The 65,620-nt window shown below is 37.8% G+C and overlaps 2 protein-coding genes across 2 annotated transcripts; one reads left to right on the top strand and one right to left on the bottom strand.

The window, feature by feature from the left end:
* Positions 1–1,752: 1,752 nt before the first annotated feature.
* On the bottom strand, positions 1,753–19,703 carry NMBR (neuromedin B receptor). Its single transcript, XM_059699604.1, has 3 exons — positions 19,144–19,703; positions 5,040–5,388; positions 1,753–2,623 (listed from the first exon to the last, which is right to left on the bottom strand). The coding sequence occupies exons 1-3, from the start codon at positions 19,563–19,565 to the stop codon at positions 2,222–2,224; spliced, it is 1,173 nt and encodes a 390-aa protein (XP_059555587.1). The 5' UTR covers positions 19,566–19,703; the 3' UTR covers positions 1,753–2,221.
* A 34,802-nt stretch (positions 19,704–54,505) lies between these two features.
* Positions 54,506–58,054, top strand: GJE1 (gap junction protein epsilon 1). The gene is made up of 3 exons (XM_059699605.1): positions 54,506–54,643; positions 55,294–55,476; positions 57,659–58,054. The coding sequence occupies exons 1-3, from the start codon at positions 54,605–54,607 to the stop codon at positions 58,052–58,054; spliced, it is 618 nt and encodes a 205-aa protein (XP_059555588.1). The 5' UTR covers positions 54,506–54,604.
* Positions 58,055–65,620: the final 7,566 nt, after the last annotated feature.

Below are 65,620 nucleotides of genomic sequence, written 5' to 3' on the forward strand. Positions count from 1 at the left end.
TTTATAATACCCAGACAGAGTCAATACAAAATTTGTGTGCAATATCTTGCACCTTTCTGATGAGTGGATCTACAACTTTCTCAATGATTGAGAACAACTATTCAAGACAAAAGAAAGCCACGACTGAGTGGTGGTGGAATAGTGGGTGCAGGCACCACAGTGTGGTAACCAGTCTTAAATCCTAACTTTCAATGGCTACGTAATTCTCTTTAAGTTTTGTAATATCTGAGCTTCAATTTCCTAATTTTAAAAATAAAGATAATAACAAGACATATTTCAGAAGTGGATTTACTATGAAGTCTATTAAGCTTAAATTCAGAGCCCTTGAAATGTGTTCATATCATCAAGTATTTTTGTAAAATTTGCAACATTGTGTGTGTGTGTGTGTGTGTGTGTGTGCTTTGTAATGGAGACATTCCAAATTGTGTAACTTCATACACTATCAATATTGGATCCTTCTCTTTTTCACCTCAGGAGTTTTTTTAAGGATTATATGATAGTACATGTAAAGCTTTAGGATTAAGCTAAGAACACAGAAAACATTTCATTAATATTCATTCTCATGATTATCAACTATCATAGGCAATTTGTATGTGTTTATTCTTCCCATTGCTGCATACAATTGAGAATTTTATATCTTAAATAGTGTAGGTTAGGGTTGTTTACAGAATGGCTTAGTATACTAGCCAAGTTTTCTTTCTACTCAACAAATTCGGAAAGAGAAATAGTATGAAATACATTAATTCAAATATTAGAGTTATTGATCATACTAAGAAGGGTTAGCTTTAGAATTTTATTTTGGCAAAAGAAATCCAAGACATTTATTCAGACAAAGCTATGATGCCATGCAGAGTAAAGTTGCCTTGTCAGGTGGCTGTTACAAGAAAAGATGAGTAGATGGATGAACTCACCAGAATTACACAAATCTTATCATAGCTATACAGAATCATCCAAATATCCAGGGATTTAGCAATATATCCAAAAAAGGCCATGCCAATTTTTGTGTCACAGTTTTACATTTGGAACATATGATACCTATTTTACATTCATAATGTAAATCTTATTCAGATGACCTCTATTTTACTATTTATAATATAAATACCTGCAAACCTAGAAGTTACAGATAGGTTATTTCTAGAAATCATGGTTTATCACACAAAAAATCACAATAAATATTGGCTTCTGATTAAGCTCCACCTTTGGATTTCCTATTATCTTATTCAAACAAAGGAAATACATACATGCATTAAGTATAAATAAAATTCACCCAAAAACATGACTTGTATTTCAAATATTAGACCTTTGAATATTAGACTCATTAAATCATTGAGTCAATATAGAAGTTTACTTCCTGCTTCAAGATAAAACAAATTTAAGATAACACTAGCATTGGCTCTAGCAACAGCTTAAATCCTGAAGCAATGATTATTTATATTCATGTAGAATTGGTGTTTGAATCCCTTTTAATGTTAACAATATGTATATATATATATATATATACACTGAGTGGCCAAATTATTATGACCACCTCATCAATACTTCGTTGGGCCACCTTTTGCCTTCAATACTGTGGCGATTCTTCTTGGCATTGACGCCACGAGATGTTAAAAGGTGATGCAAGGAATCTGACACCATGCCTGATGAATAGCACTGCCCAGTTCTGTGAGATTTGATGGTTGTGAAACCAGCTGCCTGATGGTTCTTTTAACTTTGTCCCACAAATGCTCAATTGTATTGAGATCTGGTGATTGTGGGGGCCACCTAAGCAAGGTAAAGTCTCCCTCATGTTCTTGAAAGCACTCCTGCACAACACGAGCACCGTGGCATAGCTCATTGTCTTGTTGGAAAAAGCCATCTCCATTGGGATACGCCATCAACATGATAGGATGAACTTGATCAGCAATGATACTTAGGTATGTTGTGCTATTCAGATGTTTGTAATGATCTGGCCCTCTAGCAACTTCCGCACCAAATTATAGCTAATTTGCCTACAAACGTCAGGTGGACATAATAATCTGGCCACTCAGTGTATATTTATGTAATTTACAGTTCTTTTCAGAGAAAAATGTTAGCTATGTTTGTCTTGCCTTTTCTAAGTCAACCATAAATTGTCTAATGAATTCACTCAGAAATATTAAGAAAGAAAATTGTTTAGTTTTGCTCTGCTCAGTAAAAATAAAACAAGTAAGTTATTTCCAGGTAGCAAGCTGCGTGGCCAAAATTACAGTGCCATTTTCTGCTTCATGCTGTGCCCATTTAGCAAAACAGAATTGGTCACCGGGTTCTTAGCATTGCTTTTCAGAGATGTCATACGCACTGCAGAAGAGCTGACTAAGTAGCTGGTTGATCTCTCTGGATAGGACTTCCTCCCACAACAGAGCTGGCTATTGAAATGCCTCCTAAAGCTTTCACTGAGTAGATACAGGGCAAATGGATTGACACAAGAATTGCAAAAGCTCAGAATCCGGGCTACTAAAGTGACAATCATGTGGCCCAGGGATGGATCAATCTTGTTATAATTGAAAGATCTGTACATATAGAGGATGTGATTTGGAAACCAACAGAAGGCAAAGCAGCCCACGAAGACCAGCACAATTTTAGCCAGGCGTTTCCGAGTTTCCATCTGCAAGTACAGGGAAGAGGCCCATTGGTTAAAATGAAAGGGGAGCCAGCCACATCCAAAACTCATGATATAATAGGGGTAAGCTTATTAGCACATCAACACACCCAAAATACCAAAACTCTTTATTTTCCTCAACAATGGGATGATTTCAACAGCCTATGGTGGTCACTACACTGTTCCCACTCATAAAATTTTACAGTTTATACAAGACTAGATAATAAAATATTAAGAAATGGCTATGTCTTTATGTGAAAACTGTGATCTTTAAAAAAAAAGTCTCTTATTTTAAAATACTTTCCTCTAGCTTAAAGTTATTTTGTTCATTTTAATTATAAACTTCTTCTATCTGTATTAAATCCACTGGATTAATGAATCGTAGAATATAGTCAACCTTAGAATTTATTTTTTAAATCAGGGTATTTTGGTAAGAAAAATACATCTATTAAAATAAGGTATAACTTTTTTTAACCCTTACTGCACACACTAAAACCTCGGGATTTAATTCCAGACTCATAAATCCAAAACACCTGACATAACTGTCAATAAGTATTATTGGGTTAGTTACCTTTAAAAATAAATATATAGTTTTCTTTATTTTCATAAAATTTACATACTGGGTTTATTATTTTATAGGCAGGTTTTCAGGAATGTGATAAATAGATATAATTCAAATATTGGACATTGATCTTTTTAAATCTAAATATCATTTTCTAATATTCTAGAGTCCAAGGTTAGCTGATATTTGCCTGATTTGTTCAAATATTTACATAAGCCAACATGAAGTGAAAACAATTTATCAAAAGGTATTAGTAGTAAGCAACATGAGCTAAAACTAATGGTAGTCAACGAGAATATGCCAGAGGAGACTGGAAATGTTTAGGAATCAAACAGGTCTGGCATAGGGGATAAGTGGCAACAGCAAAGGAAGGGGCAAGTGCAGAGGAGTGTAGTTTAGAAAGCAGAACGTGGCACTCCCGGTGTTTCCCTGGGGCATCTTAGGCAACCCGGCAATATTAAGAGGGTCAATGTGAAATTTATGTTACTGAGCCGTGTCCTTCCTAGCAGGTGGAGCTTGGGTGCAAGAATTTCATGGCAATCTATACTTGGGCGGTCAAAAGCACAGGCAGGCTGTTGGCATTGAGATTACTTCTCAACAGATGTCAAGCACAATTACCCACCCTGAGTTTTAAAACCTCACTAGGGAAATTTACAAAAACAAGGCAGAACTAAGGCCAATAAGAAAAAAATGATCGTGGGGTGGGTAAGAGGAACCCAACTCTAGAAACCAGCTCCCCAGGCTCTGAATTAAAGAATTATATAAAAAGGAAAAGCACATGACCTGGACATTGTTGCTTCAATTATGCCAGATATTTAGACAATAAATCTATTAATTTATCTAACAATTGCTTTAATGCTTGGTGATTTTTTTTAAGACTTTGAAGCAGACATGGATCTCTGATGTTGATGGTCATCAATAAATAGAGGCGACCTTCCAAGCCAGAAAACTTTAGGAGACGCTGCTGTTGCTGAAGTGCCTGAAGCCCCAGCCTGTGTCTCCATCTACAGTCCTGCAAATTCTAATGATCTGCCATTCAACTTGTCTTCATTCAAATTAGGGAGCAGTCACCTAGAACCTCCCTGTGCCTTTGGAAGAAGGCCCTCGCTAGGAGTGCACAAATGCACAATTTGAAACTTTGTCCCATAAGTACAGTATTTCCATCTCTTTGTGGATTAACATAAGTTTTCCTTATATTAGGGTTCCATCTGCATATTCTTTAAGGAAGAAAGAGTATGTAAGGTACATGTTGCAATTTTTAAATTAATGTACAATCTTCATAGGAAAATATATAAAGCTGAGTTAGACCAAGTATGACTTCAACGCCAGCCTCCCTTTGATCATTCTCTTGTTCTGCTGCCCTGTGTCCAGAGCCTCCCACTGTGGCACCCTACCAACCCTCATCCCCAGCCCCAGGCTGTGTCCTACGGCCCTTTCCTGATTCATCCCTCTCCCAGACTTCCTGTCATCCTTACCTTAGCGGGCTAATGGAAGGAGACAATAACTAAATAAATGTACACTTAAACTGTGACAATTTTCTGTATTATTGTGTGGTTCTTTGCATAAACACTTGCCTGTAAAAACATTCTTCTGAGACATTACATTTTAATGGTTGCAGGCCCAGAAGGCACAGTAGCAGGACTTTAGTGGGCCTTTTCAGTGCTGGGACATGGCCACATATTAGAGGACCCCCCCCCAATGCCCTTCCAGTTCAGGCCAGTGCATGTCCCAGGGCCCTCTGTCTCAGTCATCACCCCTCCTGGTATTGAGAACCCATGAAATTGAACACAAAATAGCAGTACTGCAGCCGACCAGGGCACCCCCAACGCACACACACACACACACACACACCGAGCTTACCTGTTTTTTGGTATGTTCATTGTATTCTCCAGGAAGATTATGTGCACTTTTAATTAAGGTCTTTGCAATATGATAATAATAAACGCTAATAATAGCAAGGGGTATGAGGAAATACACCAAGAAGATGAGCACTGAATGAATCTTTGGATGTAATTCATCAGTCTGAGGGTAGGGTATGCACGCTGCGAAGCTGCCGTTATCCAAGCTATCAATGCGCACCACTTCCGAAAACACCGCTTCGGGAACAGCCAGCAGCACCGAGACCACCCAGATACCCACGGCCTTCACACAGGTCCACAGCACCGCCCCTGACGTCTGGATGTCCATGGGGTTTACAATGGCTTTGTACCTGGGAAGACAACATGCCACAAATTACTCTTAAGAAAGGAAGTGAAAAAGGAGGGAGGGGGGTAGGGAGGAAAAAGAAATCTTACCTGCTAAGAGAGAGATGCCAAACTCCATTATGCCCTAGCTGTTTTGCACTGAGATCCCTGGCATCTCTGTCTGCTTATTCTACTGCTTATTAGCACCGAAGACAAGAAGACAGAGAAAAACATCTGAAATTTTTATTTCCCAAATTGCAGTAATTTGCTTACTGCTTTCACAAGTTTTTTTCTAAATCTACACAATAAGTGTCATTATTTATTGAATGCTTTTAATTAAATACTGTTATTTTTGAAAAATCTATTGCTACTATAATTGCTATAATATGCAGTAACCATAAAATGCCCACAAAATATTTATTAAACTCTACCTTGATACACTTCTTTAGCTTATAAACCTGAGTCGCCCACTTATTTTCTGAGGATACTTGAGGCCTGGTGCACGACATTGTGCACTGCGGGGGGCGGGGGAGGCCTCAGTCCAGCCTGCACCCTCTCACAGTTCGGGACCCCTCGGGGGATGTCCGGCTGCCTCAGGGGATGTCCGCCTAAGCTGGCAGTAGGACATCCCCCGAGGCATCCTTAGCGCTGCCACGGAGTTGGGAGAGGCTCCCACCACCGCCGCTGAGCTTGCCAGCCAAAAGCCCGGCTTCTGGCTGAGCGATGCGCCTCCTGTGGGAGTGGATTGACCACCAGGGGGCAGCTCTTGCGTTGAGTATCTGCCCCCTGGTGGTCAGTGCACATCATAGTGACCAGTCGTACCACCGTTCAGTCAATTTGCATATTAGCCTTTTATTATATAGGATCAGTAAATCTTAGAGACTAATTTAAATGGGGATTTTTTTTCCATCATCCAGTTATAAGGACTGAGAGAAATGGAATAATATTCTATCTTTCAAGTTTATTTAATATGGAGACCTCATGAAGTCCTCTCTCATCCCACCTGCCACCATCATAGTGGTAAAAGGTCCACTCCAGGACATAAAGGCTTCAGCAATCCAAACCCTCTGCAGCTAACTTAGCACATTAGGGCAATAATAATGCAAACAAACCAAAATTGTATGTAAACCTCAAATTATTTATATTTGTCTTTGAAGATATGTTAGGTTAGAGTATACCTACATGGTTAATAAGATACAGATAAAAGTGATTTTGGTCAAACAAATCTGCAGTGTTATTGTATCTCTGATAACCACTGGAAAATCACTTAAGGTCTTTTCCTTTCCTCTATGGAGTGGGGATAAAAACATCTCCCTCAAAATTTTATGATTAGAAAAAAAATGTATAGAGTACCTGGCAATTAGCAGATATTAACCATGTGATGACCCTGTGCCTTTTTCTTATTTACATTTGATTTAGTCTGATGTTCTAAAAATTCAAAATACTTCAAGCTGGATAACAACCATTTAAGGCTTCCTTCAGGTTCTGTGAGGATGCTTTCTATTTCCCCCAGGAGAGGAAGAGCACCCTCAGCCTCAACCCACTCTGAGGACGCCTCTTTCTCCTTTGGGGCTTGAATCCGAGTGTCATCCCCAGACCCTCAATAGAAAGAAGCTCATTTGCATTTTGATCTGGAGGATCTTCCCATGTGAAATAGGAAGCATAGAAGTTAAAGTAGAACAACAGCAAAGGGCCTCAACACCAAATTAAGTAAAATAGCATGAGTCATGCATTTTGCCCACACTTCACACATAGCATCTTGATTACTATTCTGTTTACTTGTACATTCTTCTTAAGAAACTTAATTACAATCAGTAACTAGAATGAGCTATTTTTTCTGCTGTTTAAATTTTTTATCAGATTGATAACATTCAAAGAGGTTTATTTGCTTGTTTTTAAACTCAGAGAGTGCTAAGAGTACTATAAAGAAAAAGAAGTCCCTTGTAACAAACATCTCAGACCTGGCTCCTATGTTAAAACAAATTTCACATCATTCCATGTATATTTGAAATATAATTCTGCCACTGTCTCCTGGATCAAATATTATAGATATTAGCTCTTGATATCCCATTGTGGTAATTTAAGATTTTCTCCCTGCAACCTCTATTTCCCCCATTTCCAGCTTCCTGATTTAGTAAGTTATATTGTTTATACTAGTAAAATGGTCAATAGATTATTATGACTAAACAAATATCACTCACTGCCTAGTTAAGTAGTATATTATGACATTCTCTTTCTTATATGCATGTCTGATTTTCCTAGAGTTGCTACTTAATAATTTTTTTCATTTGTATGATTTTCCATTAACCTGAATTTAATCCTTTTCTAAATGCCATTTCATCAACTTCCTGGAGTCCCGGTGATTGAATCTCAATTATTCGTCTTTCTTAATTTTTTACTCTATCAAACTCATCTCTATCTTCTTTGGGGTTTTATTTTCTAAGCTATATTATTAGCTTTGGCTTACTTCCTTTCTTCTAGATTGTTTATTATATTTTTAATTTTTTAATTTTTATTGTTGAAAGTATTACATATGTCTCCTTTTTTTTCTCCCATTGACCCCTTATAGCCCAAATTCTAGAAGTTCTTTCTAGTCTTCCCGTTATTATATGGCTATGGAAATAATATAGAAAATGTTTCATTTTCTTTTCCTTCTAGAATAGTTTCAAGTTTGTTTTGTTGTTATTTGGTTTCTTTATTCTAGAACCATTCCTGAAAAGTTAAATATTTATTGCCTGACATTTCATATTTAAGATCAAAGTAAGAAAAGTCTGATTAAAATTCTTTTGTACGTGGAACAATAGGGAAAGACAGAAATATGGGGGGGAGGCGGGTGCTGTTGATCACTACAAATAGACTAGTTAACTAGACTTTCTTTTTAGATTGTTAGAAAGAATAAAGAATATTCTGAATTTTCCTTTATATGGTTTTTTTGTTGTTATTGTTAATCCTCACCCCTCACCCTAGGATATTTTCCATTGATATTTAGGGAGAGTGGAAGAGAGAGGAAACATAGATGTGATAGAAACACATGATTTTAAAAGAGAGGAGTCTGCAACTGAGGTATGTGTCCTTGACCAGAATTGAACCCAGGGCCCTTCTGTCCGCAGGCCAACACTCTATCCACTGAGCCAAAACAGGTAGCGCTTTCATGATAAAAGGGAGGAAAAGGTCACTTCCCTACTCTCACCTCTACCCCGTAGCAAAGCACATTTGCTGAAGCACTACAATCATTAAGGATGATGGGAAAGTTCAAATAGGAATAAAAGTATTGACTCTCCCTTCCTGATAAGATTGTCATGGTAAAGCTAGCAACACATCCAGAGTTTTTGGTGGAGAAGGAGTACCTAGTGGGAGTCAGGACACACGTTTTCAATAGGATGATTCTTAGCCACCTCCTGCAGGAAAGGGAAAATAGATCCCATGGATCTTCTACTAAATGATACACATTTGATCAAAAAGGATATTGCCCTCGCTGGTTTGCTCAGTGGTTAGAACTTCAACCTGTGGGCTGAAGTTTCCCAGGTATAATTCTGGTCAAGGGCCCATCAGGTTGTGTTTGAGAGGCAACCAGTCATGGTGTCTCTCTCACATTTATGTTTTTGATGTTTTTCTCTCTGTGTCTCCCCCCCCCCCACGCTCCATTCTCTCTCTAATAATAATAAAAAAATCAATAGAAAAAATACCTCAGGTGAGGATTAACAACAACAAAAAAGAATATTCCAAATTTTATAAAGCCAGAAATTATAGTTGAAAACACAGATTACTGAAGGGTCATTATTACTACTAAACCAGAGCTTATAACTGTCAAATAATGTTATACACTAACCAATACTTTATGTGCATTTTTTAAAGTAAAAACACATAGTGCAAATTAATATGAACATATTTAATCACACTTCCTGTAAATATTTATGAAAATGTAGGAATGAAATAGTCCCTCAGTATTCTCTCTGATTGAATTTAGTAGCATAATAGTATGCATAAAATGTACATGTGTTTTTTCATGAAGATAGTCTTAGAAAGATATCTTTAACTGAAAACTGGAAACTAATCAATCAAAATTCATATAAAGATGACATAATCATCATTCACATATTAAATATCAGTAAATATATATGCTTCTTTATCGATGCCTGTTTTGAAAATTGCTTATTATATTTGTATACATTCTTAATTGAATCTAAAGAGGTAATTAAATTAAATCATATTACACAATATATAATGAAAATTAGATCATTTTAGCTCATATACTAGTAAAGTTACAAAGACATCTAAAAATCTCCATCTATAAATGTCTGCAAAGCTTTCTAGTTATACCACCCATAGTTTCTTTTTTTATACCAAACTTATTTATCAGAGACTAACAAAGTCCAAGGTGAACTATCTGACAAGTAGAGGATTTCATGGAAGCAAAAGAAAGAATTTCAAAAAGGACCAGCCAGCGTGGCTTAGTGGTTGAGTGCTGACCTATGAAGCAAGAGGTCACCGTTAGATTTCCAGTCAGGGCATGCCCAGGTTGTGGGCTTGATCCCCCATGGCAGGGCGTGCAGGAGGCAGCTGATCAATGATTCTTTCTTCTTATTGATGTTTGTATCTCTCTCCCTCTCCCTTCCTCTCTGAAATAAATAAAAATATATTTTTTTAAAAAAAGACTTTCAAAAAGCAGTGTAGGCCTCTGTGTCAAATACTCTAAAAGTAGACAAAAATCTTCTTGAAACCAGAGCCTGTATCCTGCTCTCTGCTGTTATCTGTAATGTGTAACACAGTGTCTGACCCATAGTAGATTCTCAATGAATCTTTACTGAACTTATGTAGAAACAGGGCAACAAGGAGATGATTTTATTAAGAGCAGTTTTGGTAGAGTGGGGTGGTAGTTGCTGGCTATTAGGTTGCTGTGAGTATGGAAGTGAGAAATGGGAACAGTCTAGTCTACTGATGCCCAAGCTGTATCAATCTCCAGAACCACCAAGAGCACTGAAAATAGAGCATTACTACATTTCCTCCCAGACTTACTAGTGAAGCAATGCAGTGTAGTAACATTCATCCCAGGTAAAAACTGTTGTTTAAATTTTAACCCTGCTATCCTGCCTTCTATACACACTTCCTTGCTTTAACAATAGGGTGTTTACCTCAGTTTCCAGATTGAGACCTGGAAACTCACATAAATCACCCCATTGTGTTGCCAGCCCACATCACAGAGGTTATTCTTCTGTGCCTGAGAACCAGAACCACAAAAGACTGCTTCCCATTGACTCAGTGGCTCCAGGAACTGAGACTGCAGGGATGACCTTTAGAGATTATTAACTTTGGTCAATTCTGCTTCTGTCCAATCTGCTTTCACAAGATAGCCCCACATTCCAACGTCTAGCAGGATGTGGTTTTTACCTTTATAAGCTCACTACTGTAGTCACTCGGGGCTACGAGATTTGGAGAGCTAATGCCCCCTTGTAGCCACCGGCTTTTGAATAAATGATTCCTTAATTTGACTTCTTGGGGCGTCCTTTGTGCGATTCATGGGGTACATTACAACATTAGCACAGAGTCTCTAGCCTGCAAATGGAGAAATTCTGCATTTTATAAGATTTTCAAGTGATTCTCACTATAAACCAAGTTTAGAAACCACCTCTCCGGAAGACTGACTGTGGCAGTGAGCATCTCTCCACAGGCTCCCTGTAATGCATACACATTCAGCATCTGTGAGGAGCAGAAACCCAGCAGAAGTTCAGTGTTTGAGAATTAGATGCCTTCATAGTGTGTCATATCATGTTTTAAGAGTATTGATAACTTTTAGCAATAATACCTATTCTGAACGAAATTACTAAATTTATGATTTAAAAATATCTAAAGCATATTTGTACAATAGAATGGCTAAAATTATAAATAACATATTAAAAATAATGTAATATATGGATGTCACTTAGGAAAAGATGAGAAATACCTTTCTCATTACAGAGAGGTCAGCGATTCTAATTGTTCTTTACCAGGGGGAAAAATCACTTTGTTCTTAATTCGTTAAAATGTGTGACTTAAATGACACAAATGTTTGATAAGAAAGAGAATGATAATGACAACTTATGTTGATGAAGGCAATGATTGGAACTAGCCAGTCTATGATTATAAAGGAATTGAGGAAAGGCTATAGATGCTGAAGAGATTATCATCATTAATTGTACAAGAGAACCATTTTGCTCTCCACTTCAGTGCCTATTTTCTGATAATTAACTGCATGTGTGAATAAATACTGATTTGAATTAGTGAGTCATTTGTCGTCTTGACTCATAGGTGACATGGAAGTAGTTACACAGCAACCCACAGCTTAAAAATGCCTTCACATTATTTCCCTTGCTAAAATAGTCCTGTGCTGCTAAACAGATTAGTGAGCTCATTTTACAGAAAAGCTTATCAAGACTAAGGGATTACATGATGCTTAAATGATTACAGAGCCAGAAGCATAAAACTCGGAATTCACTCACATGTTGTGATTATAGATTTGATATCTTTTCAACTATAGCATATTACAGAGAATACAACTGAAGCATTAAATGCTTTATCTACCAATTTTTAGACATTTCATCTGCTATCTTCATAAAGTCAATGGTATTTTTAACTGCAAAGACTTAACTTATATCTGTAAGTATGCTTTCTTAATGGATCATGTTTATAGTAGAGAAACTAAGCCTCAACAGTATCAGCAAGTAGTTTCATATTCTTTTATTCATCTCTTAAAACTGCATTTTCATAGATTCTATATATATGTTTATAAACATTTGTAGGTTGTACTTTCATAATCTAAATCTGGTTCCAAATGAGATGGTAAACGTTTCATTCTCTCTTAAAATGTGGTTCTTTTTCAAAAATCAATTTGAAGTCAACCACATTTAATAAAATTTTAATTTTTTAAATATTCCCTCCAAAATTTCACAAATAGTAAGTGTGATGTAGGAGGTCTACATTGAAAGTTTCAAAAGATTCTTAATGAAAATCTGGACAAGAAAAAAAATTAAAACTCAAGGGAGTCAAGGGAAGAGCTAGGGAGAAGTGAAGGCTTAGTGTTTATTTCTCCTCCCCATGAGACCAGGAGTAACTGGAAATAGAAGATACTACCAAGAGCCTTAATAAATCAGTAGTGTTCATAAGGAGTTGCGTATGGACTAATAACATTAAATATTTTATATCAATAATTAAAACAATAAGTTAAGATAGCTCATTAAGTTAGAAGCAAGCAGAATTAAGTTGGATCATCACTTTGGAGCATAAAAATGAAAATAACCTTGATCATATGGAAACAAATGATAATAAAGAAACAAAGAACAACAAACAATAAAAAATAAATGGAAGTTGCCCTAGCCAGTTTGGCTCAGTGGATAGAGGGTTGGCCCATGGACTAAAGGGTCCTGGTTTTGATTCCAGTCAAGGGTAAGTACCTTGTTTGCAGGTTCCCTGGCCCTAGTTGGGGTGTGTGCAGGAGGCAACCAATCAATGTGTCTCTCTCACATCAATGTTTCTCGCTGTCTCTCCCTCTCCCTTCCACTCTCTCTAAAAATCAGTGGAAAATTATTCTCTGGGTGAGGATTAACAACAATTAAAAATAAATTAAAAATAAAAGGATGTCTAATGAAGACATGGGTCCTTTGGTACAGAAAATTAATAAACTTTGGAAATACCAGATTGTCAGTGAATTGGGGATGTGGGTCAGGTTCTCCAAAGAGCTGAAAGTAATCTGGTTACATACACTATGATCTACAACCTACACAAGACCTTGGAAATTGGTGAGTCCTCCTAAGAAATCTGCATTTGAAAGGACCAAGGTAAGTTATTTTGGGTTTTGAAAAACACCAATAGGAACTGTACTGCCGGTGACAACTAACAAGAAGGAAAATGTTGAACTTGACTGTCTGACTTTATGGCTCAGCCAGAACAGATGTCAAATGCATTACTACCAGCAAAAGACTGAGAGGGACATCTTAGAGGGTCATTTTTCCCACTGAGAAGTGTACAAATAGAGCCAGCATAAGTTATTAAGTGAGAGACTTGTCTGAAATGTGGTGGCAAGCCCTGGAGCACTGGGCTGAGCATATGGTTGCCTCACCAGTTATCAGTGTCCCTTGTTCTCTTTGCGTCACTGTTTGCTCAATACTCAGAGAGGAGGTAACAGGGTCCCATCTTAGGACCCTTAGCTCAACAGTTGAAGACATTATTTTTATTTTGCAAATAAATAAAATACTTATTTGTGGGCATGTCTTTAGTGCCATTTTATCATTTTCTCCAACTTAAACATTTGGACATAATAGAGTCAGAACAAGCACCCTGATGCCATAAGCCCCAGGCTGGTGCATTCTCTCTGTATTTATATAGTGTGTCCCAAAGGTTTTCGATCAAGGTGGATGAATAATCTTTAAAACCTAGATAGCAATATATAAATAATATCAATAGTGTGTTATAAGGACTATACAGCACCTAATTTAATGTGTGAATTAGAAGGGAAAAGAAAATAAGCTAGAAGTATTTGAGACTAATGAATAAAATATATCTGATTATTGGAGGCAAAAATAACAGCTTATATCTAATGAGAAACCATATAAATTCAAATTAACTAATAAATTAAGTGCAGATTACAATTCATCCTGTTTCTATGGTCATGCAAAAACAACAACTGGGCACTTGTTGTGCAAAACAAATTTTCCTTTTGAATTGGCAGCTAGAAAGCTCTCAGACAAATGTACCGTAGGACTCACATTGCGTGAAAGTATGGATCACTTTCTGTTTTTCAACTTTCATTTCCCTATACGTGGTTTTCCTCCCTTTTTTATACTCATTGTACTATAGTTGTACCTTTATCTTTTAGATGCCTTAACTTCTTTTGAAACAAGTTGAAAATAAGTAAGTTATCATGATACCCTTGTAATTACCTAGTTATTAATAACAGGAAAAGAGCAAAGGGAAATAACCCTCTCCCACCATTGAGACAGGGAAGGCATGTTCCCTGCAAAACACTGGGGGAAAGGAGGGGACTGGATAAAGGAAAGATAGCTGCCTGTCCAGTAAAGTTTGGATGACTAGGGAAGCTGAGGTCTGTCAGTCACACCTGCGAGCAGAGGTCATTGGCCAGATGGGCATGGCCACTGCAAGTCCATGAAGATCTGGGATACACCCCTACACAAAGGAGGCCTCTTTCTTAGTGCCCCTTGTGTATTGCGCTTGACTCCTGGTTTGTGAGGCTCTTTTGCTCCTGCTCCCTTGCATTGTGTGTGGACCCAGCTCCAATATGGAAAGGAAACAACAGTTTTGCTGTTAGCTTTACTGAAACTCGAGCTACATTTCTATGACTGGACTAAGGGAAATGAGGTATAATTCCCTGAAAATAAAGCTTTCTACCATATCTCATTCTCCCATGGGGCCTCTGGAAATGCTTCTTACAGTGGTACTCCAAGAACCCACCTCCCACTAGCAACGGGAGAAGAGGAGGCACTTTTTTCTCTGATAACAATCACTTTGGAAACTTGGGTTATTGGTAGGTGAGTGTGGATTACTGCCTTAGGTATGTATGGTCAGCCCAAACTTCTCAAAAGAGCTTTAGAAGCACACTCTGAGCCAATCTCAGCATACTGCCCCAGGCTATGCACCAAAAAACAAAACAAAAGCCAGCTATTCAGTCAACACCTGAGCTTCTGTGAGGAGCTTTGGTGAGAAACCAGCAAACAGATAAAGGCACTCCCTTTCACCACTGGACAAAGACTGATAAGCTTCCCAAGGCCTCCGGAATGTTAGACAGAGGGCCCACGTTTGATCTGTTTCAACATTATAACAAATAATTATAGGAAAGGAAATATATGTTTGCACTGATATAAATGCAAATAATGTTAATGACTCAAGGGTTCATACCTAAGAGCATGAGTTCAGTTATGGAATTAAATATGTTTATCCTAACTATCAAACAAAGGCTTGAAATAATACATTAGCACTTTAGTCTGATTAGATGCAACATTATTTTTGTATTCAATCCAACATTGGTTATAGAGTATCAGAAAAACAACATAACCTGATAGATTAAATTAATATTAATTTCATTTTTATTGTCTTATAGAATTTTAGAATTAAATTTATAAATGAATTTTAGTTAACATTTATATTAAAAAACAGCATAAGAAATTTGTTTCTAGTTTTACATTTGTAAGTACACAAAATAATAAAGTTTATACTTTAGAACTAGAAGTCTGTAGGAATTTTTTTGCTATAAAGGAAAAAGGAGAACTCATTCTTAAAAGTTACTTCCATTTTAAATATGGGATTTTGGAGGCCAAAATGTCTTTAAGAGTTCAAGAAAGATATCCCGAGTTTAGAATACAGCTACTGTAAGAGGTCGTGAAGAAGATTTCTGTCATGTCAATCACAAGCAAAGTGTGGCTTATGGGGTTCCCCCTACCTAGTAACATAGCACACAAGTCTCAACAGTGGGAGAGGGGAGAAAGTGTGTGTGTGTGTGTGTGTGTGTGTGTGTGTGTGTGTGTGTGTAAAAATGACACAATGCAGAATATGCAAATACTTTTAATTAGCTATTTAATGCAAGCAAGCAAAAGAAGTATATTTTTTATATACTAACAAAAAATTCTTCAACATAAAAGTTAAAAGTAAACTGGTAACACCACTATCACCATTTCAGATTATGCACAGCCTTTCCTCCCCTTCTGGTTATGCAGTGTCTCTGAGGAACATTCCAGTGGGCACAACAATCTTTCCTAAGGATGAATCAGCTGAAACTCCTCAAAAGAATTTGGGAAGTCAAAGATTAATAACCAGAACTACCACACAGTGTTATCCATACCACCCACATCAAACAAGGTGATTTAGGCCTCAAAGTAGATTCATAAATATTTATTTTTTATTTCAGTCTCTGCTATTTGGTGATACTGTCATCAATGACATATAATTAACTTTCCACTTCATATTGGGATATGCTTGCTAAAATCTAATTATCTGTCTGTTTTTTTTTCTCCTTTTATTTAAGCCATCTCATGAGGATAAAATATTTAGTTTGGTTTAGCAAACAACTGCATTTGTTGTTTAAAAACTCTAATAATGGCTTTTTTAAAGTGTTCCTATTGCTGCAATTACTACTTAATTTTGAATTCAGGGTGTGTTTTTGTATTTGGCAGTTACATTTATTATATTTTTTTCCATTCTATTGAATCTAATGAATAAGTTTTGGCATTTTTTTAAATCTTGGTGCTATGTTTTAAATGTAATTTTTTAGTCTGTCATTAAATAGAAAAAAAATTAGTAATTTCTTATTCCTGAAGGAAATGTAGTAATGTGCTTAATAGTGAAGACTGCAGGCTTTGAACTGGTTTCAAATACTAGCTTCACTGTGAGATCGGGAAGATGTTGCTTATTTTCAAGCCTTTATTTTCCTTACTTTAAAATGGTAATGATGATAGTACCCACTTCATGGTATTGTGAGGATAACACACTCACACAAAAACACTTAGCACAGTGCTGTGTGCAATTCATCTTATTCTTATTTCCAAATCCACAAGAAATTAAAAATGTTTGGAGAGATAAAGTATGAAGAGATCAGGTACAAATCAACACCTACATTACTATGTTCTGGAGGAACAACAGACGTGCACACAACATAAAACAAAACACTTCCAAGCCATTCGCGTGACTTTTTGGAATGTAGCGTGCGATTTCACCACCAGTGATTTCAGTCCCTCAATTTATATTTCCAAAACACTCTGAGAGGCAAGAGTAGCTTCTGGACGCAGGAGAAGAGACAACCCACTTTTCTTTATCATTATTATTAAAGGATCCATGCTTTTCTCACAGAGTACATGATTCACATAACAAACTGAAAGTCAATAAATGTGTGAGGAATAGCATTTTCTCTGACCTTTGTCAGGGCCAATTTATCTGCGTGTCTTCATGACAAGAGAGAAAAATGGTGTGAAATAAATTTAAGCCCTTGATCTTGTTCCAAATATTACCTTTAAAAATGAAGGCATAATGATCGTAATTTTAACTATTGCAATAATAATTGTTAAGTTTTATCTCCATCCTTACCTAGTATTTCTTCAAATTTTCTATTTAAAATGGGTTCCCTAAAGAATGGTAGTTAAAATAAAAAGTCACATTTTAATTATGGAATCCAAAGAAAACTCCAAAAAAAAAAAGATAATAGAAATCATGTCAATCAAAATGAGATGGATAATTTATCCGAAGGCACATATCTTCATAGAAATATGGTTTTAGAGAAAATATTACACAAATCAAAAAGCCAACCAAAAGTATTCAGTTTAAAAAGACAATAGCTCTCAAATCGCCACTGAATATTTTCTTCCTTTAATTGACATTAGCTCCTAAAACCAAAGTAATGTAAGGGTATTATTGCAAATACCAGAAAATTTAGATGCATTTACTTTTCATTAGTAGCCTAATATGTAAATTAAAGAGGAGGATGAACACCACCTTAATCATCAGAGTTAAATAGTTTATCTAAATAGCTTAAGTCAACACTCCATCCCCAAGGGAATTGGACTATAGTTTCATGCAAAGATGCCCACTTGAACATCACTCCACATTTGGACATGCCCAGTTTTGCCCCCACTCCCATCCAGCTCATCCCTTCTGTATAAATGCCCAAAAGCATGGTTATAGAGAACCTCCAGTAGCAGCACTGGACCCAGGTCCAGCAGGCCTGGGTTCTCCTCCCAGCTCTGCCCAGGAAATTACTATACATTCCTTGTGCCTCAACATCCTTACCTGGAAAATGGTCCAGTTGGACTAGTTGATCTGCAAGGTAGAGTAATGGACACTTCCCACCCTTAAAATATGTGAAAAGCAGATTTGATGCCAAAGATATATTTTTACAATACTGTTTTAAAATACAAGTATTTGGTACCTGCCTGTTCATGAAAACACAAACATATCATTTGACTAGAGGTATTAAAACAAACAAAATGTTAGTCATCTGTCAGAAGAACAGTTACTATTCTAGTTGTTTGTGCTTCAAGTAAATAGTATAATTTAGTTGTTAAGTGTAAATGATGTTTCTCCTTATTTGGAAAAAAGTCAAAATCAAGCATTTCCCTAATATTAAGGAAGACATTCTTACTAATCAGGTTGTTAAGCTACCAAATAAGAAAACTGCACGTCTAAGTTTTTAAGCACACAGAGAAAACCTATACAAGATAGCTACATTGGCCCAGCCAGTGTGGCTCAGTAGTTGAGCATGGACCCATGAACCAAGAGGTCACTGGTTTGATTCCTGATCAGGGCACATGCCCAAGTTTGGGTTTCAGCTGGGTCCCCAGTGGGGGCATGCATGAGGCAGCCAATTGATGTTTCTCTCTCTCTATCCCTCTCCATTCCTCTCTCTCTAAAAACCAATAAAACCATAGTAAAGCCATAGTTGCTGAAAAACTTGTAAGGTTAAAAAACAATAGGGAGCTACACTATTGCCCATGTATTCTATAGCTGTTCTGTGAAATAGAATAAAAACTCCCAAAGTGTGTGGAAGGGAAGAGGAAGACTAGGATATGCAATTTTAAAGCTACTTTCAAACTAATGCAATTTTAGTTCTTTTAAAAGTAATACTTTTCCTATTTTTTCAAGCTTCACATCTCAGTCGTCTTTACCTTCTTTTACTCTAATTCCCAGATACACACTCTCCCTCTCCTCCTCCCAGCCTTTCCTTTCTGCCCCACTCTCTCCTTCCCGGGTGCACTCCCCGCCCTCCTCCACCACTTTTTAGGCCGCCCCACGGATACCTGTTCCCTTACCTGTCGGCGCTGAGGGCGGTGAGCGTGAACACGGACACCCCCACGGAGGTGAGCTGGATGACTGGGATCAGTTTGCAGCCCACCTTCCCGAACATCCACTCGTCAAAGAAGTAGCGCGAGGCATCCACCGGGACGCAGGTGAGCAGCAGCAGCACGTCCCCGGCGACCAGGTTGGAGATGAAGATGTTGGGGGCGCTCCTCATGGCGCTGTTGGTGATGAAGATCTTCACCAGCACGATGTTGCCCAGCAAGCCCACCGTGATGATGAACAGGTAGAGGGACGGGATCACGCAGCGGATCACCAGCTCCGCGGTGGTCCCCGGGGAGGCGGGCAGGAAATCCCCGTCCAACAACCCGGGAAAGAACCCGCTCTGATTCTGGCCGGCGGGCTGGGAGAGGTTGCAAAGAGACTTGGGGGGCATGGTCTTCTTTGCAGGTGCGCGCGCTGGAGTCTTCGTGCGCGCAGGTGCCCTGAAAAGTGGATTTCCGTGACAAGTTTACTGCCTGTGGGGAACGCGTCACACTGCGCGTCCCGGAGGGGACGGGCGTGTGAGAAATCTGTCCACACGTTCCTGCGCTTCTAGAAGAGGCACATTGGCTCCGAATTTAAAAAAAAAAAATGCAAAGCAATTTGCGTCTTTGTTTCAGTCTCCACGGGAGAAAGGCTCTTTAGTGAACAGAGATGCGTCCCTCTGGGATTACTAAAAGTACCTGCCTGCGGGGTCTGTGGGAGGGGCGGAAGTCATCCTGTCGCTGTCCAGCGAACCGCGGCTGAATCACTGGGAACTAGCGTGGGGCGGCTGGTACTCTGCTCACCCCACGGCTTCGCTCCTGTTTTCGCAGCTCCTGTTGCATTGTGTGGGATTGGAGGGGATCTGGGAGCTCTCTGTCTCACAGTGTGTCCCTACACCCATCCATCAATACCAGCCTCGGAGCTGGAGGAGCCCCAGCCAGAAGTTTGTGAACCTCTAAGGATTTGGGAGGCTGGCAAGTGTCTGATGCTGTAACAATGAATTTAGAGAAGAGAGTGAGTGACAAAGGATGAAGTAAATGAATGGAATTCTCTCCCCACTTTTTCTTTTTTTTTCAATCTTTAATTTCTTTATTGATTAAGGTATTACATATGTGACCTCATTCTCCCCATAACCCCCCCCACCCACCCCCCACACACACACCCACTCATGCCCTCACCCCCCTGGTGTCTGTGTCCATTGGTTGGGCTTATATGCATGCATACAAGTCCTTTGGTTGATCTCTCCCCCTTACCCCCACCCTCTTCTACTTTCCCTCAGGTTTGACAGTCTTATCGCTGCTTCTCTGTCTCTGGATCTATCCCTGTTCATCAGCCTATGTTGTTCACTATATTCCACAAATGAGTGAGATCATGTGGTATGTATCTTTCTCTGACTGGCTTATTTCACTTAGCATAATGCTCTCCAGTTCCATCCATGCTGTTGCAAATGGTAAGAACTCCTTCTTTTTTTTACCACAGCGTAGTAATCCATTGTGTATATGTACCACAGTTTTCTAATCCACTTATCTGCTGATGGGCACTTAGGCTGTTTCCAAATCTTAGCTATGGTGAATTGTGCTGCTATGAACATATGGGTGCATATATCCTTTCTGATTGGTGTTTCTAGCTTCTTGGGATATATTCCTAGAAGTGGGATCACTGGGTCAAATGGGAGTTCCATTTTTAGTTTTTTGAGGAAACTCCATACTGTTCTCCACAGTGGCTGTACCAGTCTGCATACCCACCAGCAGTGCAAAAGGGTTCCTTTTTCTCCACATCCTCTCCAACACTTGTTGTTTGTTGATTTGTTAATGATAGCCAGTCTGACAGGTGTGAGATGATACCTCATTGTTGTTTTGATTTGCATCTCTCGGATGATTAGTGACTTTGAGCATGTTTTCATATGTCTCTTGGCTTTCTGAATGTCCTCTTTTGAAAGGTGTCTATTTAGGTCCTTTGCCCATTTTTTGATTGGATTGTTTATCTTCCTTTTATTAAGTTGTATGAGTTCCCTGTAAATGCTGGAGATTAAACCCTTATCAGTGATAACATTAGCAAATATGTTCTCCCATGCAGTGGGCTTTCTTGTTGTTTTGTTGACGGTTTCCTTTGCTGTGCAAAAGCTTTTTATTTTGATGTAGTCCCATTTGTTTATTTTCTCTTTAGTTTCCATTGCCCTAGGAGCAGTATCAGTGAAGAAATTGCTTTGGCATATGTCTGTGATTTCACTGCCTGCGGATTCCTCTAGTGTTTTTATGGTTTCCCGTCTTATGTTTAAGTCCTTTATCCATTTTGAGTTTATTTTTGTGTGTGGTGTAAGTTGGTGGTCTAGTTTCATTTTTTTGCATGTATCTGTCCAATTTTCCCAACACCATTTATTGAAGAGACTGTCTTGACTCCATTGTATGCTCTTGCCTCCTTTGTAAATATTAATTGGGCATAGTGGTTTGGGTTGATTTTTGGGTCCTCTATTCTATTCCATTGATCTAAATGTCTGTTCTTGTGCCAGTACCAAGCTGTTTTAAGAACAGTGGCTTTGTAATATAGCTTGATATCTGGTATTGAGATCCCGCCTACTTTGTTCTTCTTCCTCAGGATTGCTGCAGCTATTCGAGGTCTTTTTTTATTTCAGATGAATTTTTGGAACGTTCGTTCTAGATCTGTGAAATATGCCGTTGGTATTTTAATAGGGATTGAATTGAATCTATAGATTGCTTTGGGTAGTATGGACATTTTGATGATGTTGATTCTACCAATCCATGAACACGGTATGTTCTTCCATCTGTTTATGTCTTCCTCTATCTCTTTTTTCAGTGTCCTGTAGTTATTCGCATATAGGTCTTTTACCTCCTTAGTTAAGTTTATTCCTAGGTATCTTAATTTTTTTGGTGCGATGGTAAATGGGATTGCTTTTTTAGTTTCTCTTTCTGTAAGTTCACTATTGGTGTAAAGAAATGCCATAGATTTCTTGGCATTAATTTTGTATCCTGCTACATTGCCGAATTCATTTATTAAGTCTAATAACTTTTTGATGGAGTCTTTAGGGTTTTCTATGTACAGTATCATGTCATCTGCAAATAAGGACAGTTTTACTTCTTCTTTTCCAATTTGGATGCCTTTTATTTCTTATTCTTGTCTGATCACAACGGCTAGTACTTCCAGTACCATGTCAAACAGGAGTGGTGAGAGGAGGCATCCCTGTCTTGTGCCTGTTCTTAGGGGAAATGGTTTTAGTTTTTGACCATTGACTATGATGTTGGCTGTGGGTTTGTCATATATGGCTTTTATTATGTTGAGGCATGATCCTTCTATTCCTACCTTGTTGAGAGTTTTTATCAAGAAAGGGTGTTGGATTTTTTCAAATGCTTTTTCTGCATCAATTGATATGACTATGTGATTTTTATCTCTCAATTTGTTTATGGGATGTATCACATTTATTGATTTGTGGATATTGTACCATCCTTGCATCCCTGGGTTAAATCCAACTTGGTCATGGTCTATGATCTTTCTGATGTATTGCTGGATCCGATTTGCTAGAATTTTGTTGAGTATTTTGGCATCTATGTTCATGAGGGATATTGGCCTATAATTCTCTTTCATTGTGTTGTCGTTATCTGGTTTTGGTATTAGGGTGATGCTGGCTTCATAGAATGAGTTTGGAAGTGATCCTTCCTCTTGAATTTTTTCGAATAGTCTGAGGAGAATAGGTTTTAGTTCTTCCTTGAATGTTTGGAAAAACTCCCCTGTGAAGCTGTCTGCCCCTGGGCTTTTGTTTGCTGGGAGCTTTTTGATGACTGCTTCAATTTCTTCCATAGTTATTGGCCTATTGAGATTTTTAGAATCTTCCTGATTGAGTTTTGGAAGGTTGTATTTTTCTAGGAATATGTCCATTTCCTCCAGGTTGTCCAGATTGTTGGAGTAGAGTTGTTCATAGTATTTTTTAACAATCCTTTGAATTTCTGTGGGGTCTATTGTTATTTGGCCTCTTTCATTTCTGATTTTGTTTTTTGGGTCCTCTCTCTTTGCTTCTTGGTGAGTCTGGCTAGAGGTTCATCAATCTTGTTTATCCTTTCAAAGAACCAGCTCTTGGTTTCATTGATCTTTTGTATTTTTTTGTTGTTGTTGTTCTCTATGCCATTTATTTCTGCTCTGATCTTTATTATCTCCTTCCTTTGCTCACTCTGGGATTTTCTTGTTGCTCTCTTTCTAATTCTTTGAGTTGTAGAGTTAGATGATTTACTATCATTTTTTCTCATTTTTTGAGGTAGGCCTGTTGAGCTATAAACTTCCCTCTTAGGACTGCTTTCATTGTGTCCCATAGGTTTTGGATTGTTGTGTTTTCATTGTCATTAGTTTCCAGGATGTTTTTAATTTCTTCTTTGATCTCATTTGTAACCCAGTCATTATTTAGCAGCATGCTATTCAGCTTACAAGTATTTGAGTTTTTTGGATTGTTTTTATTGTAGTTTATTTCTAATATTATGCCATTGTGGTCTGAGAAGATACTTGCTATGATTTCAATCTTCTTGAATTTGGGGAGACTTTGCTTGTGACCCAATATGTGGTCTATTTTTGAAAATGTCCCATGTGCACTTGAGAAGAATATATATTCTGTGGCTTTGGGTGAAATGTTCTGAAGATGTCAATTAAGTCCATCTGATCTAGTGAGTCATTTAGGATTGCTGTTTCTTTGCTGATTTTTTGTCTACAGGATTTATCCAATGATGTCAGTGGTGTGTTTAAGTCCCCTACTATGATTGTATTGTTGTCAATCTCTCCCTTGATATCTTCCAGGAGTTTTTTTATGTATTTGGGTGCTCCTGCATTGGGTGCATATATGTTTATCAGGGTTATATCCTCTGGTTGTATCGATCCCTTTAGTATTATGAAGTGGCCTTCCTTATCTCTTGTTATGGCCTTCACTTTGAGGTCTATTTTGTCAAATATAAGTATTGCTACCCCAGCTTTTTTTTTCATTTCCATTTGCCTGAAATATATTTTCCCATCCCTTCACTTTCAGTCTGTGTGAGTCACTTGTTCTGAGGTGGATCTCTTGTAGGCAGCATATATATGGGTCATATCTTTTTATCCATTCAGCCACTCGATGTCTTTTGATTGGAGCATTTAGTCCATTTATGTTAAAAGTTATTATTGAAAGGTACTTGTTTATAGTCATTTCTATTTTTGTGCCTGTGTTCTTTCTGAGCTTTTTATTTCTTCTTTTTACAGCATTCCCTTTAGCATTTCTTGCATTGCTGGCTTGGTAGTGATAAACTCCCTTAGCCTTTTTTTGTCTGTGAAGCTCCTGATTTCTCCTTCAATTTTGATTGATAGTCTTGCTGGATAGAGTATTCTTGGATTCAGACATTTGCTTTGCAACACTTTGTATACCTCCTTCCATTCCCTTCTAGCTTGATGTGTTTCTGTTGAGAAATCATTTGATAATCTGATGGGGGATCCTTTGTAGGTAAGTCTCTGTCTCTCTCTTGCAGCCTTTAAGATTCTCTCTTTGTCGTGAAGATTTGCCATTGTAATTATGACATGTCTTGGTGTGGGTCTTTTGGGATTCATCTTGCTTTGGACTCTCTGTACTTGTGTAACTTTTTTCGTTGCTCTATCTGGGAAGTTTTCTGTCATTATTTCTTCAAATAGATTTTCTAATCCTTGCTGCTCTTCTTGTCCTTCTGGCAACCCTATTATGCATATGTTACTTCATTTCATGTTGTCCCAAAGCTCCCTTAGGCTCTCCTCCTGCTTTTTAATTTTTTTCTCCAGTTGCTGTTCAGATTGAGATTGTTTCTCTAGCTTCTCTTCTAACTCACTAATTCGGTCCTCTGCTTCTTCTAGTCTACTGTTGAAACCTTCCATGGTGTTTTTGATTGTAGCTATATCACTTTTCATTTCTTCCTGATTCTTGCATAGGTTGTTGATTTTCTCATCCATCCGGTGAATGAATTGTACAACCATTACTCTGAATTCTTTTTCTGTCATGTTGCATGCTTCAATTTCACTAATTTCTTTTCTTGGTGACTCCTCATTTTCTTTCCTCTGGGGATTGTGTCGTATCCCCATTTTGACTATCACCAGAAGGTTCAAACGTCGAGTTGTGTGGGCCTGGGCCGTGTGCAGTGGGAGCTTCGCACCACCCTAGTGTCACTGAAGAGCTCCGACACTAAGATGTGTGACTGTCATGGGTTGGTTGAAACCAGGCTCACCCAGAGGCAGCATTACCAGCACTCAGTGTGGCCTGGTGTGTGCACGTAGAATCAGGGACCCCTCCTGCACCACGCTGAAACAGGGACCCCCCCCCCTGGCATGTGTTGAAAATAAGAGCCCCCTAGCATGTGCCAGGGGTCAGAGTTCCCCCAAGAATCCAGTATCTCAGCCTTGTGCTGAGATTCAGGGTCCCTGTGTGCACATGAACCAAGAATTGGAGTCACTGGCTCTTATTGTGAATGCACTGGGAATCAGGGATCCCAGGTGCGTGTGATAAGAAACAGAGTCAAATCACTGGTGCTTAGTGCTGCCTCCCGCCTGGACAGTCCTAGTCCGGTCAGCTTGGGGGACTTCAGTGAGCACTTGCCCAGAATCAAAGTCAAGTAGCACTACAGCCCTGCATGCGCTTCGGGTTTGCCTTGCGGGGAACAAATTCCCAGTGTCTAAGCACTCCCAGGCTCAAGTTTCTACAGAGGTGCTGTGGGGAACACATTCCCAGTGTCTGCAAGCTCTCAGGCTCAAATTCCTGCAATGACACACCCCGTGGGAGGGGCAGGTCTATCAGTCACTATAGCACTGCCCATGAGCCTGCGGGGAGGGGGATGGGCTCTGTTACTCATAGAAATCTGCCGCTGGGATGTCTGGATTCTTGGTGTCTGTAGGTCTGTAGCTCTGGTCACAGGTCTCTGTCCCCAGTGGCTTCAGGGTCCTGGTTTGCGTCTGAGACCAGACTGGGTGGTGTGGAGGCCAGGATCCTAGTCTCAAGCAGCTCTGTTTCTCACGATGGCATGGTCTCTGTGCCCACGCTGGCCGCCCAGGAGTGTCCGCACTAGGAGTGGGGTTCTGCCATCTAAGACTGCCCGGTTTGGCAGCCCCTTGGAAGATCTGCAGAATCTAACTGTCCCTAGCTCATACACACACACCACACACATCCACACACTCTATCGCTCCCTCGCTCTCTCACACTCTCTCCCTCCCTACCTTCCTGCTGGTCGCCATCTTCCTGCCTAAGTCACTTTTTCTTCCTTGATCCAATTTTCTCATTTCCTACAGCTGGAATGTTATTATTAAACTCATATTTTATTGAAATTTAACATGCATAAAATACACACTTCTTAAATGTACAGCTCAAACTAACCACCATTCAGAACCTACAAGCTAAACACTGTCCCTAAGGTAACCAGTACTGGTTCTGCCTTGTCTCATCTAAGATTAGTTTGCTGTTCTTTAGCATAACGTAAATGGAATTATACAGTATGTAATCTTGTGACTAAATTCTTTCACTCAACATTATATTTGTGAGATCCACCCATGCTTTTGTATGTAGAATTTTTCACTTCTATATAATATTCCATTATAAATATACCACTGTTTATGCCATTTAAAGCTATTGAAATTTGGACTCTTTATAGTTTTAGCTAATTTGAAGTGTTTCTTTAAATATTCTTGTGCCTCTCTTCTGGTGCATATTTGAATCCCAGATGTAAATTTGCTAGGTTACAGTGATTATGTTCAACTTTAATAGAAATTGACAATTTTTCAAAGAAATTTTGAACTTTTCTTTTGAAGTCTTGCTTGAAAATATCATTTAAGGCTAAACATATGTATGCCCATTACTTTGTAATGCCAGCTCTCTCTCTCAACATATATATATATATGTTGAAGAAGGCAAACATTTTTGTTGTAATCAATGTTATGTTTTCTAACTCAATCTCCTCTTCTTGGATACTCTTCTCAATATAGTCTTCTGGATTTCATTACTTAAAATAATGTTGCTAACTGAAAGTTGGCTAAATAGAATGTTCATATACATAAAACTGACTATATATAAACACTAGAGGTCCAATGCACAAAATTACAAAATTCATGCAAGGGGCCCGGTCCCCACCACTGCCATGACTGCCTCAGCCCCCACTGCTGCGGCCCCATCCAGAAGGTTGTTCAGAAGGACCTCCGGAAGGACATCTGGAAGGATGTCTGGTCTAATTAGCATATCACTCTTTTATTATTATAGATTATATTCATATTTATCATAAATATAAATTTTAGTCTATAACTATTTTATGTTTATTTAAATTTATTATTTTAACATCCAATCACATTATACAAATTATATTACTAAATACTAAATAAGATTACTAAAGCAATCTTCTAAATGATGAAATCTCTCAAACTTTCAAACTATAACCATCTTATTTTAATCTATTTTATATGAGCACATATTGCAGTCTAAATTGCTGCATACACATATATATTTTCTTCTAATGTTTTCCATATTATGCTAATTGTTTATTTTAGATGAAAAAAATTATTGAGCCTAAAAACTGGATTAAAAAATATCCAACTGTCTGGCATTATAGAAATAAGCATCTGGGTTATTGAATTGTTTCCATTTCTAGTGAATTCACATGTATTTACTCAAAGCGTTGGATTAATGGGAGTAGAGAATATAATGAATGTTTTAATAGCAATAGCCTTATTAATTTTTATTAAAATGTTATAAAGTTATTATAATTATGTTCATATCACTTAGAGTCATCATCAAATTATCTATGTACATGGGCACTGTCTCAATTGTATATAATCAATGCATATCAGAAATAAACATCCATTAAAGAAATAAGATTTTTTATTAGAATCAATGTTCTAGGTAATACATTATGTTAATATAATAGTATACAATTATATACAGTACATAACACTTGATAATAATGATAATGAACTGCCATGGTGCTGGTATATGAACTTACTATTCTATACTTTTTATCATTATTTTAAAGTATATTTTTTCTACCTATAAAAAGAGTTTGCTGTAAAAAACTAATTTATGTGATGCTGAACCAGCAGCAACTTCATACATCTCTTGTTTACCATGGCTCTTGATTGCATTATTTTTCTTGTGCTTGAGTCAGTCGTGTGCTGTTTAGTTTATCATGGCCCCTAAGCACACAAAATCCATTGCTAATGTTTTCAGTAAGAGGCCACATCGAGTGATTGACCTGAAAGTGAAATTAAAAGTGATAAAGGACTAGGAAGTTCGAAAATTTGTGATGGCTATGGCTCACCAGTCAGGCATGTCCCATTCCACCATAGCTATGATCTTAAAACCAAGAAGAAAATGATGGAAGCTGTTAAAGGGTCTGCTTCATTGAAGGCAATGAGACTAAGAAAGTTCAGAAAGATCCTCTATCAAATTTGGACAAAATGCTAATGACCTGGATTGCAGACCAGACACAGAAACATATCCCTCACAGCACCATGACAATCACAATCAAATAAAAGTTTGTTTTTGTGATGTTGAAAGAAAAGTCTGGATCTGACTACATCTGACTACAATGCTAGACTTACTGCTAGTTCTGGGTGCTTTAAACAATTCAAGAATTATTACTTATTACATAATGTGCATGTGACTGGTGAGTTTGTGAGTGCTGATGTAGAAGCAACTGAAGAATTTTTGGAAAATTTTAGATAAGCTGATTTTAAAGAAAAGTACTTGTCAGAGCAAATGTTCAGTAGGGATAAAACCCTATTCTGAAAATGGAGGCTATACCATCTAGGTTTGTGTAAATGCAGTCTGTAATGTTCACACAACAAAATCAACTAACAATGGGTTTCCATTTGTTAAGCACTGCATGACTGCACAAACCAAGGGCACAATCCGTGAAAGAAAGAATTGATAAGCATGGCTTAATGAGCTAATCAAAATTAAATACTCTGCTTTGCAGAAAGTGTTGTCAACAGAATGAGAAGACAAGTCACACACTGGAAGAAAAAATTATTAAGAACAGTTGAAACTCAACAGTATGAAAACAAATAAATCAATTTAAAAATAGGCAAAAGATCTATCTGAACAGACACCTTACCAAAGAACATGTAAAGATGACAAGCATATGAAAAGATGCGAAACATCATATGTCATTGGGGAATTGCAAATTAAACAACAATGATGTAGTACCATTTGCTTATTTTGTTTGTTTGTTTGTTTCCCTTGCCTAAGGAGACATACCAGAAAAAAACATTACTATGAGATTATGTCCAAGATTTTACTGCCTATATTTTCTTCTAGTGTGAATGTTATATTGTAAAGCCACTTGGGAAGACAGTTTGGCAATTTCTAGCAAGTCTGAATATACTCTTACAATACATTCCAGTAGTTGTGCTCTGTGATATGTACTCAAATGAGTTGAAAACTTACTTTACACATAATCCTTCACTTCACATGGGTATTTATAAAATTCATAATGATCAAAATGTGAAAGTAACCAAGATGCCCTTTAGTGGGTGAATTTATAAACTGTGGTATATTCAGACAATGGAATATTATTCAGCTCTACCATAAAATATGAGCTAACAAACCATGAAAAGACATGAAGAAATGTAAATGCATATTACTATATTCCTAAGTGAAAAAAAAGCCAATCTTAAAAGGTTATACACTGCATGATTCCAACTGCATGACATCTGGAAAAGGCACAACTACAGCGAGAACAAAAGGAGCAATAGTCGCCACGGGTTACCCTAAGGAGGATGGAAGGAAGAGGCAGTTCACAGAAGACATTTAGGACAGTGAAACTACTCTGTAGGGTATCATAATAGTGGGTGCATGTGTCATTTGTCAAAATCCATAGAATGTACAACTCCAAGAGTGAACTCTAATGCAAATGGTGATGACACTCTGTCAATATAGGTACATTAATTATACCAAAGGTACTACTCTGTGCAGAATACTGATACTGGGGGAGTCTATGCATGTGTGAGGAAAAAGGGCATATAGGAAATCTCTGTATCTTGTGCTCATTTGTTCTGTGAACCTAAAACTGCTTTTAAATTGCTCTAAAGAATAAAATCTAATTTTAAAAAGATAAATATAAAAGTTATATTTATTAATAAGGTGCTGCATTTTACCTAGATATTTATCTTTATGAAAATTACTTGTTAGGATTATCTACTTTAAATTTTACTGTCAAGAGAAACCTTACTTGATGTTATGTTGTTGTTGTTGTTGTTGTTGTTTTGTGCCCTGACTGGGAATTGGAATTAAACAGTGACCTCCTGGTTCATAGGTCAATGCTCAACCACTGAGCCCCGCTGACCGGGACTTGAGTTTGTTTTTAATTTTAAATAGACTACACCTATGGCTTAAAAAAAATTGTACCAAGAAGCATTATAATCAAATCACAATGACAAATAAAAAATATTACTATCAGCCATTAATATAAATAAAATAATAAGCAAACAACCATGTACAGAGACACAAATAAAACAATGACAGGAAACACTTTACTGGGAACAATGCAAGCCCAAGACAGTGGAGCAGTCTGTTTAAAATACTAAAAGAAAAAAAAAAAGTCACTTGAAATTTTATACTAAAAAAAATAATTTTGAAAAACAAGATTTGACACATAACTGCACACATACAAAAGGTCAAAAATGTATCACCAGCAGACCCACACTAAAAGGCTAAAAGAAGTTCTGCAGCTATAAGTAATATGATTCTATCTTTATCTTCAAATATGAATAAAATCATGTAAATGGTAAGTATTTAAATTAACTTGTTATTTAAATCTCTTTAAAAGATAATTGAATAAGCAAAAGTAAAATATATACATATTATGTAAATTATAACATGCACAGAAGTAAAACATGATAATAATAGATATAATAAAACATGATAATAATAAAAAGGGGAGAGGGGAAATGCAAGTATACTCTTGCAAGGTTCTTATCTATATATGAAATGGTACAATATTACTTGAACATTGACTGGGACAAACTGACTGGGATAATTAGGCTATGTAGGTTGATAGCAATACTATCAACCCACTTGAACGAATTAGCATTTATAAACTACTTATCTAAACAATGGCAGTATGTACATTCTTTTCTACTGCCTACAGAGAACTTACAATGATAAAAGATATTCTAGGCCATATAAAAGAATTCAAAACTTAAAATTCTGTTCAATAACACCAAAGGAATTATATTAGAACTCAATAATAAAAGGTTACTTGGAAAATCCTCAAATCTATGTAAAATAAAACATTTCTAAATGACTTATTCAAAGAATAAATCAAAAGGCAAAGTAGAATGTAATTCCAGTTAATAAAATTTACAAAAGCACATCCTATGTATAGGATAGAAGAGTGATTAGAGGGAAATTTATGGCACTACATGCCTATAATAGAGCAGAATCAATGCTTTTGCTTATATCTTAAAAATCTAGAACAAAAATAATAAATTAAACCCAAAGTAAGTAGAAGAAAGAATACAAGGTAAAAGAAAATTCAATGAACTAGAAAATATAAGAACAGTAGAAAAATCAATCAAAGCAAATGCTTGAGATCAATAACATTGATTTGCCTCTAGCCAGACTTATCAGAATAGAGAAGACATAAATTAGAAATACCAGTAATGAAGTCAATACATTCTATAGATACTTTAAAGTATATACAAGGAGTAATTCTATGACTATAAATTAAACAATTGAGAAGAGATAGACAAATTCCTTTGGAAAGAAACAAATTACCAAACATAAGATTTAAAAAATTAATAATCTAAATAGTCTTATATTAAACTAGAGGCCCGGTGCACAAAAATTACATGTGCACTCGAGGTGGAGGGGGGTCCCTCAGCCCGGCCTGTGCCCTCTCACAGTCTGGGACCCCTCGGGAGATAATGACCTGCTGGCTTAGGCCTGCTCCCGGGTGGCAGAGGGCAGCCCCTGGTCGGGCTCAGAGCAGGACTGATTGGGGAGTTGGGGCGCCGCCCCTGTCATGCACAAAGCAGGGCAGATCGGGAGGTTGCGATGCCACCCTCAGTCACGCTCAGGGTAGGGCCGATTGGGGGGTTGGGGCACCGCCCCCTGTCACACTCAAGGCTGGGTCGATGGGGAGGTTGTGGCGCCACCCCTTGTCATGCACAGAGCAGGGCCAATCAGGGGGTTGGGGCGCCTTCCCCTGTCACAAACAGAGCAGGGCGGATAGGGAGGTTGTGGCCCCTCCCCCTGTCACACACAGAGCCATAGCGCAATCAGGGGGTTTGGGCGCTGCCCCCTGTCACACTGATCCCGGTGCGGGAGGCCTCTCAGCTCTGCTGATCCCGGTGCTGGGAGGCATATTACCCTTTTACTATATAGGGTAGAGGCCTGGTGCATGGGTGGGTGCCAGCTGGTTTTCCCTGAAGGGTGTCCTCGATCAGGGTGGGGGTCCCCACTGGGTGCCTGGCCAGTCTGGGTGAGGGGCTGAGGGCAGTTTTCAGGCTGGGGGTGACTGAAGCTTCCAACTGCTCCTTTTTTTCTTTTTCTTTTTTTATTCTGGGCCAGCTTTAGCTTTGAGGCTTGCCTCCAGCTCTTTGGCCTCCACTGCTGATAGTAGGTTTCTGGCCTTTGCTTACAATGTTGCGATTCTGCTGGCTGAAGCCCGGCGGACTAAAGCAGGTTTCTGGGGTTTTGTTTAGCTTCTATATTTGTTATATAGTTGCTTAGAGTTGCAGCTCAGAGGCCTGCAGTGGCAGGCAGGAACGTTGGAGTCCTCCGTCACTGAAGCAAGCAAGCCTCATGTTAGTTTCAAGCTGCCTGGCTGCCAGCCGCCATCTTGGCTGGCAGTTAATTTGCATATCACCCTGATTAGCCAATGGGAAGGGTAGCGGTCGTACGCCAATTACCATGTTTCTCTTTTATTAGATAGGATAGGCTATTACATTTGAAAACTTTGCCATAAAGAAAATTCTAGGTTCAGATAACATTACTGCTAAATTTTACCAAATATTTATGAAAGAAATAATGCCAATTTTAAACAAAGATTATTCAAGTGAGTACAACAAAACAAAACAAAACAAAAAACCAAAGTAAATGCTATAAAGAAATAAATCAGGTCAAGAAAATATGATGGAATGATTTGATTTTAAACAAAATATTTTATAAAATGGAAGAGGAGGGAGTATTTCCCAACTCATTCTAAGAAGCAGGCACTACTTTGATACTGAAATCAGATATTGAAAGTACAAGGAAATAAAATAAACTGTAGACCAAAATTTCTCATGAACACAAATATGAAAATTCTTAACAAAATTTTAGCAAATCAAATCCAAAATTCTGCATTTAAGCCAGCGGTTCTCAACCTGTGGGTCGCGACCCCTTTGGTGGTTGAATGACCCTTTCACAGGGGTCGCCTAAGACCATCCTGCATATCAGATATTTACATTACGATTCATAACAGTAGCAACATTACAGTTATGAAGTAGCACCAAAAATAATTTTATGGTTGGGTCACAACATGAGGAACTGTATTTAAAGGGCCAGAAGGTTGAGAACCACTGAAAGCAAAAGACAATACATGATGACCAAGTAGAATTTATCCCTGGATTGCAACATTGGCTTATCACTTCAAAAATCAGTGCAATTCACTATTAACAGACAAAAAAAAAAAACATATTAACATCTCAATAGATGCAGAAAGGGCATTGGAAATGATCCAACATCTATTCACAATAAAATTTCTCAGCAAACAAGAAATAGAAGGGGTCTATGTCAATATGATTTTTAAAATCTACAAAAAATACCTGTAGTGAGCCCTATATACTTATGGATGAAAGACTAAATGCCTTTCTCCTGAGATGTGTGTGTGTGTGTGTGTGTGTGTGTGTGTGTGTGTGTGTGTGTGTGTGTGAGAGAGAGAGAGAGAGAGAGAGAGAGAGAGAGAGAGAGAATCTGTTCTTACCACATCTAATTTAATGTTGTTATAGAGATATTGCACTAAGGCAAGAAAATCAGTGAAAAGACATACAGATTTGTTAATGCATATGATTGGAAATGTATAGGAGTTGGGGTATGATGATAGTTCAGCTGCCAAACTAAATCACCTGACACACTGGACTTACATTGGGAGGATATGTTTAGGTAAATAAATTATGCAAATTAATGAAAGAAAGTGAATTATAATTGAAGAAGGGAGCTAACAAATCAATTATTTAAGAGGAAAAAGTAAACATAACTTCAGTGTTTTGTGAGATACATTTAGGAAGATACTAATAATTTTGTCTCTTAATCTTGAATTGTATTCCTATCAGGGCAAATTACTTTCTTGGCTGAAGCCTCTGCCATTACTGAAACAAAATGCAATGGCCTGAGGGGCAGCAGACCTGTGAAACATTGCTATTAGAGTGACTTAATTCATATTTATTTTATAAAACCACAGAAACTCTTACACTGGCTAAATGAAGAGACACTAATGTGATTACCTGTTGTCTCTCAGTTTACCAATGACATGCACTATCACAAACCCTTCTGAACATCTATAAGAATGACTTCCCTCCTGATCAACCCTTAAGAGGCCTATTCAATAGTTGAGCTAAAGATCATTGTGTAACTATAAATTTTGATGACCATCTCTTCCAAAAATACCAAGTTGTGGTTGAAAGTTGTCTGCCACTTACGTAGCAGGTCATAAATGTCAAAACACTTTTTATCTTATCTTTTTTTAAGGAATATATGACATGAATATTACTCAAGAAGACAGATTAATGAGAAACACAACTGGACTCACACTGGAGACTAACCACAGCTCCTGTAATTCAGGTGGTCTATGAGAGACCCTCAGGCATACATAGATAAAGGGATATTTAGGGGTAACCACTACTGCATGAGTTTGTCTTAGAAAACACAACAATTTTGTGTGTCAATAACATTTCATAATTTTATTCGGGCAGTTAGCATACAATGGGTACAACATATGTGGTAGGTAAAGCAAAATTGACTACCAGATCAAAAAGACTTTTAGGGAAGGTAGGACTAGACATAAGAAAATCAGCACTAACAGGATTCACCATTAATGCAGAGACATTAAGAGGATAGAAATTTCTTGCCCAGATAAGATGCCCCATGGTTATCCTATTCCAGGGAGCAGGTAAATGATAGCAAGCTTTTTAGTCTGGTAAAGAAGCTTTAATTAAATTCTTCTAAATGGAATAAATGTTAAGAAAACATGACTGAACAAAACGGTGGAGGCACTTATAGTCTGAATCCAGCAGGGCTGTTAGATATACCCTTACAAATGGAAGCAGAGGCAGCCCAGGGTGGGAGGACAACTTTTGAAATGGCAGCATAAAGGGCTCCAGTGAAACATCTAGAACTGGTTAAAATTATAAATAAGCATAAGAAGCTGTCTAATGTCTCTAGAAATTGTCCAAACTGCATATAGCAAATGAAGAAACTTTATTCATTAACTAGAGGCCCGTTGCACGAAGAGATTTGTGCAATAGGCCTTCCCTTCCCCTGGCTGCCTGCACCGGTTTTCCTCTGGAACCCGGGACCCAGGCCTTCGCTCTGGCCAGAGCCTTCAGTCTTTGCTTCGTCGCTTCATGCCTATGTATGCAAATTAACTGTCATCTTCGTTGGGTTAATTTGCATACTCTCCTGATTGGCTGATGAGTGTAGTGGAAGGATGGTCAATTTACATGTTTGTCTATTATTAGGTAAGATATCTACTTAATCTCAATAAAAAACTTTCGACATCTGGCATTTAGGACTCAGTTTGAGACTTCATCCCCTATACTGCCAGCTCAGCACAACAGAAGCTACTTTCCATGTGAGAGCAGCCAAGAACACAGGGCTTCCTCTCCCCAAAGCTCCCCATCAAGTGCGGTGGTATCCCTCCCAAAGGGGCAGGCAGGACAGAGCAATCCTCATCCTTCTCCTTTCCAGGCTCTCTTCCCGAAAAAAGCAGGGGACCTATCTTTGTCACACTCAATCCTTACTTCTAGGGAAGAAATTCTACCCCATGTGCAGCAGGTATGAATATTGCACCCCAATTCACCTCACCCTAGGTGGCTGTAGTGGGGAGATTCTGTGCTGTAAGAGGCAAGCCAAGGAGACCAGAAGCTACCACCCTGCCCAATGCCCTGCTAATACATCAGGGGTGTCACTCAAAGAAAAAAAGCCATAGTCTCTGACCCCAAAATGAACTCCAAAGCTTTTCCTAAGGGAACTGACTTGACTGGGAGTAGAATATAGGTAAATTCAAGCTAAAGGATGCTCTTAAAAACAATGGAGATTATAGTGACAAGAAATTAAGAGGAGGTTGGTTGTAAGAGCAGCAAAATAAAATGTAAGCCAGGTACAAGTTTACAACTGGAGAAAGCGAAGAAGGATCCTTGTGGAGTTGAAACAAACATAAAAAGCAAGTCTTAAAGAATGCTCTTGCAAAGAGGCCAGATTTAATTGGAACATACTGTGGACGGATTTATGCCATTAAGGAATTATTGAAAACAAGGCAGCAGCCAGCCAGCAACTAGTGGAAGCTAACAGCTCCATGTTGTACCTACAGAGGCAGATAGCTTAACATAAGGATCAGGAAAAGAGAGCACTGCTAAAACCACTTCATCCCAGTGTGACTGTACATACACCAAAGGCTATGCCTGGTAAGGAGTGATATCAGAGGCTGCATAATGCAGGGAAAACAGACTACATTGAAACGGCCCCACATAGTGACTAAACAAATAAATAAGCAAACAATAACAAGTCTCAGGGGAAAGGATTAGTATACAAAGTGGCTACAATATATTATCTAAAATGTCCAAGTCTCAACAAAATTATGAGAAATGCAAAAATTAGAAAAGTGTGACTCATACAACAAAATAAACTTTTGAGAGGACCAACATTTTGTATGATTCTATATCCTATATAATAAAAGACTAATATGCAAATCAACCGAACAGCAGAACAACCGGTTGCTATGATGCGCACTGACCACCAGGGGGCAGACATTCACTGCAGGCGCTGCCCCCTGGTGGTCAGTGCACTCCTACAGGGGGAGCACCTTTTAGTCAGAAGCCGGGCTCACGGCTGGCAAGTACCGTGGTGGTGGCGAGATCCTCTCCCACTTCCACGGCAGCACTAAGGATGTCTGACTGACAGCTTAGGCCTGCTCCCATGGGCTCCCAGACTGTGAGAGGGCGCAAGCTGGGCTGAGGGATCTGCTTCCCCGCTAAGTGCATGAATTTCATGCACCAGGCCTCTAGTATGTATATGAAACATAATTCATGAAATTTATATAAAACATCTAGAATGAGCAGACCTATAGAGACAGAAAATAATTTAGTATTTTCCTGACTGGGAAGCTAGGGAAAAATGAAAAGAAATTTGGAAAATTGCTAATGGGTATAGGTTTTGTTTTGGGAGCAGTAACAATTTTTAAATTTATTGTAGTGATGGTTACACAACTATGAATATATTATAAAGCATTTAATTGTATGTGCTAATGAAATGCTTTATAATATATTCATAGTTAAATGTGTTCATGTTATGGTATATTAATTGTATATTAATAAAGGTGTTAAGAGAAAAGAAGAAAGAAGAGAAGGAGGAGGAAGAAGAGGATCATCAACTTATCATATTTACTGCTTGCTCCACTTATAGAAAATTTATGAAGCCATTAAATTATGGAAGTTTCTAAATAAGGGATGTAATTCACATCATTCTCCTTACCAACTTAGATTCAAGAAAGGTATGAAACCCATTGGGAGACTATTGCTGTTATTAAATATCTTTCATAATGTCACTGTGACTAGTATGAATAATAATGAAGCATATTGCCAAGCCAGCATGCAAATATAAGTCACTTATCATGGATATGCAAATAAATAAATAAATAATCAAAGATATCTATCCAGTTTCCCATCCCCATGTACCTCCCCCCCATATAAATATCATGTTTTCAAAAAAAAAAAAAGAATAAATACAAATAAGTCACATGCAATTGTTGACCATGTGGGGACAGGAATTATAGTAAATTTATCTCAGACTAGAGGACCAGTGCATGAAATTGTTGCACAGGTAGGGTCCCTAAACCTGGCCGGTGATCAGGGCTGATCTGTGGGGCAATGGAATCTGCCTTGGCCAGCCTGGTGCCACCCACTTACCAGCCCCACCCCACCCCCCACGGCCACCGCTGGTCGCCTGCCTCTGAGGGGCGACCAGCAGGGTGATCGGCAGGGGGCCCCACTCGCACCCACCTTGGCTGGACTGGTGCCTGCGGGCTGGGGCAGCTCCTGCATTGAGCATCTGCCCCCTGGTGGTCAGTGCATATCATAGTGACTGGTCATTCTGTAGGTCATTCTGCTGTTCGGTCGATTTGCATATTAGTCTTTTATTGTATAGGATAATCCCACTGAGAACTTGGTTGACTCTTTTAGAAGACCCCTCTCAAAGGGAAACTATTTCAAATGAATCCTATAAAACAATAAAACGATATGTAGCTATGCCCACAAATACTTGTACCCTGACTTCACTGATGCACAGCGTTTGGTTTACTCACTGTACACAACAAAACCTAGTATTGGGAGGAGGTCATTTCTGTTGGGAAGAGGCAGTAAATGCAACAGTCATAATTTCTGAAATGTTAATAAAAACCAAAACATTAAATACTTTTCTTAGTAAGAAAAAATTTGCTTTGGTTATATAATAATGCAATTTCTATGATTTTTCCAATTGTTAACGTTACTTATAAAAAAATTAACTGGACCTTCACTTATGCAGCAGTCTCTTAACCATTGTCCTTTAAAAGAAAACTTATTTAAAATAGTATTATCTATCCATTAGTTTCAATTAAGATTCACACAATGTGAAATGAATTACCTTATGCAAATTAGAACATAGAATTGGAATGACATTGGGTTTTATTAGCAAAAAATTAAACCTTAGGATACCAGAAATGTCAATGATAATTTAATCCGTGTAGAAACATGCATTAGTCTGTTCTTAGAAAATTCCACTGAATTCCCATTTAAAATTCAGCTCATTCTCTCTTAGTGGGATATCTCTTAAAGAACTTGCTCAGAAGCCCCCAAGGCAATACCTGATACAAAAGCATGTTATTTGTGTTTCTAGATTGACAAAGTAAGCAAATACTTCAATCCTTTCTAGTTAAATAGTATTTTCATATTCAGAAAGGTTCATTTAATTGCCACAATACATCTGATTTTCATTCTGAATGTTGTGGAGCCAAAAATCAAAAGAAATTTTCCAACTTGAAACCCTTGGCCTAATAATCTGCTAGGTATTCTCAAAGGTAAACAGGATTACTATTTTTTTGTGTTAGTAGCTCCTAAGAACCTCATTTGAAGTTTATATTTGAGTTTAACGGAATCACCACAATGTGATCAATTATTTTCCCCTCTTGCAACATGTGATCAGAAGGCAGTTCGTGTAGGCAAACAACTAGGCTTAGTTTTCAGTGGAAGAAGGTGCTTTATTATATATATTTTTCAAATATTATGAAGTAAACAAGAAAGACAACACTATCTTCAAATCCAGTATAAAGTAGGAATTGAATAAATCTCTAAAATAATTTGATGTGGCATCGGCATGCCTCAAATGGGAGACAGTACGATCAGCCTGTCTTTACCCCTAACATCCTTATTACTAAACTACAATAACAAATAAATCTTTGACAGTAGCTGACAGTTCAGTATTTTATGTCTCATTAGTGCCACCTACCGAGTGCTGGTCACATTTCAAAAGTCAACTTGCTATGTACACCCAAAAAGAACTAAGTGGAAATAACAAAAGGACGACAAGAGAATGATTATACCTCCAGCATTTTCTTTTCATCCAAGCTATTTGAGAATAGGTTCAGTAGCCAGAGCAATGGATGTCAGAAAAGAATTAGCTTTAAATTTCATTTATGTAAGTATGATACTTAATTTAAGAGAGGCTTTAGCTTGAATAAAGCAAATAGTAAGCCATACCTGCCTTACCTATGTTACAGATTTATAATAGCAACTATATAAAATAATGCATGTAAAAAATATTTGGTAACCACAAAGGATTTAAAAATGTAAAACATTCTATATGATGTAACACATAATGAAGTGACATTTTAAGTTTATTTAATTTTTTCCAAATGCTACAACTGAATTTTTTATCCAAGCTAGGTTGCTACTTTAGGTTCAATTGATCTAAACATTTGGAAAAGCTGTAATATTTCATTTCGTTGGAAAGAGACTTCTTACATTTGATGGTTTAGAACCTCTTTGTTGGTAAATTTTCATTTCTAACAAAAATAAAGGAGTTATTTTTATAGCTTAAAGCCACTTATTTTTCAGTTCCAAAGATGCATTGACTCATACACACCAAACATGACCTATGAAAAGCTAGTAATTCAAACTTCTGATTTTTGTGAAATTATTGAAGTACATGAAGACCTTAATGTGGTTAAGTATCAAGGTCACTGATATTCAACTGTTGGTGAGTTTTATAAAACAGAATGATTCTATATAAGAAAAGTTCTTCTCACAAACTTTAGCTCTTTCCTTACTTTTATGTAGACCTTGTCTGAAGTAAAATAATAATAATAATAATACAGCATAACATTATAATTAACAATAAAGTAAAAATAAAATAATTCATATATCTGATTAAGGATATTCATCACAGTCATTTTTTCCTACCATATTCCTAATGCAGGTAGAACACTGAGAAATCAAACAATGCTCACATTGCATATTCTCTTATCTGTAGTCTCCACCTGTATAACAAGCAACTTACCAATTTGGAAACATCTAAGTATCTGTAAACATTTAAATATTTATCATTTTTGCCTGGATTGTCAATTTTGCCCAAATGTTTCCTTTCCACATAAAGATTTTGATATATTGTAAATAAACACCTAGCCAAAATATTAAAGTCAATTATACTGTGCACATGCAAGTATATTAATGTTTACCAGACATTTCCCTTTTCCCAAGTCCCTTCTACATTCAAATTTTCCTGGCTGCCCCTCTGAATCCCCCAAAGGTTTCTCACCATATAGAGTCCAATTATAAAATAGGAAAAGCTCCACTCAAAGCTGATATATGCTGTTACAAAGTGCTCTGGAGAGGTTAAAAGACTGATAGGAATTTGGTCCACTGAATATAACCTGCAGCTATATTGCCAGAGAAAACAAGAATTTGAATGAGTCTAGGCTAAAAAATAAATTACCTTATTGCCTTGAAGGCAGTCTCTATGGGTCATGGATAAAACCTTTTACTTTGGTGTTGTATGGAGAATCATCTCTATTGCCTCCCCCCCTTACCCCTCCCCCACCCCCGCCACACACACACACACATCCCAGATAACTAGGTGGTTTTGACGTTTTTGTGGTCAGTGATCTGATATTTTTTCACAAATTGTCTTTCAGAAAATGGAAAGTGTTCTCATTAGCTGAATGGGAATAACTGATCATGCTAACAAATGTCTTTCTCAAAATCCATCATAATTTTAAGTCAAGGTCAGGGTATTAATAAGACTATTACCTTCCTCATATCTATTGTCTCTCCCTGGGTTCATATGTACATATGTGTCTAGCTAATGTCAACAGCAGATAAAAATGCATCACAGTACAAGAAATGTAGTTGTGCTAATATTTATTTAAGAGGTACTAGCCTGATAATGATCATCAGTAAAAATTTTAGCCAAAAAATGCATTGTGTCTACAAATATATTACATTTCCTTATCAGAAACTTCAATTCAATGAAAAACAACAGACTAGCCCTGAAACTAAGGGTGGCAGCATAAAACATAATAATTGTAAAGGTCAGTACTACTTACTGATAAGAGTGTATAGGTCAAATATCCAACGAAACGGTTTACATTCATTATCTCATGTCGTATTTTTACCAACACTATGAACCCCATATTATTATCCCTATTTTATGAGGGATAAAACTAAATCTAGAGAGGTAAAGCAATATATCGAAGGTCACCCAGCTACACAGGGACAAAAAAGAGAACTGAAGTCTAGTGAATCTCTACTTGCTAATCCTTGCATGTGCAAGAATTAAGATTTCTTGTTGTTGTTGTTTTAATATATAAATGAAATCATGTGGTATTTGTCTTTCTCTGACTGATTCATTTCACTTAGCATAATACTATCTAAGTAAATCCATGCTATCACAAAAGGTGAGATTTCCTTCTTTTTATGGTCAAGTAGTATTCCATTGTATAAATGTACCACAGCTGTTTTATCCATTCCTCTAAAGAAAAAAGAGTTCCTTTTTTCTAATTCACTTCGAGTCAGTCTGTTCACTAAGTTGTGTCCCTGTGGGACTGCTGTCTCAAATGGAGTGAGTTTTTCCAATTTGCACAAAGACCTTAAGTGGCCTAGTATTAAGCCCTGCGTGTTGCCAAATGTTCTAAAAATCCAGACAGAAAAGTTTGCTATTGGCTCAGTTCATTAGGAGTGGGATCATAGACATAAAAAAATTAAATTTATTCTGAACAACAAGTAGGATTTTAATGGGGAAGATTAAGAGTACAGTGTGTGGGTGGGTTGGGGAGTGGGTAAAGTAGGATCTTTTGGAAAATTCAAAGGATCCATTTGTTGAAAAAATGAGGCACATTTAAGGTATACAAGATAGCCTGAAGTGGCTGAAGCATAGATTTTTCTAGAAAGATCTAAGATCCCATGGAAAAAAGACGACTTGTGGAATACTCAAAATGCTATATGAAGGTGTGTAGTCTATGGTTATTAAGATTTAAAAAGCAATAGAGAATTTTGGAGGGAAACAATAAAACCAGATATAAGATGATTATATATTGGGCACATAACTTTTTGTGCAGGTAATATGGCAGTAAAAAGACAATTGAGAAATTATTATACCAGACCTGAACCACACTAGCATAGAAGTAGTGGAAGTGAAGAGGAGGGATAATCTATACTAAAAATGCAGTTTTGTTCTGTCTTCCTGTGAGCGTTAGTTTTTGTGTTTTTTAAAACTTATTAGCTCTAATATATGTCCATGCAGGTTTCAAGTTAAAACACTAAGATCTTTTGGAATTTGACATAGGGATAATGATCATGAAAATTTATTTAAAGATCTTGAATTGCAATTTAGTAGAATTATTAAATCAAAGAAGGAACTTTAATATCCAATATCCTCTTTTTTATTTTTTAATCCTCACCTGAAGATATTTTTTACTGATTTTAGAGAGAGGATGGGAGAGTGAGAGAGAGAAACATTGATCTGTTGCCTCCTGTACATACCTCAACTGGGGATCAAACCCACAATCTGGGTATGTGCCCTGACTGGGAATTGAACCCACCACCCTTTGGTATACAGGACAACACTCCAGTTAATTGAGCCATATGGTCCAAGGCTGTATCCTCTTAACCCCACAGAAAGATATACCTATTCAAACACATATCCCCACACCTACACAAAAACATCTTCAACCTGGACATAGAATATTTGGCTTAAAGGGGATATTTGAGTTATTAAAATCTGTGGACACAGATAAATGTCTTCAAACAGTTCAATTTTTAGAGCCATTTATGGACTCACCCTTAAACTGTACTTCCACTAACAGTCTTGAAACCCTGGTAGGTTTTGAGTAGATACTGAAAGCCGAATGCTTTTGTGTTCTGACCTATCAGGAATCTGTGGAAGATCTCTATATCATATCAGTGATATCAGTTGATTCCAAATTACTCCATCTACCAACTCAAGGGAATCCATTCCAGCAGGGTTTCGCTATTTCTCAAGATCGGTGTCATCTGACAATTGATTAGCAATTTTCAGCCATGTATTATTTAGACATTTTTTAATTTTCTTATCCATTCAAGTTTCCATTCATAAGTCAGTGTTACATAATTTTAACAGGTCTATTGGCATAAAATCACCCTTCAGATTATTATTACTGTAAATTTTATCCACTGTTATCCAAATAACCACATAATCACTACCTTTGTTGTTAGCACAATTGCTTTTAACAAATTATTAACTTCTACCACCTCACCCAAAATAAGTTAGGAAGTCCTACCCGTATATACATTTTTATAAACCTTCAGCACATAAATTCATCTTAAATATTTGTATCTCAATAACATAAATGCTGGGATTGCTTTTCATTCATTGTAGTGTACAAGAATGCTTGTGATGATAAGGTCACTAGACATTCACAAGACCTTTCATTGCACCTTGAAAATTATATACCTTTAACATATAAAGCTGAAAAAGTAATTTCATCCGAAACTATTAGAGAATATGTGACAGTTTTAGTTCATATGACTCATAAAACTCAAATAATTATAGTCAGTAGAATATTAATATAATCATCTCACATATGGTTTCATATTTCACCAGCTCTAGTACATTTGCATCCCAAGATCTATATTAACATTTTAAAGATAAATTAGCACATCTTAATACTTAATAAGTAGAAATTCATAGAAAAATGGACATTAAATTTTCCTTGTAAAAGGGAGCAAAGGTGGTTTTATATTGGGTGTTCATAACAGGGGAATACATTAATCAGCTTTCAAAAGCTAAATTTGTCTCAAGCTCATTACTATTCAAAGCAATGAATTTTCCCTGGTAACATGTCACAAAGGGAATAAGGAATGGAAGTTCTTATGATAGCCCAGCAATTTAGCACAGAGTTTTAATTCAGTAATCTGGAGTTCATCGCATACCTTGTACATACACTTACATTTGATCCTACAAGCATTTCATAAATCAAAGGAACTCTCTGTATATTATAATACAAAATATTATTTCAACATGTACTGAAATTAAGAAACAGAGTATATTGCTTTGCCAAACATAAATAATCATTAATTTTCCCCCACATTAAGGCATTCAACAAAAGCATTAATACTTTCTCATTATGTCCAACACTGAAAAATTATAACAAATTGTTGACTTACAGAACTTTCATTGATGAAAATTGGGGTGAAGGCAGGAATAAGCATCGACAAAGGAACAGGATTAAGCCTGAGCTTCTGAGTTTGACTCTATAGCAAATAATTTCACAGAAATCATTGACTGTCAGATGTTTACCTCCCTATAGATACCTGCTTCACAGAAAGCAAAAAATAAAACTGGGCAACCACAAGTTTTAAAAATTCAGTATTTTTCAGAAAGATAAGTATTATCTTCAACCAATAAACCTAAAGGATCTAGTTACAGTGCATAATGTTCACTAACTCCTTGAAATAAACTGAAATAATCTGAAAACTTGAGCATATTGGAAGGTATACACTAATGTACTAATATTTGCAATCATCACTAAGTTATTAAAATATTAACCGTGTTTATGCAGCCAAGCTTAATACCTAAGTTTCTCATTTGCTAATAGAAATTTGTGATAACTTCAGATAAGAGCCTTCCAATGACAGGTTTATATGATGTAGATTGCCTCCTATTAGAAGAATCTATTAATTGAAGAGTTATCTTAATAACTCTTCAGGTTTATCTCAGAATCACTTTTAGGAGAAATGTCCATGTCTAAAGATATTTTGAAAGCTGTGAATTATTCAAATATAATTCAGGAGACCTAGAAGTGTTTGGGAAGTTGATGTGAATCTAAGAGCCAAGAAATATTCAATCTTCTGAAACACCTGAAGGATGAACACCTCAGCTGTCTTGAGCTATATATTTTTTTCTACTGCAGAAGGGACTATGGTAGTTAGGTTAACTCTTGCCTTTCTTTTTCCACTTTCTCCATATCCATTCTTCCTCTTTAAGTTCATGTGCAGCGGGCTTGAAATGTAGTCAGGAACACATATATTATAAAGATTTTTAGTTTTAAAAAATAAAACATTTTCAGGTTTCTTTCATTGGCAAAAGGTTGTGGTTAAGAACCACAGGGAAGAGAGACATAGGAAATTAAGCTAGCAGTTGTACAACTTTTGGTCTCAATACTCCCAGTTCAGAGACTTATTTCAGTTCTCAGAGAGAGCCAGAGTAATGTATTATCTGAATTCAAAATACAACATTCTCCCTCTTGCATATGTCGCACATTCAAACTTCCCACGTGTTTTAGATTGGGTTCCATAGGAACAGATTCTGAGATGACAACAGGTGTATAGGAGGTTTACTGAGGACTGTTCTAAGCAGTTGACCCTGTAAGGAAATGAGGAAGGCGAGACAGAGCAGATGAAAAAACACCTGCAATGTGGCTGCAACTGAAGTCTTTAGCAGTTCCAGAGGTCACCCTGAAGCTGTTTCGAGTCGTTCTGAAATCAGATGGAAGCAGGCCTTTTAGAGCTGCATCAGGCAGTTTCTGGCAATGTGTCACCCTCTGGGGGTGGACATAAGCTTGGGTGAGATAGTTCCCTGCAGTGGAGGCTATGTTCAGTGACGAATGTAGTTGTGTGCCTCCAGCAGCCAATATTTCCAGCAGCAGAGGGATGGTGCATAGGCAAAGCACCATAGCATTTACCACACCAAGAAAGGAGTTGTGACTCGGTCAGGCTACCCCCAATGAAATAAGAATGCCTCGTTGGGCCTGGCCTTCTGCATCATCTTATGATAAGGTGAGGCTAGTGCCCTAAGAGTTGGTCTGGTCAAATGTGGCCAAGTAAACTGGTCTGCTTTCATCCAAAATATAAAGCACAAAAAATTTCTGTGTATTCCAGCATGTGGGCACTTAAAGGTTTATAGACTCATCTTCACATGAGTACAACACATGACCAACTTCTAAATAACAACCACATCAATAACAACAATATGATAATAATAATAATCTTTTATGTTAATTTGGTACTTATATTTCCAGGTACTGTGTTAAATACCTAAAATAACCCTTCTCATTTAATCCTAATAGCAACCCTATGAGGTGGCTATTATTATTTTTGTTAAGGACGGGAAATTTAAATCCAGAAACTAAAAACAGAAATGCATCAAATATCACATAACTGATAACTTGATAACAAAAATTGAAAGGAAAGGTTTCAGATGTCTTCATTATAAGAAATTTTTCTAAATGATCTACACAGTCTGATGTATTACTGATCACATACTACTTGATGCTTGAACAGAACTCTGTTAACATCTTAATTTTAAGTACAAAGTCAAATTACTTCATAATATTACAAATATTACAAAACTGATATTACATTTATTCAGGGGTCACATGATCTTAACTCTTCAGAATTGTTGAAAAACATGAAACCAGTTTGAAAGGATTTTTGTTCTGGTAGATATGAAGTAAAGAGGATTGGATGTTCTTTTCTGCTTTCTGCTTTAAAAAACTATAAAACTGAATCCAAAACGTAACAATCATTCTAAAATAGAAGACAGCTATTAGAAGACACGCAGGACTGTAATCACTGGCAAGAGGAAAGCAGACCAGGCCAGTCCTGATTGCATTGAGCTTTTGACCTTCAGGCAGCTTTCAGGAAGGCCAGCTTTAAGAGGCCACACACTGCTCAGGTAATGGAAACCCTAATTGAGCCCAGTGTCGGCACTGAACTGAAGAACCAGAGATCAGTGTTTAAGGATCGAATTGGAAGGGTGGAGTACTACAGAAGTGGGAGCCAAACAGAGAGAACTCCAGAAGTCTGCAGGTATCCACTTGAGGCTCTGGCTATGTACTGACCAACTCATACCTGAGAAAATGATCCCATTGCCTGAGGAAAAAGAAACACTCATAAATATATACTGGGCTGAGAATAGTTCTGTCTACACAGCCAGAGTGGGAAGACCTTGCCATGCAATGCTCATCCTTTAGAATGATCAGAAGCACGTTACTTTAGTTGTGAGCCTAAACTTGCCCTGTACCCCAAGCTAATCTAAACCTATCTGAGCCAAGCTTAAATCAAGCCTCAGAGGTATCCTACTGATTCCAGTAACCTATCTGCATGCCAGAGAAAATTTTAACACTATTAAAAGGAAGACAATAAAGTACAGTAGCCAACAAAATGTCAGGCATTCCGTTAAAAATTACCAGGTTAAAAAAACACACATACAGGAATATAAAACCCATGATGAAGATAAAATGGTCATTATAAATGGACACACGCACAAAAGATAGAAATGATGGAACTAGGGTAGAGAAAAATATTATTATTCTAATTTGAAAAATGGAAAATTTAAAAAAAAGAAAATAAAATTCAACTTCTAGAAATGGGTTGGCTCTTGAAAGTCTGGCAAAATTTTTCTTACAAGGGCAGATAGTAAATATCTCAAGGTTATGGGCCATATGATCTCCATTGCCCATATTTAACTCTCCTTGTAGCACAAAAGCGACCATAGACAATATCTAGATGAATGCTGCAATAAATGGTGTCTTACAAAGGGTGTGTCTGATCAATGAGCAATAGTTCACTGACTCTTGATCTAGAGGTTAATATGTCAGAAATAAAAAGTGCCCTAAATAGAATTAACTTCCAATGAAATCCTGTATAAGAAAAGATCAGTGGAAGTAGCATAACAACTATTCACAATGAAATACAATGATAAAAAACATTTATAGATAGGATCAGGTACATTTGAGACCACATCAAGCAGTCTAACATATATGTAATTAGAGTCCCAGAATAAAAAAAGGGGGGGGACAGAAGTAATATTTGGAAAAATAATGGCTGATATCCCCCCTAAAATTTGTTGAAAACAAATTCACAGATTCAGAAAGCTCAACAAATTCCAAGCAGATGAGAAAACTGAGGCTTGGAGTTGTTAGATTATTTTCCGGAGGCATTTTCATAACAAGCTATGATTCATATCTGTTTGATGATTTGAAACCCAAGTTTTTACTTATTTGTTATACTTCCTCTCAAGCTTGATGGTATGAGTCTAGTCTTCACAACAAGAGGGAAAATCATATTTATTGAGAAACCAGCTATATATCAGGTGCTGTGCTAAATGTTATTGCATATACTATTTTATTCAATTATAATATCTCTATTAGATAAGAATAATTTCCCCATTTGACAGATGGGAATGTTTAAAGTCACAAGTTAACACAGAATGCTTAAAAAACAACCAGTCTGAAACCTCACGGTATTGCTCCGTTTAAGGCTGGACTCTGCCAGGGGGAGGTCCTGGTAGAAAAAGACAGGTAGAATAAACCTCAGGTCTTCTGGATTTACAGGCTATCTTCTCCTGTAAAACTTGGCTATATGGATAGAGTACTTGAAAAGGAAACAAGGCATATGCATTCTATAAGTAGAAATCATGTAGTTTAGAAACATTTGAAATAGAAACCTAATGATAAAGGAGGAAATGAGGCCTTTGATTTTAGCATTAGTTCAAGCAATCACTGGCACAATACAAATTATGGACAATAAATTTCAGAGCTAGTAAACTAGCTCCCGGTATGGCTATAATACTTAGAACCATAAAACCATAGAATTGTGAAATTATTTACAGATTGTAGAATTCAGTCTATTCCTTTTGGAGCAATGGAAATGCAACCCAGTAGATTGTATCATTTACCTAAAATAGCATCATTGGTTATTGACCCTCTCTTCTAAGCAGTCCCCAATTTCATTGCAGAAAATATAAATTATTCATGCAGAAAGACAAACCCAATTTTGGCAGGTCAGAGATTTCAATGAGATGTGAATTGGTTCAGGATTGTGATATATGAATTGAGGCAGCTTTCCAGATTGCCTTATCTCAGACGTCCTTCTGTGAAACATACTATTTTGACTATCTAAATTGACCTCTATTCCATCCTATTCAACAATCATTGGGTAGTTCATTAAGAAGAAGGTAAAGTAACAAAATGCAAAATTCTGAAAATCAAAGGATGTTAAAAAGGATACTTACAGAGAGGTCATTTTCCCTTTTTTGCCACATGTAAAATAATCAAAATAGTTTGTGACTGTACTCTAAAGAATTAAATATAAATGCTTTACTTTAAGCAAATTATCAAAAATATATGTCAACCATATGCATACATACATACATACATAGGTTCAGGCACACATGTTGCTCTGTAAGCCCCATGAAGACAGGGGCTGCATTATTCTCACACATTCCCAATACCTTGCATAGCATCTGGGCAGCTGGTGGCTGTAGGTGCTCAATATTTATTGGGTGAATGGAAAAAAAAAAAACGAGTGAAAAAGCACAAACATTTGGAAAAGCATAGATCTAAAGCAATACATGTAACTAGATTTTAAAGTATTAATTAGAGAAGATTGCAAATGACAATAATAAATAACATTTATAGATTGATTTTCGTGTGTTAGCCATCGTGGGTAGTGCTTTTCTATACTTTTAGTTCAGTCAACCCTGTCTTGGGTTCTGCATGAAATTAGAAGTCTATCCCCTTTCAGGATTAGACCAAACAAGCCTTAAATGTTTTTAATCTCAGAAATTTTAGGACCCCAAGAATATATATTCAAAGGCTACATGTGACTTTCAGGGTTTAGAGTAGTACTGGAAGATAGTGGAGATCAAGAAATGTCAGCAATTGTGTGTGTGTGTGTGTGTGTGTGTGTGTGTGTGTGTGTGTGTGTGTGTTCATCATAGAAGTGGCAGATCTGAACTCACCTTCATGCCTCTATCTGAAATTAAAAGCTTTTAGCAAATTTGAGCAAGCAAGACAATGTGGTTTCCTCAAATGTTAGTCTTTTATTCAGAAAATTGCTGGAGATATTATGCTCATTTTTTAAATCTTTAGGGCTGGGAAAACAGAAGTAATTTTAATGATTAAATTTACTCAAAGCACTCCCAGGTTTCGATCCACTAGTCCATTCTGAACAGAAGTCCATGTCTTGGCATCTTAATAGTCTCTAAAGGAAGGAACACCCCCTCCCAAAAAGAGATAGATAGACATTGTAAAAAGACACCAAATCTTTGTACTCTGATAAACATGAAGGTTCTTTACATTGGAGAAGTAGTGCTCTTCCTTGCTTAAGAAAGATTATTACTTTTTTAATTTTCTGTAATCTACACCAAAAGTGAAATTAATAGAAAATAATAGATCGTTCACGCCTGGCTAGTGTTGCTCAGTGGTTGAACATTGACTTATGAACCAGGAGGTAATGGTTTCATTCCCAGTTGGGACACATGCCCGGGTTGTGGGCTCAATCTGGGTAGGAAGCGTGCATGAGGCAGCTGATCAATGATTCTCTCTCATCATTGATGTTTCTATCTCTCTCTCCCAATCCTCGCCTCTCTGAAGTCAATAAAAATATATTTTAACAAAATAATAGATGGCTCAGGCTCTCATTAAAGACAGGAGGAATGTTCCCCCAAATGCTTTAGTCATTGACATACAACAACCCTATGAGGCAAATACTATTGTCATCCCCCATTGGAGAAACAGACGGTCAATATTTTTTTGAGACTTGAAATCAAGCCAAATGGTAAAACCAGGATTCAAACATAGTTTCTATGACTCCTGAGCCCATGATCTAGGTACCATGTGTTCCTTTTCCCTCACATTGACTCCAAATGAGAAAGAAGCATGTGCTGAATTCATTTCTTTGAAGTCCTTCATGCTTCTCAAGAGATCCCCTGGCACATAGGATATTTAGTTAGTTCTCTGTTTGGCCTTTCCTTTTCACATGAGATCTGGCCAGGAGCATGGGCAAAGGGCCAAGCTCTCCAGCCCTTTCCAGATGCTATACACCCCAATAATCCCCTAAGCCCTTCACAGAAGAAAGTCTGAGCTTATTTCTCCCTAACTCCCCATGTTTTAAGGCTCCAGAAATCAAACTAACAATATTTTCATGTGCCCTGTAGCCTACCAGTTAACAACACGCAACTCAGTCACTATCTGTCACTACCTGGTTTTGTCGCTTACTAATTGTAACTTTGAATATATTACTTAAACCCTCTAAACTTTGTCTGCAAAATAGACCTGTAAGAGTGTATACTTCATGGAGTTGTAAGAATTCAGGGAGATAATTTGTTTAAAACACTAGTTAGCAATGCAAGCCATTTAATAAACATAATGCATTTACAGATTAGCTTGTTTTTATTCTTACCCCACCTGCTTTACTGGAGTACAGAAGACTAGAGAGCAGCTCTCAGGGAATAGTACTGTGCCTCATTCATGGAACACTCCCCTCCCTCCAGAGAAGGAAGAACTAGCAATATCGTCCCCAAAAGATTTCAGAATTATAATGAACTAGTGATACCAGCATGCCTCCTGCTCTTCCATTTTTGGAGCGGAAGTGTCTATTGAAGTCATCCTACCCCTCTTTCACCATCATACATTGATCTTGTGTGGAAGATAACTTTTCCTTTTGTTTTATTAGATTCTGGATAAAGAGCCACACCTGAGTCATATCCAGATTTGAACGTGATACAAATCACAAAATCCTGGACTTCAATCCTAATGCTGTAATTAGATGAGAGTTTTGACATCCAGTGATGAGGGTGAAGACATGTGGGAGTGATATGAATATATGTGATCAGAGGGCACACTGTGGTAAAATATAAAATTAGCTACAATCCCTGAAGCAATGTGACTGTATAAAAGGCAGAAGCTATTTCTTAAATCTGAGTTGGCACTACCTTGCTTTGCCTAATGTAATAGCAGACATGAAGCAAGCAAAGGATTAAGTAATGCTTGCACATTAGAGTTGCCCTATTTTTCTATTTTTAGAACCTGCAGCTGTTCACATGTAAAGAAGCTAAGGTTATTATCCTAATTAACAGCCCTACCAATTGCCATACATGTGAAGCCAGCTTCACTATTAATTGCTATCTTCTATGGTGAGTTAACTTTACATCTGGAAGGTAAAACTGGGCATGCATCATTTATTTTGCAGCACTTTCCCCTTAGGAACAAGTTGTCCACAAGTGTCTTCAGTTCTGTTCTGCTCTTTTAATGCATAAATCTTACAGTCGGGGAGGCATTCCATGAAGCAAAGGAAGCCATGATATGGCACTGACCAGGTGTGCATGGCATCTAAGAATAAAACTTTCCCAAAGAGACAAGCCATGTCTCTCCTCCAACCTAATCTTCATGGTAATAAGAGTATAATCAGGTGATATCTGCCATATCCCTCTGTTTTACAACTCAGTTGGATAATGCTCTATAATAGTAAGACTGGTATTATTTACTTGGTCCTTCACAGTTACCAACAATGAAAATGATGCTGCATTTTTCTCTTCTACACATGCAATTATGGTTCAGATTTATATGGTTTATCTCTGAAAGAACACAGGAAGACTGATGGTTTTTACATATCTGACACTGGTATATATTTGTCTAAACAAAAAAATTCATTACTGTACAATGGTAGAAGTCCAACAGAATTCCTTCCGTGCAAATGTTTGTTGTGACTTTTGGGAACCCCTTGAAGACATCAACACATAACAAACCTATAATTCTGTTTCTGAGAAGAAGACAAATACTCAAACTGCCTTATCCAACAGCTCTGAAAGATCATTATGTTGTTCTTTTTTATTTTTTTTTCTATCCAAGACAACACTGATTCAACAAGGTCTCTGTCCCTTGCCCGTTGGTGACAGTTACATGTGTTATGTAGTCATTTTTCCACTTGGTGAAGAGAGCAAAGAAGTTTTCTGTAGTCACAACTTTTGCAGATCACAAACAAAACAAAGATGAGAAAGGCAGGTGAAGAAAGCAGAGTTGAGCCACCATTGGCTGCATGACATTCTGGGTAGATGGAAGATATTAAGCAGATATATCGATCCGAAAGCAACTGCTTGTCTATCTTGGTCCCTGCTGACCATCAGCACCTGTAACAAAGTCTAGCAGATGATGTATATCTACTGAAAGGCAAAAAAAGGGGAATTATTCACATGATTTCTGCTAGATCCTGGTCTCATCTTAGTTAGCAGTACCCTATCATTTTCCTTAGAACAGAGCTCTAACCTCACATTTTCCCATATCTGTGGTAAGCATTCAACCAAAAGAAAAATATAGCAATACATCAATAATAGTTAATGAAGTAATAACTATCATAACTTATATTATAATTTCTTAAACTTCCCAGAAATTAGGTCTATTCCATGGAAGAAAACAAGAATGAATCAAGAATATTTCCTTGTACTTATTTGTTCAGACACATATAAATGAAAGCCAAAATAATGATAATAATAGGTCATGATATATTTTTTAGAAAATTATAAGCCACAGTTCGCTGATTTACATTTGAGCAATTCTCAGGTAATTGAGAAGCATTGAATGCTTGGGACCCTTGTCAGTCTGGCTTACTGCTTTGCTGGCACTCCTGTCTGTCTGGCTGTGCTGACAGTGTAAATCAAGGCATTATTATTAGATTGACCACATGCCCTATGCTGTTGTTTCTTTGTTTTGGGACAGAGATAGGAAATTTGACTGGGGCCTCAGAGATCTATGGGGGTAAAAAAAAACCACACACACACAGAAAAGAAGGAGGAGGGGAAAGAAATGTGCAGTGATAAGAGATTTCTGCTGTAAAAGTCATGACACAACATGAGTTTGACTCTGGCAGAAGCAAACTTGGCAATGTGGGTCAAGAATTAACCTACAGGGATGCGAGGATAACATCTCCTGAGACATGTCTCTAAATTACATCAAAAACTTCTATGAAGGATGTGTAAGTATTATACAAATTTTAAAAAATGTATTAGTCCAGTCTGTTTATTTTAACATGATTCTTTTGTCAATGAATAATAAGTTCCTCTACATATATGGAGAGTAATATAAAGGTTAACCATATACTTCAAAATATTCTGAATTTAAAACTATAATTAGGGTATTTGAGGAAGTACTTTTAGCTGTTGGTGTTTAAAGTAGCTCACTGTCTTGCAATTCAATATAGTAGTAGGAAATAGACTGTAATGAAAACTACATAAACATTATTTGGTTGTTAAGTTATTGTATGAGTTTATTATTAGATTTGTTATTTACTTTTCCAAAAGAGGTCCTAGATATTCTAACATTTTCTTGATTTTATTACAAAAGGATTAGGGATATTAATTTAATTTTAAGCTTCTTAAGTATTTCCAAAATTATACATTTGATTAGTAACATATCACTGTTGCCCTTCATATTTTCAGAGTGAAAAGGGGTGAAATCTCATAATACAGGATTTGCATTGGGCTTGATGATCTTTAAGGTTCTTTCTTGCCTCAAAACTTTATGAATCTTAAATTTTAAAAAATGTGACAATGAATAAAAACCTTTAAAATGTCCTCCTTTAATGTTTGTTTTCAAAAGATTTTTTTTCTCCTAAAACTATAATAGGTGAAGCCTCCAACTGTGATTGGTCAATTCCACACCCTTTTCTTTGGATCCATCCGAATGTTCTTTCTTGGAGTGTTAGGCTTTGCAGTCTATGGGAATGAGGCTCTGCACTTCAGCTGTGATCCAGATAGGGGAGAAGTAAACCGCTTCTGTTCCAATCAGTTCAGGCCAGTCACTCCACAAGTAAGTTTTTCTGTGTGCCCATAAGCCTTACTCTACACCAGATAAAATTGTTTCCTTTTAAATATAAGTTAATGCCATAATTAAATTAAAAATACCTTAATAGGTATAATTTCTAGAATTATTACTGTTTTTAACCAGTTGTTTATTTCAGGTAAATTAATTTGAGTTGATTGAGAGTTTCTTCCAACATTTTATTATCTACTGATGTTAAAATTATACTCCAGGCCTGTAATTAGAAAATGGAAATTACAAAGCTACTAAAATAGGGTATTTCAACAATAATAGATAACTAGAGGCCCGGTGCACAAAAATTTGTGCACTCGAGGGGGAAGGGAGGGTCCCTCAGCCTGGCCTGTGCCCTCTTGCAGTCTGGGACCCCTCGGGAGATAACGACCTGCTGTCTTAGGCCTGCTCCCAGGTGGCAGAGGGCAGGCCCAATCCCTAGGTGCAGCCCCTGGTCGGGCTCAGAGCAGGGCCTATTGGGGAGTTGGGGCACCGCCCCCTGTCATGCACAGAGCAGGGCGGATCAGGAGGTTGTGATGCCACCCTCAGTCATGCTCAGGGTAGGGCCCATTGGGGGGTTGGGCACCGCCCCCTGTCACACTCAAGGCAGGGTCGATGGGGAGGTTGTGGCGCCACCCCCTGTCACTCACAGAGCAGGGCCCAGCAGAGGGGTTGGGGCTCCTTACCCTGTCATGCACAAAGCAGGGTCTATCAGGGGGTTGGGGAGCTCCCCCCTGTCACGCACAGAGCAGAGCAGGGCCCATCAGGGGGTTGAGGAGCTCCCCCCTGTCACTCACAGAGTAGGGCTGATAGGGGAGTTGGGGCACCGCCCCCTGTCACACACAGAGCAGGGCAGATCAAGGGGTTGGGGTGCCACCCTCTATCACCCACAGAGCAGGGCCGATCAGGGGGTTGGGGCGCCGCCACTCTCACACTCAGGGCAGGGCCGATGGGGAGGTTATGGCTCTACCCTGTCACCCACAGAGCAGGGCCCGTGGGGGGGCGGGGTTGGGGCGCAGCCCTCTATCACCCACAGAGCAGGGACGATCGGGGGTTGGGGTGCCGCCACTGTCACACTCAGAGCCGCAGGGCAATCAGGGCGTTGGGGAGCTCCCCTGTATCAGGCACAGAGCAGGGCTGATCAGGAGGTTGTGGCCCCGCCCCCTGTCACACACAGAGCCACAGGGCGATCAGGGGGTTTGGACGCTGCCCCCTCTCACGCTGATCCCGGTGCTGGGAGGCATATTACCCTTTTACTATATAGGATAGAGGCCTGGTGCATGGGTGGGGCTGGCTGGTTTGCCCTGAAGGGTGTCCTGGATCAGGGTGGAGGTTCCCACTGGGGTGCCTGGCCAGCCTGGGTGAGGGGATGATGGCTGTTTGCAGTTGGTCACACACCCTTCAGGGTGGGGGTCCCCACTGGGGTGCCTGGCCAGCCTGGATGAGGGGATGATGGCTGTTTATAGCTGTTCACACACCCTTCAGGGTGGGGGTCCCCACTGGGGTGCCTGGCCAGTCTGGGTGAGTGGCTGAGGTCTGTTTTCAGTCTGGGACTGAAGCTCCCAACTGCTCCTTTTTTTCTTTTTTTAATTCTGGGCCAGCTTTAGCTCTGAGGCTGCTGAAAGCAGGTATCTGGTTTGTTTCGGTTCTATAATCGAAACTCTGTATCAACTCCAGCTCTGAGATCCCAAACTTGCTGAAAGCAGGTTTCTGGGGTTTTGTTTAGCTTCTATATTTGTTACTATGTTTCTTAAACTGCAGGCTCAGAGGCGGCAAGGCAGGTGGGGAACGTTGCAGTCCTCCATCACTGAAGCAAGCAAGCCTCATGTTCAGTTTAAGCTGCCTGGCTGCCAGCTGCCATCTTGGCTGGCAGTTAATTTGCATATCGCCCCTGATTAGCCAATGGGAAGGGTAGCGGTCGTACGCCAATTACCATGTTTCTCTTTTATTAGATAGGATTGGTAGTTGATGATAGTATAATATGACTGCATTTTCACAATTTAATTTATTAATTAAAAGAGATATGTTCTTCATTACTAACTTCATTATATTTATTGCTTATAAGACTTATGAAACTTGGAATTCTTAAGTTAACCACTCTTGATAATCAATGAATTTTTAAAGTATATTTTGGTTTTATGTTGATTGATTTGACTAAGATATTTCTGACATATTTTAGGTATTTTGGGCACTACAACTAGTGATTGTCTTGGTTCCTGGTGCTACTTTCCATTTTTATGCTGCATTTAAAAACATCAGTCAAGAATGCATTCTTCAAAAGCCCATCTACACTGTGGTTTATATCGTCTCTGTTTTAGTAAGAATCAGTGTAGAGGTGATATCATTTTGGCTTCAGATTCACCTCTTTGGTTTCCAAGTCACGCCTCTCTACCTGTGTGATGCTGGATCTCTGGGGGGCAAGTTTACTATTATAAAATGCATGGTGCCAGATCACTTTGAGAAGACCATCTTTCTCATTGCAATGTACACATTTACTGTAATTACCATGGTATTATGTGTTGCTGAGGTTTTTGAGATCATTTTTAAAAGACTATGCTTTCTAATTAAGCAGTGACCCAGAGGTTGATTAATTGCTATCATACCACAGTTATTGATCAATCATTGTAATTTATTTTTACCTTATTCAGTGAGTGCCTCAATATCAAACATAAATATTTATTCTTTCAATATACCTCAGTGTGTCCAAGATGTATGTTTAGTATAAAATATAATACTAACTTCTAAGGCAGGAATTCTTGAACAAATATTTCAGTCTATTTTAATTTTGTCATGCATTAGATAATATACATAGAACTAATGTTAACTTGTTTAACCACTACTTTTACACTATGGAATACTATGCAGCTTTAAAGAAGATGGATCTCTTACTCTTTAGGACAGCATGGAGGGATCTGGAGAGTATTATGCTAAGCAAAATAAGCCAGTCAGAGATAAATATCACATGGTCTCACTCATATGTGGAATCTAATGAACAAAATAAACTGATGAACAAAATAGATCCAGAGACAGAGAAGTATGGAACAGTCTGTCAAATCTCAGAGGGAAGGTGGGGTTGGCCATGGGGTTGGAGAGAGATCAACCAGGGAACTTATAAACATATTAGAGGCCTGGTGCACAAATTCGTGCACCAGTGGGGTCTCTCGGCCTGGCCTGTGGGATCGGGCCCAAACCTGCTCTCCAAAATCCCCCAAGGGGTCCCAAATTGCAAGAGGATGTAGGCCAGGCCGAGGGACTCCAGCGGTGCACAATCGGGGCCAAGGAGGGACATGGGAGGTTGGCCAGCCATGGAGGGGCTGCGGGGGTGTTTCAGGGCATGTCCAGCCCATCTCACTCAGTCCCAATTGGCTGGAACCCAGCAGCAAGCTCACCTACCAGTCAGAGCATATCCCCCTGGTGATCAGTGCACATCATAGCGACTGGTCGACCGGTCAACTTTCTGCCCCCTGGTGGTCAGTGCATGTCATAACAAGCAGTTGAGCGGCCTTAGCATATCATTAGCACATTATGCTTTGATTGGTTGAATGGCTGATCGGAAGATCAGACACTTAGCATATTAGGCTTTTATTATATAGGATATGCATAGTCCATGGACACAGACAATAGTGGGGTGAAGACCTGGTGAGGGGGTGTAGATTGGAAGGGGGTCAATGGGGAAAGAAAGGGGGACATTTGTAATACTTTCAACAATAAAGATATATTTAACAAATAGTACTTTACAGAGTTCTCTGACATACAATATCTTAATAGACACAGTATTTTGTGGATAGAGAAACTTTTATTATCCCTTTTATACAGAGTGAAACATTTTGGCTCAAGGAGATTAATACATGGGCCCAAATTCACACAATCATACTGGAATTCAGATCTCCTAACTCTGAAGTTATCTCTCTTTCCACTGAGCCATGAGTTTAAACTTAAGGATATAATTATATTTGCAGTCATGTAAAGTATAACTTATTTAAGCACAAAAGTTGTGAGTTAATTATTAAAAGAGTCATTCTATATTTGATCACTGACTTGAAGAAATGTGGCAATTACATTTTTAATATTATACTCTACTGTTTTCTTGAAATTTTTAACATTAAATGATATGGTAATATAGCCTCCAAATAAATAAAAATGGTATGAAAAATATTGTGCAAGGCTTTCTTGTTTCTTGTTGAAATAAATTAAAATCTCTGTGCTCATAGTTATAACTATCACTTCTATATTCAAGATTATTGAAATGGAAAATTATATTTATATTACATTAGACTTTCAAAATAGCCATGAAATTATTTCAAAGACAATTTTATATCAATTCAGTGCATTTCTTTTTATCTGCCTGCCTTACCAATAATCATCTTCATTTGGTGTAATTTAAAATCTTTATGTATGACTGCCTTCTACTGGTGCCTTATTAGAGAAATAAGTAGAGTCAGTCAATTACTGAGGTTTTCAATCTTTCCCTCAGTATTATTCAGCCTGTGTTTGATGTCACGAATTTCTAGATTTAGGATTTTTAAATTCTTGAGGCTTTCTTTACATGAGTACACAGGAGAAAAATCCAGCTTACCAACATTCAACAAATAGCTGCTGAGTATCATTTACCATTTGCTGCATTGAGAGTTCATATACAAAGATAAGTACGATTTAGTACCTTTATGAGATCATATTCTAGTGGGAGGTTCAGTGGCATAACAAGAGGGTTGGCTGATAGAAATAGCCCACTCAGAGCGAAGGAATATTTATTCACTGTCTTTGTCTAGAATCCCTAGCCCCTAGTGCTAATAAATAGCAACAATGTTTAGTCCATTTCATCCTTATTTTTAAATTCATTAAAGATAATGCACACTTTATTGCCTGCCCCAAGGTAGTCTGCTACCACCAATCCTCGCACACACACAAATGTCTTCATATTGAGTAATACTTCCCTGCACTGTTGGAAGGCTGGTAATTTTTTATTGGATCCCAGAATGGGCATTTGACTTTGTTGAATGCTGGAGATATTTTTGTGTTCCATAAGTATACTGAAACTTTATTCTGAGACACAGTTAAGTTACTTGGAAACAGTTTTTCTTTTGTGATTTTTTTAAGCTTTATTAGGTGGGAACCGGTGTAGCCCTCACTGAAGGGCTAATGTTGCCCCATTTCTAAAAATAAAGCCTTTCTGAGAGCTCTATCAAATTCTCCTTTGGTGTTTCAGAAATATTCTTCTTCCACCATTCTCACAATCTTTAATCCCATCCTCAAACTGATAAGAGTTTTATTACACTTGGGTTGCTATAGCAAGGTAGCCAGACTGGATGGCTTATAAACAAAATAAATTTATTGCTCATCGTTCTGGAGGCTGAATCTCTGAAGTCAGGGTGGCAGCATGGTCAGGTTCTGGTGAGAGCTCTCTTCTGGTTACATATTTGCCATTGTACCTTCCCAAGGTGGAAAGAAGGTAAAAGAGCTCTCCGGGGTCCCTTTTATAAGGACACAGATCCCACTCATAAAGGTCCACCTTCATGCCTAACCTCCTCCTAACGGTCTCACTTCCCCACATCATCGCATTTCAGGTTAGGATTTCAAATTAGAAATTAACCAGGAGGAAAGTAAAAATAACAGCACAAAACAGAACACTGCAAGCAATAGAGAAAAATCAAACAAAAAGCTGGTTCTTTGAAAAGATCAGTAAAACAGAAGACCTTCTCAGTAGAGTGATTGAGCTAATAAAGGAGAAAATGAAAATTAGACATTGCATAAATGAAAAAAGGCCCATCACAACAGAACATTAAGATGATTGCAAGAGAACACCATATGAACATGTCATACCAATAAGTTTTATATTTAGATAAAAAGGAGTAATTCCTTGAACGGCACTGATTGCTAAAAACTTATTCTACAATAACTAGGAAATATGAATATTCTTGAAAATATTAAAGAAATTAAATATAAAAAAACTAAAAGTCTTTCCACAAAGAAAATGCCAGGCCCACATAGCTTCAGTGGAGAATTCCATCAAATGTGTAAAGAAGAAATAATACTCCACAATCTCTTAGGAATTAGAAGGGAATATTTGCCATTTCATTTAATGAATAATCATTTAACATTGATTTTAAAAATTCTTAGCAAAAATATATTAGCAATTGTAATACAGCTAATATATTATACGTATATCTATACTAATAATAGGGTAATGTGCAAATTGGTCAGGACGCCGTCACAGTAATGACTGATCAGCAGGCTGCGTGTGCAGCAGGCAGGAGCAGGTGGGCAGGGACTTGCAGCTTCAGGGACGGGGGCGGAGCCGCGGCAGAGAGGCCTCTCTCTGCGCCTGCACTGGGGGTTCACAGGTGCTCAGAGAGGCTCCTCTGCCTTGGGCCCGGCCTGGGGATCTGCAGGCACGTGGAGGACTGCAGGCCTCCCCCGGCTCTGGCCTACCTCTTTGGAGCAATCCATCGAGGAGCCCCGGAGTTCACAGTTTGATTCCTGGTCAGGGCACATGCCTGAGTTGCAGGCTCAATCACCAGTGTGGGGCGTGCAGGAGGCAGCCAGCCAATCAATGATTCTCTCTCATCATTGATGTTTCTATCTCTCTCTCCCTCTCCCTTCCTCTATGAAATCAATAAAGATATATTTTTTAAAGAGGTAACCATGTAAATTAAATAAAAAGTATCTGAGAAATTCTATATGCAACATCTCACTTAATAGTGGAAGGATGAACAATTTCTCCTATAATTGTGGAAAAAGGCAAGGATGTGTACTTTTACCACTTCTGGTTAACATTAAAACTAGAGGTCAAGACAAAATAAAAACAAAATAAATATATATTTTGAATTTATACTTATTAGTAAATGTAACAAAAAATACAAGATATACATATTAGAAAATAATATTTTTACAGAAATAAACATGTACATAGTAAATTCTAAAGAATGTACAAAAAGCTATTAGAATAAATAATTAAATTTATAAAGATTAATATTTCTGTAGATTAATAAGGAATGAAATTTAAATTTTTTAAAATGTCATTTGAAATATTATTCAAAAATGTGAAACACATAGGGATAGATTTCACAATTGATGTTCTAGATTTGTACAATAAAAACTACAAAACAATGCTGAAAGAAATTAAAGATGCTTTAAATAAGTAGAACAATAAACCACAGTCATGATTTGAAAGACTTAATCTTTTATAACTCCAGCCACTCCAAATTGATCTATAGTTCCCATACAATTCAAGTCAAAAATCTCAGCCAGCTTTTGTAGAAATTAACAAGATGCTTTGAAAATTTATATGAAAATACAAAGGACTTGGAATAGCCAACACAATTTTGGAAAAGCAAACTAAAAGTAGATGACTCACACTATGTACTCTCAAGACTTACTATAAAGGTACAATAAGCCAAACAGTGTGGGGTTGGTATGGGATAGGTATATTGGTTACAGTAATACTAAAAGGTTACAATTAGTTCTACAAATATATAGTTGTGTGATTTTGTTTTTGTTTTTAATTCATTAACATAATTCAATTATGCTGGAAAATAAGATATGCATGTTGAAAAAATAAACTGTAATTTTTACCTCCAGTCCTGACCCAGCCATGAATGTTTAAATAGGCCTGGCCAAGTCATCAGGGTCTTCTCTTTCAGTCTTTTGCAGGAACTTTTAAGGAAAAAAACTATCTCTAATAGAATGTGAGTCTCATGGTACTGGAACCCAAATTTCTACCATATACAGTGTACCCCAAAGATATAGCAATGGATATATATTTTCTGATTACATTGATTGAGTCCTGTCATTTGCCACCAAAATAGTTGTGTCCACAATTGGAACATAAAGTTTTGCTGTGAGATGATCTCACATACACTGGAGTCTAGGGAATGATGCAAAACATTTACTTTTTTCTATCAAAACACCTGTCAGTTCAAGTATCACTCCCTTTTCTTCTTCCTGTGGTTGCCATTAAACCCATCTCTGCCCTCTCCTCACGGGCCAAGATTCTACCTCTATCCTGAAGGGTAATGTTAGATTTTTCAGCAAAGGAAAGTTGATGTTTTTCTTCATAGTAAAATATCATAGTGAATTCTCTACTGTAAAATATCAACAAGAAAACCCAAACTAATGTTGTTCATATTTATTTTGACTCATAGCATAATTTCAATGTATTATTAGGCTAACAGTTATCTATGTTAATTTCCCCACTCATATCAATTATCCTCTACTGACGGTAGTATGGTGCTTAGGAGAAAAGATCATGTGTTGGCAGATGGAGTAAAATCCAATTCTAACCATTTCAATTAATTGGATACTTTGCTCCTCTTCTCCTAGAATGTATGCAATTGAGAAAGGGACCTTGAGCAACCTCCATTCCTGAAGGGAGTGATTAGGAAAATAACAGAAAGATGCAGCTTTCACCAGAAAGGAAGAGAAACACTTGTCTTTTTTGGATGTAATATAAAATGGAGAAAAGACAAAACACAAGAATGTATTTTTGGTCTAGAGAGCCATTCAAGTCAAGTAATGAAAGGACAGAACGGAACTGATAGCTGTGTCTCTAACTCCTCTCCCAGGAAAGCCACAGAATGTATCAGTTACTCAGCCTGCCCTTATCTCAGCCAATGGGAAAGCGGGGGAAACTAGCCCAAGGCCAAGAGTATGCTAGCCACCCCCCTGTCTTTGTGTAACCAGACCCTAGCTGCACCCTGCCCTTGCGTCACTAGCCCCCGGCCCTCACTCAACCAACCAGAATCGGCCAAATCAGTGGTCAGAGTGTGCCCCCACCCCCGACTCCAAGCCCTATAAATTCTTTGTTCCCTTGGGATTCGGGGCTCTCTCTTGCATCCAGTAATGGAGGCGGGGGGGGGGGGGGACCAAGACCCGGGCTTGAATAAATGACTCTATGCCTTTACATCGGACTCAGCTCCCTAGTGGTCTGTCTTGGGGGATCTTGAAATCTGGGCATAACAGTAGTAGTGGCTAGGTTCACAGGCTCTGAAACTAAAGTACCTGGATTTTAATGTTGAACACTCATACTTACTGGCTGTGCCCTAGTACAAGTTATATACATCTTATGTCCTATTTTCCTCATCTGTAAAACGATGAAAATGATAACACTACCTTCCTCATAGGGTTGTGATAAAAATTGAGTTGATATAAAGCTCCTAGAAACATGTATGGTACATAGATCTTCAATAAATGCTCACTAGTATCATTACTTTGTTGTGGCAGAGATGAGGCGAAACAAATCCTATTTCACCTTAATCTCAATAGCAGTAAGTACACTCTTTGTCCAAGGCAATCAAGGCAGAAGGTCTGGCTTGAAAAGAGTAGGGAAGGCTTGTAGAATCAGGTGTGTGCTGGTGATTCACTAGGGCATTTGTCCTCAACCCTAGATATTCCATTAAAATTTCTTGAAGACTTTTTTAAAATACAGTGGGGCCTTGACTTACGAGTGTCCCGACTAATGAGTTTTTCGAGATATGACCCGTCTCTCAGCCAATTTTTTGCTTTGAATTGCGAGCTAAAATTCGGGTTACGAGCCAGCTTCAGATACCCCACCGCTAGTTGGCGCAGCAAACGTCACAGTGAACGCCACATCATCAGCCCAGCATCACATGTCATTGTAATGGTGAAAACTGATTTGACATACCAATAATTTGAGTTACGAGCTCCGTCACAGAACAAATGAAACTCGTAAGTCAAGGCCCCACTGTGCTGATATTTAGGATCCAACCCAGAACAATTAAATCTGAATGCCTTGTGGTGGGACCTAGATATGAATCTTTAAGAAAACTTCTGAGATGATCTTTAAGGACAACCACAATTGAGAATCAAGAAGTAATACAAAGAGAATAAATGAGAAGTCATAAGACAGAGAAAGACATTTATGGTTCACCCACTCTGCTTTGCTTCATTAATTTCTCTACCAATCCAGCAACTTCTGACTGGAAAGTCAGGATAGTGGGAGTAAGAGAAAGAAATCGTAATGGCTTTGTTTGTTTGGGCTGCTATAAGAAAAGACCACCGTCGGCATAGCTTATAAACAACAGAAATGTATCACCTCTCAAAGGTCCCAAGGGCAATTCACGCCTTTATCCTTTTTTTCAAATCAATAAACCTTATTTTTTTTTTTTCCCTTTCTATCCTTCCT

Source organism: Myotis daubentonii, chromosome 6 (genome assembly GCF_963259705.1).
Source record: "Myotis daubentonii chromosome 6, mMyoDau2.1, whole genome shotgun sequence".
NCBI classification, from domain to species: domain Eukaryota; kingdom Metazoa; phylum Chordata; class Mammalia; order Chiroptera; family Vespertilionidae; genus Myotis; species Myotis daubentonii.

Bases quoted from the DNA above. Each gene is read 5' to 3' on its own strand.
- NMBR (XM_059699604.1), bottom strand. From the start codon at position 19,565: ATGCCCCCCAAGTCTCTTTGCAACCTCTCCCAGCCCGCCGGCCAGAAT. The intron at 5,389-19,143 runs GTAAGGGAACAG...TTGTCTTCCCAG, and splicing joins ACCGCCCTCAGCGCCGACAG to GTACAAAGCCATTGTAAACC. The intron at 2,624-5,039 runs GTAAGCTCGGTG...CTGTACTTGCAG, and splicing joins ATGAACATACCAAAAAACAG to ATGGAAACTCGGAAACGCCT.
- GJE1 (XM_059699605.1), top strand. From the start codon at position 54,605: ATGTCTCTAAATTACATCAAAAACTTCTATGAAGGATGT. The intron at 54,644-55,293 runs GTAAGTATTATA...AAACTATAATAG, and splicing joins AAAACTTCTATGAAGGATGT to GTGAAGCCTCCAACTGTGAT. The intron at 55,477-57,658 runs GTAAGTTTTTCT...GACATATTTTAG, and splicing joins TCAGGCCAGTCACTCCACAA to GTATTTTGGGCACTACAACT.